Below are 59433 nucleotides of genomic sequence, written 5' to 3'. Positions count from 1 at the left end.
GGCGGCGGCTCGGGTGCGGGACGTGGACCCCACCCCACCATAGTCAATCCCCGCTTTCGTGGCCTCCTCTTAACGGCGACCCACCAAAATAACCCCACTGTACTGATGGGCGCCTCTGGACAGAGGGGCAGCTCCGGACCGAGGAGCAATTCCGGCATCGCCGGCATGACAGGCAGCTCCTGGCTGACTGACGACTCTGGCAGGTCCTGGCTGGCTGGCGGCTCTGGCAGGTCCTGGCTGGCTGGCGGCTCTGGCAGCTCCTGGCTGGCTGACGGCTCTGGCAGCTCCTGGCTGGCGGGCGGCTCTGGCAGCTCCTGGCTGGCGGGCGGCTCTGGCAGCTCCTGGCTGGCGGGCGGCTCTGGCAGCTCCTGGCTGGCGGGCGGCTCTGGCAGCTCCTGGCTGGCGGGCGGCTCTGGCAGCTCCTGTCTGGAGGCTTAGTGCGTGGTGCCGGAACTGGTGGTACCGGGCTGGAGACACGCACCACAGGGCGAGTGCGTGGAGGAGGAACAGGGCTCTGAAGACGCCCAGGAAGCCTGGTGCGTGGTGTTGGCACTGGTAGTACTGGGCTGGGGCGAGGAGGTGGCACCGGATATACCGGACCGTGAAGGCGTACTGGAGCTCTTGAGCACCAAGCCTGCCCAACCTTACCTGGTTGAATGCTCCCCGTAACCAGGCCAGTGCGGCGAGGTGGAATAGCCCGCACTGGGCTGTGCTGGCGAACCGGGGACACCATGCGTAAGGCTGGTGCCATGTACACCGGCCCGAGGAGACGCACTGGAGACCAGATGCATTGAGCCGGCTTCATGGCACCTGGCTCGATGCCCACTCTAGCCCGGCCGATACGTGGAGCTGGGATGTACCGCACCGGGCTAAGCACACGTACAGGAGACACCGTGCGCTTTTCCGCATAACACGGTGTCTGCCCGTACTCTCGCTTTCCACGGTAAGCCCGTGAAGTTGGCGCAGGTCTCCTACCTGACTTCGCCACACTCCCCTTTAGCCTCCCCCCCCCCAAGAAATTTTTGGGGCTGACTCTCAGGCTTCCAGCCTCGCTTCCGTGCTGCCTCCTCATACCACCGCCTCTCGGCTTTAGCTGCCTCCAGCTCTTCACGAGGGCGGCGATATTCTCCAGCTTGAACCCAGGGTCCCTTACCGTCCAGAATTTCCTCCCATGTCCAGAAGTCCTGTGTACGCTACTGCTGCTGTCGCTGCTGCCCGTTACCACGCTGCTTGGTCCGGGTTTGGTGGGTGATTCTGTCACGATCGTCGTAACGTGGAAGAGAGGAGGACCAAGGCGCAGCGTGATAACAATACATCTTCTCTTTTATTTAAGACGAAGACGAAATGAAAAACACTTTACAAACTAAACAAAAACAACAAACCGACGAACGTGAAGCTATATAAACAATAAGTGCAGACACAGGCAACTTACACATAGACAATCACCCACGAACTACCTAATGAATATGGCTGCCTAAATATGGTTCCCAATCAGAGACAACGATAGACAGCTGTCTCTAATTGAGAACCAATCTAGGCAACCATAGACATACATACACCTAGACTGAACACTGCCCCATAAACATACAAAAACAGACAATACAAAACACATACATCCCCCATGTCACACCCTGACCTAACTAAAATAATAAAGAAAACAAAGATAACTAAGGCCAGGGTGTGACAGTATGATAGTGTTTTAAAGCCTGTTTAAACATTTACCCCTTGAAGAAACTTGCTAGATGGAATGCTAGCAATATGTGTATTTGTCCAATAAACAGACTCAATAATTGTAGTTGTTTATTTTTTACTTCATATATTCATAAAACAGTCATTATGACTGAGTGTTGTATCATTAACCAAAAAACAATTTCTACCTGTAACAAGTTTGCACTAGATCAAGCACATTTTCAGAGAGAAAGGTTCAGATTCTTTTTGTTGTTAAATGTTCACTATATGAAGACAATAGTTAGGCTTCCATCCACTTGAGATAGATTTTCGAGTGAATTGTCTAATACTCACTCAAAAAGATATGGACATTTTACTGGCAAAGGTATTTCCATCCCAATGATTTGTATATACACTAGATGACTGACACGGGGCGCTGTTTTGAAGCCACCGCATCTCCATCTTGGCACTCCCCCACCGTTTTACATTTTGTGGTCATCTTCAAAGTTCTTTCCCCCGGGTTGCAAAAAGCTAAATTAGCATGACACGAGCTGAAATATATGTAAAAGTCTTTGAAAATAAAACGCTTGGTATACGCTCAGTGCTCAGTTGATACTTGACAGAGATACCCTTGTTCTTGTGAGAAATCTTCAAAAAAAGAACAGGAATTTTGAATGAATATGAAAAGCGTATACTAAAATATTAAAATACTACATGTCATGTGTCAAAATCGATATCCATCTTACCTCTATATTGTTTTATGTTCTTCAGATTTGAAAAGAAAGATGACGAGTTCAACGGGAAAGTGAGCCTGTCACTTTCAGGTAGCCAGTAGCTTCAATTCTTGCACAGAATCCAGCCTAGCTGACATGTTGCAAACCACCATTTTTTTCTCTGGCATCCATTAATTTAGTCACCCTAATTCTGGACATCCTACAAGCGTAAACACTTCAATAACTTTTGAAGTGATTATGATAGAGATATGAGGTTTGGACCATCAGTTTTCTTAGAAGATTATCTACACAATTAACATATTATTTTACCCATTTGTCAAAATATGCGTTTTTGATTGGACACCTTAAATACTGTAGAATTCCATTAATTCCTATGGAGGTCTCCTTTTTCTGGGGAGTGCCAATATGGCCGACCTGTGACTTCAACGCCTTTCCCTGGCCTGCATACATAGCATCAGCAATAGAGTACCACAGTATGAGTCATAATACCCATAGAACCTAGCGGTCAAACAAGGAAATGGTTCCAATTGTTTTCCCACCATTCCTTTTACCCATACGGGATTTTACCCATACGGGAAAACACTTAAAATAAGGGCTGTGTTTTGTGTAGGCTTACCCTGGCGTGACGTTTTGATAACCATGTCAATCTCTCTAGGACAAGGTGAATTTTAGCATTATATTTGCCTGTTTTTACTCCCCATAAAGAACTACAAATTTCATGAAGATCTGGACAAGACTCCCAAATCGAGGCAAAGGTAAGAACCTCAGGATTAACTATCTAATGTTGGCTAAATTTAGTAATTATTGCTTTAAATTGACAATTATGTGATCAGTCTTGTGCAAGTTTTAAATTGACACAATACCTGTTAGTAAAGGTGTCAACTAAAGATGACATGCAGGAGCTTGCAGGGATTTGTAGTCTTGCATGATGTCTACTGTATTGCTAATTAGCATTTCGAATCTGAGAGTAAATAGAGCTTAATATATTGATAAACTGCTTCTCCAATAGAAATCCCCAATCACACTTGTAGGCGACGTCATGGCGACCTTGGCTAGCTAAGCTCATGTGCAGAAATATCATTGGGTCTAACGGTCGTCTCGCGCCGAACTGTGCATTTGCAGGCCGTCAAATCAAAGGCACTCCTTCGATTAAAGTATTTTTTAACGAAAATAAAAACGTGTCAGTTTATCACTTTCATGAAGTTGGAGTAATAACATGATAAAATTCTTAAGCCATTAGCTCGAATCTAGGTTGTGCCTTTATATTTAGAGAAAATTAACAACTAAGGAAAAAACATGTTCGTCTCTCATTGACTTCTCAAACCCCGGATTGGGGGGAGGCCAAGATGGCGGCTTGAACAGATGCTTTTTTACAGAGCTCCGCACCAAACTTCAGAAAGATGGTGAAAAAAACAAGTTTACAGTCATTACTATTACTGTTTTTATTTGTTCAAGATATAAGAACTTTCCTGTGACTGGAATAATAATTGGATAATTTATTTTGGCATGTCCATGCGAAGTCGTGACAAAAAAAGAAAGGAAGAAGCTAGCCGTTCTATTGCCAATCAACAAGAGAGGAACGTGCTTATAGACACCTGCCATAACTACGCTTGCCCTATGGATAATCTCATGCTTTCGAATGCTGTTGAAGATGACGAATTCCCCTCTTTACAGGTTACTCGGTGCAAATGAACTCTACCCTTTCCTTACTCATCAACTCCAGGTCTGGCGCGAACACCATGGTTATCGAAGGCTTGAAAAGACTGGAGTTTGCATGTGGTGAAATCAAGGATGTGAAAATGAGTGGCAAAAGATTTAAAAAGTGTGGAAAAGGTGGAAAAGAATAACAATGTCTACCATAGACGTCTCACTGATCTGGAACAATACACAAGAAGATGGAACCTGAGACTCTACGGCGTGCCAGAGGTAGAGAATGAGGATGTGCGACGAGAGGCTATCCGCCTCTCTGCCAAGAAGTTATGCCTGCAGAGAAGAACAAAGTTGGTGATACCATCGACGTTGTGCATCGCCTCAGCAAGAAGCAACAACAAAACGATTCAAGACCAAGAGGTATCATCATCCTCTTCACTGACAGATTCTACAAGGATGCTGTCTGGAAAGCTGCTAGGAAGAACGCCTTCCTTCAGAGCCATGGTCTGCGTTTCGCCGAGCATCTCAGCCTGGAGGACATAGAAAGAAGGAACAAGTTGTGGCCAACGATCAAGAAAGCACGAAATGAGGGAAAGGCTGCTTACTTCGTCGGAGGACGAGGCTTCATCAACGGTTGAGAAATCCATATTCCTCCCTAGAATCTCACCAGAAGGAACAGATTGATGGTTTCAGCTATGGTATTCTCATTTTCCTTGTACTGATTAACGTTACCTAACTGTCACGCCCTGGCTATAGAGAGGTTTTTTATTCTCTATTTTGGTTAGGCCAGGGTGTGACTAGGGTGGGCAGTCTATGTTCTTTTTTCTATGTTGTTGGTTTTCTATGTGTTTGGCCTGGTGTGGTTCCCAATCAGAGGCAGCTGTCTATCGTTGTCTCTGATTGGGAGCCATACTTAGGTAGCCTGTTTTCCCATTTTGTGTTGTGGGTGATTTATTTCTGTTTAGTGTGTGTTGCACCTGACGGAGCTGTTTCGGTTGTCACTTTGTTGTTTTTGCTTTTTAGTGTTCAGTTTCTATTAAACATGACGAACACTTACCACGCTGCGTTTTGGTCTTCACCTTCTTCCGACGACAGCCATTACAGAATCACCCACCAACCAAGGACCAAGCAGCGTGGTATCGAGCAGCAGCGTTATCTGGAGTCATGGACATGGGAGGAGATTTTGGATGGTAAGGGACCCTGGGCACAGGCTGGGGAATATCGCCGCCCCAAGAACTGGAGGCAGCTAAAGCTGAGCGGCGGCGATATGAGGAGTTAGCATGGCAGCGCGACAGGCACGAGAGGCCAATTTTTGGGGGGGGCATACGGGGAGATTGGCGGAGTCAGGCGATAGACCTGAGCCAACTCCCCGTGCTTACCGGAAGAAGCACAGTACTGGTCAGGCACCGTGTTATGCGGTCAAGCGCACGGTGTCGCCAGTACACGCTCATAGCCCGGAGTGCTATAGGCCAGCCCCCCGCAAGTGCCATGCGAGAGTGGGCATCCAGCCAGGGCGTGTTGTGCCGGCTCAGCGTGTCTGGTCTCCGATACGCCGTTTCGGCCCAGGGTATCCTGTGCCGGCTCTGCGTGCTGTGTCTCCGTGGCGCTGGGAGGGTGCAGTGTGTCCTATGCCTGCGCTCCGCCCGTGCCGGGCGAATGTGGGCATTGAGCCTAAGGGAGAGGTGCGAGTAGTATGCACCAGATCTCCAGTGCTCCCCCACAGCCTGGTTCAACCTGTGCCTGCACTCTGGGGGGTCCGGGCTAAAGTGGTCATCCAGCCTGGAGGAGTGGTGCCAAGGCTGCGCACCAGAGCTCCAGTGCTCCCCCACAGCCCGGTCCATCCGGTGCCTCCTCCACACACCAGGTCTCCTGTAGGTCTCCCCAGCCTGGTGGGTCCTGTGGCAGCCCCACGCACCAGGCTGTCTCTCCGTCTCCTCCCTCCAGAGTCTCTCTCCTGTCCGGCGCTGCCAGAGTCTCTCTCCTGTCCGGCGCTGCCAGAGTCTCTCTCCTGTCCGGCGCTGCCAGAGTCTCCCGCCTGTCCGGCGCTGCCAGAGTCTCCCGCCTCTGGCGCTGCCAGTGTCTCCCGCCTGTCCGGCGCTGCCAGAGTCTCCCGCCTGTCCGGCGCTGCCAGAGTCTCCCGCCTGTCCGGAGCTGCCAGAGGCGCCACCTAAGTGGGCCAAGACTGAGGTGGAGCGGGGTCCACGTCCCGCACCCGAGCCGCAGCCGTAAAGAAGTCCCACTCGGACCCTCCCCTTTAGAGTCAGGTTTGGGGGGGGGGGGGGGGGGGTACTGTCACACCCTGGCTATAAGAGAGGTTTTTTTATTCTCTATTTTGGTTAGGCCAGGGTGTGACTAGGGTGGGCAGTCTATGTTCTTTTTTTCTATGTTGTTGGTTTTCTATGTGTCTGGCCTGGTGTGGTTCCCAATCAGAGGCAGCTGTCTATCGTTCTCTGATTGGGAGCCATACTTAGGTAGCCTGTTTTCCCATTTTGTGTTGTGGGTGATCTATTTCTGTTTCTGTGTGTTGCACCTGACGGAGCTGTTTCGGTTGTCACTTTGTTGTTTTTGCTTTTTAGTGTTCAGTTTCTATTAAACATGACGAACACTTACCACGCTGCGTTTTGGTCTTCACCTTCTTCCGACGACAGCCGTTACACTAACAAGCATCAGGTGACTGTTTTTTTCGGAATACTCAGGTACCTCAATTTATTAGTTTGTTCTTAAATGACCAGACCAGAAGGCCTATTTTGTTTACAAACTTACGAAGAAGACTGAATGTTGTATTTATTTTTTATGCATACAGTAACTAAGATACTGTTTTAAAGGGGCATACAGGTAGGCCAACCAGTCAGAATTTGGGTTTAATACTTTTTATGGAAAAGTTTGATCTTACTGATATATTGAGAGAGAGGTTTCCGGCTCACAGATCGTTCACTTGGAGTAACAAAACAGGTTCCAGACAGTCCAGAATACATTTTTGGCTTATATCCAAATGTATTGATAGTGAGTGTGTTACTACAAATATTTGTACTACTTGTATTTGTACTACAAATATTTGTACTACCACAGACCATTTACATTGATATCAAAATATTTATCCCTGATACTAACCTTGGTAAAGCATCCTACAGGAAACTAAATAGCTTGTTATTAAATAATGATGTAGTTAAGTTTGAGGTTAAAGATCTGCTCTCACACTTTTGGGAAAGGGCTTGTGAAGAAAGATATTATTGCAAGAACTGCAAGAGCTCTAAATTTGAGGTGTCCAAGTACCTTAGAAATATAGTAGTAATCTTGCTAAGACCAGAAGAGCTGAGGAGGAAATTGTGATCATTAAGATAACTTGCCTTTCTCAGAGGTCCCCAGCCGGCCTCTCGGGGGAGGAGAAGATGGAACTGAATGAGTTACAAAATAAACTGGATAATATATATAGATTAAATCAACTGGATAATATATATAGATTAAATACACTGGATAATATATATAGATTAAATACACTGGATAATATATATAGATTAAATAAACTGGATAATACGTATAGATTAAATCAACTGGATAATATATATAGATTAAATCAACTGGATAATATATATAGATCAACTGGATAATATATATATAGATCAACTGGATAATATATATAGATTAAAAGTAGAAGGAGCCTTTATTAGATCTAGGAAAACATGGATTGAGGAGGGAGAACAGAATTCATCCTATTTCTTTAGACTTGAAAAATGTCACTCTACAAATAACACTATCCATAAATTAAACATTGATGGTGTTATTACAGATGACTAAAAATGAATAGCTACATACTGTAGCAATTTTTACAGGAAATTGTATAGCTCTACGTACTGTCAGGAATCCATAGATGTTTTTTGACTCGCTGAATAATGTTCACTCTATCAGTGATACAGAATCTAAACAGTGTGATGAACCCATCAAAGTTGAAGAGATTATAGAGTCTATCAAACATCTAAAGAACAATAAATCACCTGGTGTTGATGGAATTACTTCAGAATTTTACAAATTATTTTCTGAACACGTTAGCTCCCTTCCTATTTGAAGTCTTTTTAGAGAGTATTCAAAACAATGTTCTACCTCCTACAATGAGTCAGGGGTTAATAACACTGATACCTAAGCCTAAAAAAGAAGTGCTGCTCATCGATAACTGGCGTCCAATTTGTCTTAATAATGACTATAAGATATTAGCCTTACTACTTGCAAAAATATTTAAAGAAGTCCTGGATGCAATCATTGATGAAACAGTCTGGCTTTATGAGGAACATACATATTTCTAACAATATCAGACTAATATCAGACTATTAGACATACTTGACTACTCAGACCTAATAACCGAGGATAGCTTCATATTATTTTTTGTAAGGCATTTGACACAGTAGAGCATCAGTTCCTCTTCCACTCCCTTGAGAGACTTGGCTTTGGGGATTTTTTCTGTACTCTCTATTCAAATGGTAACACCTCTATCAAATTGAAATATGGCACCTCACCTAGATTTGAGTTAAAGAGAGGATTTCGGCAAGGCTGTCCTATCTCTCCGTATCTGTTTTTATTAATCACCCAACTTCTTACAAATTCCTTAAATAATAGTCCTGTACAAGGTATTTCCATAGCTGGTAAAGAAATTATTATGAGCCAGCTAGCTGACGATACTACACTTTTTCTGAAAGACGCTAACCAAATTCCCATATGTGATACAATCCTTTTCCAAAGAGTCTGGTCTACATCTTAACATTAATAAATGTGAACTCATGGCTGTAAAAGATTGTGCGACACCTTCATATTATGGTATTCCAGTGAAAGAAGAACTTACATATTTAGGCATAACCATTACTAAGGATCAGAAGTCTAGAGGCTTACTAAATTTGAACCCTCTTATTTAAAAAAAAACAGAAGAAGCTAAATCGATGGCTAGAGGGACTTATCTTTAAAAGGAAGAGTCCTAATAACCAAGGCTAACGGTATCTCTAGGCTAACATATGGCGCTCTATCTTTATATCTTGACGGTAAAATAAGCAAGGAGATAGACCAGATGCTTTTCAACTTTCTGTGGAGAAACCGTACCCATTACATTAGGAACACTTTTGTAATGAACACTTATGAGTATGGTGGGCTGAATTTTCTGGACTTTACTACCTTAAATAATACTTTTAAGATCCTTGTAAGGGGTGCGTGTTGGTGGCAGGGAAGTCAGGCGCAGGAGAACGAACTTGGTATAAACGGAGTTGTTTAATAAATACTGACAAACTCCAAAACAACAAAAATGTACAAAATAACAAGTGGGTACAAAACCCGTCGCACACCAATACTAAAATGCACATCACATACAAACAAAACAATCTCCGACAAGGACATGAGGGGAAACAGAAGGTAAAATACACCATATGTAATTGATGGGATTGGAACCAGGTGTGTAGGAAGACAAGACAAAACCAATGGAAAATGAAAAATGGATCAATGATGGCTAGAAGGTCGGTGACGTCGACCGCCGAACACCGCCCGAACAAGGAGAGGGACCGGCGGAAGTCGTGACAATCCTTTGGATAAAATAATTCCTAAGAAGACCCACATCTATGTGGAATTTTATTCCTCATCATGTCTTCTCTACTTTTGGTGGCCTTAACTTCATGTTGGTTTGCAATTATAATATTGACAAAGTTTCAGTGAAACTTTCTGCTTTTCATCGGCAGGTTTTCTTGTCATGGTCCTTAATTTATTAGCATAAATTTTCTCCACACAGATATTATTTATGGAATAATCAGGATATATAGTATAAAAATACTTATTTGTTTTTTAAATATTGCTTCCGAAATAATATCCTATTGGTGAGCCAACTTGTAAATGCAGAGTTTTTTTAACTTAGTTATAAGGAATTCTTATCACTTTACAAGGTCCATGTAACACCTAAAGATTTTGCAATTGTTTTAGATGCCATTCCCTCAGTTATTGCTTTATTATTCAGGAACATTACCCCTGTTGACTCATCAGTAGGAAAGATTTGTTTATCTTTTGGTCCATTCAACAACAGAGCGATACGAACCTTGTTTCAGCAGGATGTTGTATCTACACCTTATGTCATGCCTTATTGGAACAGATTTATTGATAATATCTGTTGGAAAAAAGTTTGGATATTGCCACACACATACCTACTTGTTAACAAAATTAAGGAAGTTTCCTTTAAAATTGTTCATAAATATTATCCTGCCAATCACTAAATGAAGAAGTTTAAGGAAAACATAAACTCAAATTGTACCTTTTGTAATGACCACCCAGAAACAGTGTTGCATATTTTTTGGCATTGTATTCATGTAAGGAAACTGTGGCAAGACATCAGAAGATTTATAATTGAACACATTTATGAAGATTTTACACTATTGTGGAGAGATGTACTGCTTGGATTCTTTACCTACAATAGAAATAAACTGAAACACGTTTATGTAATTAATTTCATTATTCTTTTGGCCAAATCTCATATTCACAAATTAAAATTTTAAAACGAAACACCACATTTTATTACCTTACAAAAATAAATTGAACTATATTTTAAGACAATTAAATACTCTACTAACAAAAAAGCTGTCAGAATTCTAAGTGTATGTATGTCCCTTTATGATATTGTACCTCAAGCCCAATTGTCCTTTGTATACTATGTATATCAAGTTTATTTTATATAGCCCTTCGTACATCAGCTAATATCTCGAAGTGCTGTACAGAAACCCAGCCTAAAACCCCAAACAGCAAGCAATGCAGGTGTAGAAGCACGGCGGCTAGGAAAAACTCCCTAGAAAGGCCAAAACCTAGGAAGAAACCTAGAGAGGAACCAGGCTATGAGGGGTGGCCAGTCCTCTTCTGGCTGTGCCGGGTGGAGATTATTAACTTGTGTTCCCACATGTACTTCCTGTATGGATTTGCTGTTAATAAAACTAAAAAATTAATAAAAAAACTAAAAATAAATTAATATCCCCGGATTGGTCTATTTAGTTTGCTTCCAAGCGTTCCCGTAAAGCTCGCGATGTTGCGTCTCTGAGTTTAGAAACTCTGTGTTTATAACGTCATTGTTCCATCCATATACGGGCCGGGTGTTGTGAATATAAAATGAGAACAGAACGAGAGAGGCAGCCTTTCTATGTAGCTGGCATCAATGTAGGTAGTGCAAAATAAAGTCAAAACACCCATCAGGTAGCATACCGGTGTTTTGCAAGCATTAAAAGGACAGTTCCGCGAGACTATGCTACACAGGAAAAACTAACTGCCGAAACCCGGGATCGAACCAGGGACCTTTAGATCTTCAGTCTAACGCTCTCCCAACTGAGCTATTTCGGCCACGATACGAAAACAGACAACTGCGATGACTAAGTCCACTTTTTGGTATTTTGCCTTAACGTTACATTCCTACTGATTCTGTAAGAGTATACGTTATAAGTGCCTCATGAACTTAGTTCAACTGTCGTACACCATCAGAACCCAGAATATAAGCTTGTTTTACTTAATTGTTTGTATACAATGTCATTGTACACTGCTCAAAAAAATAAAGGGAACACTTAAACAACACAATGTAACTCCAAGTCAATCACACTTCTGTGAAATCAAACTGTCCACTTAGGAAGCAACACTGATTGACAATAAATTTCACATGCTGTTGTGCAAATGGAATAGACAAAAGGTGGAAATTATAGGCAATTAGCAAGACACCCCCAAAAAAGGAGTGATTCTGCAGGTGGTGACCACAGACCACTTCTCAGTTCCTATGCTTCCTGGCTGATGTTTTGGTCACTTTTGAATGCTGGCGGTGCTCTCACTCTAGTGGTAGCATGAGACGGAGTCTACAACCCACACAAGTGGCTCAGGTAGTGCAGCTCATCCAGGATGGCACATCAATGCGAGCTGTGGCAAGAAGGTTTGCTGTGTCTGTCAGCGTAGTGTCCAGAGCATGGAGGCGCTACCAGGAGACAGGCCAGTACATCAGGAGACGTGGAGGAGGCCGTAGGAGGGCAACAACCCAACAGCAGGACCGCTACCTCCGCCTTTGTGCAAGGAGGAGCACTGCCAGAGCCCTGCAAAATGACCTCCAGCAGGCCACAAATGTGCATGTGTCTGCTCAAACGGTCAGAAACAGACTCCTTGAGGGTGGTATGAGGGCCCGACGTCCACAGGTGGGGGTTGTGCTTACAGCCCAACACCGTGCAGGACGTTTGGCATTTGCCAGAGAACACCAAGATTGGCAAATTCGCCACTGGCGCCCTGTGCTCTTCACAGATGAAAGCAGGTTCACACTGAGCACATGAGCACATGTGACAGACGTGACAGAGTCTGGAGACGCCGTGGAGAACGTTCTGCTGCCTGCAACATCCTCCAGCATGACCGGTTTGGCGATGGGTCAGTCATGGTGTGGGGTGGCATTTCTTTGTGGGGCCGCACAGCCCTCCATGTGCTCGCCAGAGGTAGCCTGACTGCCAATAGGTACCGAGATGAGATCCTCAGACCCCTTGTGAGACCATATGCTGACAAATGCACATTTGTGGCCTGCTGGAGGTCATTTTGCAGGGCGCTGGCAGTGCACCTCCTTGCACAAAGGCGGAGGTAGCGGTCCTGCTGCTGGGTTGTTGCCCTCCTACGGCCTCCTCCACGTCTCCTGATGTACTGGCCTGTCTCCTGGTAGCGCCTCCATGCTCTGGACACTACGCTGACAGACACAGCAAACCTTTTTGCCACAGCTCGCATTGATGTGCCATCCTGGATGAACTGCACTACCTGAGCCACTTGTGTGGGTTGTAGACTCCGTCTCATGCTACCACTAGAGTGAGAGCACCGCCAGCATTCAAAAGTGACCAAAACATCAGCCAGGAAGCATAGGAACTGAGAAGTGGTCTGTGGTCACCACCTGCAGAATCACTCCTTTTTTGGGGGTGTCTTGCTAATTGCCTATAATTTCCACCTTTTGTCTATTCCATTTGCACAACAGCATGTGAAATTTATTGTCAATCAGTGTTGCTTCCTAAGTGGCCAGTTTGATTTCACAGAAGTGTGATTGACTTGGAGTTACATTGTGTTGTTTAAGTGTTCCCTTTATTTTTTTGAGCAGTGTAAACAAACAATGTAAAGCCTCAAAACATGGTTTATGTTGATGTCATGGCTCTGGCTTTGAATTTTAGAGTGAATATCAAATCAAATGTATTTATATAGCCCTTCTTACATCAGCTGATATCTCAAAGTGCTGTACAGAAACCCAGCCTAAAACTCCAAACAGCAAGCAATGCAGGTGTAGAAGCACGGTGGCTAGGAAAAACTCCCTAGAAATGCCAAAACCTAGAGAGGAACCAGGCTATGAGGGGTGGCCAGTCCTCTTCTGGCTGTGCCGGGTGGAGATTATAACAGAACATGGCCAAGATGTTCAAATGTTCATAAATGACCAGCATGGTCAAATAATAATAATCACACTAGTTGTCGAGGGTGGAACAAGTCAGCACCTCAGGAGTAAATGTCAGTTGGCTTTTCATAGCCGATCATTAAGAGTATCTCTACAGCTCCTGCTGTCTCTAGAGAGTTGAAAACAGCAGGTCTGGGACAGATAGCACGTCCGGTGAACAGGTCAGGGTTCCATAGCCGAAGGCAGAACAGTTGAAACTGGAGCAGCAGCACAGCCAGGTGGACTGGGGACAGCAAGGAGTCATCATGCCAGGTAGTCCTGAGGCATGGTCCTAGGGCTCAGGTCCTCCGAGAGAGAAAGAAAGAAAGAGAGAGAGAATTAGAGAGAGCATACTTAAATTCACACAGGACACCGGATAAGACAGGAGAAATACTCCAGATAGAACAGGCTGACTCTAGCCCCCCGACACATAAACTACTGCAGCATAAATACTGGAGGCTGAGACAGGAGGGGTCAGGAGACACTGTGGACCCATCCGATGATACCCCCAGACAGGGCCAAACAGGCAGGATATAACCCCACCCACTTTGGCAAAGCACAGCCCCCACACCACTAGAGGGATATCTTCAACCACCAACTTACCATCCTGAGACAAGGCCGAGTATAGCCCACAATGATCTCCGCCACGGCACAACCCAAGGGGGGTGGGGGGGGGGGGGGCGCCAACCCAGACAGGAAGATCACATCAGTGACTCAACCCACTCAAGTGACGCACCCCTCTTAGGGACGGCATGGAAGAGCACCAGTAAGCCAGTGACTCAGCCCCTGTAATAGGGTTAGAGGCAAAGAATCCCAGTGGAGAGAGAGGAACCGGCCAGGCAGAGACAGCAAGGGCGGTTCATTGCTCCAGAGCCTTTCCGTTCACATTCACACTCCTGAGCCAGACTACACTCAATCATATGACCCACTGAAAAGATGAGTCTTCAGTAAAGACTTAAAGGTTGAAACCGAGTCTGCGTCTCTCACATGGGTAGGCAGACCATTCCATAAAAATTGAGCTCTATAGGAGAAAGCCTTGCCTCCAGCTGTTTGCTTAGAAATTCTAGGGACAATTAGGAGGCCTGCATCTTGTGACCATAGCGTACGTGTAGGTATGTACGGCAGGACCAAATTGGAAAGATAGGTAGGAGCAAGCCCATGTAGTGCTTTGTAGGTTAGCGGTAAAACCTTGAAATCAGCCCTTGCCTTAACAGGAAGCCAGTGTAGGGAGGCTAGCACTGGAGTAATATGATCAAATGTTTGGGTTCTAGTCAGGATTCTAGCAGACGTATTTAGCACTAACTGAAGTTTTATTTAGTGCTTTATCCGGGTAGCCGGAAAGTAGAGCATTGCAGTAGTCTAACCTAGAAGTAACAAAAGCATGGATTCATTTTTCTGCATCATTTTTGGACAGAAAGTTTCTGATTTTTGCAATGTTACGTAGATGGAAAAAAGCTGTCCTTGAAACAGTCTTGATATGTTCGTCAAAAGATGGATCAGGGTCCAGAGTAACGCCGAGGTCCTTCACAGTTTTATTTGAGACGACTGTACAACCATCAAGATTAATTGTCAGATTCAACAGAAGATCTCTTTGTTTCTTGGGACCTAGAACAAGCATCTCTGTTTTGTCCGAGTTTAAAAGTAGAAAGTTTGCAGCCATCCACTTCCTTATGTCTGAAACACAGGCTTCTAGCGAGGGCAATTTTGGGGCTTCACCATGTTTCATTGAAATGTACAGCTGTGTGTTATCACTCCCCCTAACTGGGAGGGGGCCAGAGACAATTACTCAATGCCGACATCTTTCTAGCTGATTTACAGGCTGAAGCTATGTTGCGCTTGGTGACCTCTGACTGTTTCATCCTAACATCGTTGGTGCCGACGTGGATAACAATATCTCTATACTCTCTACACTCGCCAGTTTTAGCTTTAGCCAGCACCATCTTCAGATTAGCCTTAACTTCGGTAGCCCTGCTCCCTGGTAAACAGTGTATGATCGCTGGATGATTCGTTTTAAGTCTAATACTGCGGGTAATGGAGTCGCCACTGACTCGTTTTTTTTCAATTTGTCAGAGCTAATGGTGGGAAGCTTCGGCGTCTCAGACCCCGTAACGGGAGGAGTAGAGACCAGAGACGGCTTGGCCTCAGACTCGCTGCTTAATGGGGAAAACCGGTTGAAAGTTTCTGTCGGCTGAATGAGCGACACTACAGCATTTCCCTCCAGATGCCATGAGAAAGTTGTCCGGCTGCGGGGACCGTGCGAGGGGATTTGTACTAACGTTACTATCTGTACTTACTGGTGGCACAGACGCCGTTTCATCCTTTCCTACACTGAAATTACCCTTGCCTAACAATTGCGTCTGAAGCTGGGCTTGCAGCACAGCTATCCTCGCCGTAAGGCGATCTTTCCCCTGTATATTATGAGTACAGCGACTGCAATTAGAAGGCATCATCTTAATGTTACTACTTAGCTTCGGCTGTTGGAAGTCCTGACGAACCATGTCCAGATAAAGCGTCCGGAGTGAAAAAGTTGAATGAAAAAAAGTTGAGTGAGGGAAAAACTAAAAATATAAACGGTAATTAAAAAGTAAAAACCGTAAAGTTGTCAGGTAGCAAAGTAAGGTTGGCAACAAAACGCACAGCAACACGTAAACAAGTCTGCAAGTGGAGAATACACTTGCAGACTGGAGAATACATTTCTCCAGTCCCATGCATCAGCTTTTTACCAGACCATAACAATGGAAGGGTTTTACCAAAACAGTGGAAGGGTCATCGCTCTGATATTTTTTGAATGGCAGAGTTCCCATTAAACATCGAAAATATGTTTGGTAATGTACCCAGGGGCGCAACTTTGGTTTTAGAAGTGTGGGGCCATAATAAAATAATACAAAATTATAACATATTTTTTAGGGGGTAGATCAACTTTAATATTGCAGATAGATTGAGTATACCACATCAGTCACCAGCTGCATCAATAAGTGCATTGATGTCTTCCCAAAAGTGACCGTACATACATACGCTAACCAGAAGCCATGGATTACAGACAACATCTGCACCAGGCTAAAGGGTAGAGGTGCCACTTTCAAGGAGAGGGACTCTAACCCGGACGCTTATAAGAAATCCAGCAATGCCCCCCCCCCCCCCCCCCCCGACGAACCATCAAACAGGCAAAGCGTCAATACAGGACTAAGATTGAATCCTATTATGTATAACAAGTGGCAACAGTGAGGGACTTGTTTCTGGAGAGATGGATCTTTAAAAGTAGAAGCACGAACTGTTTGGGCATAGACCTGGATAGTATGACAGAACTCTGCAGGCAATCTACAGTAGATTGCAATTCCACCCCCTTTAGCAGTTCTGTCTTGATGGAAAATGTTGTAATTGGGGATGGAAATGTCAGAATTTTTGGTGGCAATCCTAAGCCAAGATTCAGACACGGCTAGGACATCAGGGTTGGCGGAGTGTGCTAAAGCAGTGAGTAAAGCAAATTTAGGGAGGAGGCGTCTGATGTTAACATGCATGAACCCAAAGCTTTTACGGTTGCAGAAGTCAACAAATGAGAGTGCCTGGGGACACACAGGGCCTAGATTAACCTCTACATCACCAGAGGAACAGAGGAGGAGTAGAATGAGGGTACGGCTAAAGGCTATAAGAACTGGTCGTCCAGTGCTTTGGGAACAGAGAATAAAAGGAGCTAATTTCTGGGCGTGGTAGGGTAGATTCAGGGCATAGTGTACAGACAAGGGTATGGTAGGGTGTGAGTAGAGTGGGGGTAAACCTAGGCATTGAGTGACGATGAGAAAAGTTGCATCTCTGGAGGCGCCAGTTAAGCTAAGTGCGGTCTCCACATGTGTGGGGGGTGGGACAAGGGGGCTATCTGAGGCATGTTGAGCAGGACTAGGGGTTCCACAGTAAAATAAAACAATGAGAGCTGCCCTAAACAAGGCATATTGACATTAGAGAAAGGTATAAAGCAATCACAGGTATTGATTGGAAGACCTAAGACAACAACGGGTGAGACAACAACGGGTAAACAGCTAGGACAACAACAACGGGTAAATGGCGATGAATGGGCAGAGAGGGTCAGTTAGCTACACACAGGGCCTGAGATCGAGGCTGGGGCCAACAGCTAAACAAAATGAAGTACCGTGTTAATGAACAGTCCAGCAGGCATCAGCTGTGTAGCCGAGTGATCATAGGGTCCAATGAGCAGCAATAGATGAAACAGGGAGCTTTTCGGAAGCAGATTACTACGCTAGGCGAGCGGGAGACACGGCATTCAGGAAGCTAGCAATCCAGGTCTAGCAGAAGGATCATCACCAACATCTGCGACGCAGAGGCCGGTTGAGAGCATATCGGCCGAATTACGCCAGCAGACCAGCAGACCAGTCGTGATGGATCGGCGCGGCTCCGTGTCGACAAAGGGTCCAGGCCAATTGGCAAGAGAGGTATTGTAGGTGGTGTACTTTGTTTGCTAGCTGGGAAATGGGCCTAGCTCGAGGCTAACTGGTGCATGCTTCTTGTCAAGGGCGTTAGCCACAATAGCCGCTTGGTAGCAACTAGCTAGCTGCGAAGATCCGGTGTAATTAGTAAGGAACTCCCCTCACGTGGGTGTCTAGGTTTAAATTGAAAAGCCCTCCGTAGAATGAGTATGACATGCCTGCCTTAAAGGTTAACTCTCAACCCCAATTTCAGCCTTTGCCCAACCCCTTCAAATTTGCAAAAGATCCATTCTGGGCTGCGCTCAGTAAGCTTTTACGTTCTGGAATCTTCAATTGAACAGAAACGGTGCTGTATTGAACGACCAGTTGAAAAACGGGAAGGGGTTGGGTTGTGGATTGGGGAACACTGTCAGCATGGATACTGCCCTTTAAATACGTCACTCATTGCTTCAAGCCACACCTCGCCACCCCCACCAAACAGGAGCAAATGTACCTCAATGTCTTCAAGCACATACAAGAACGATTTTGGGAAACGTGTCGTTCAGTACAAACCATTCCAAAACGTAGCAAACATTCAAGCAAACTGAACACACCTCAGGTGAGAAGTTGTGGGTAGGGGGAATTGCTCATAAATATTTATAAATTAACGTAGTTGTACATGAGCCCAACATTTTATCATTAAAGCATTCTTACCAGAAGTCCACTGGCACGCTCTGATAATAAAATGACCTTTATCTCACAGTGGTAAAGCTCAGAGTTCCTGACATCTATTGCCACTTGCGGTATAAGTTTGAATCCCCCATGGGGCGCAAGAAAAAAAGTGTGCTCACATTTAGGAGGAAAAGTGCAATCATCACCTTGAAAATTAAAATGAGTGGCTCAATTCAATCCACCACGCGTTGCAGTATTTACGAAGTAGCTCTTTTTCCAATTGTCAAATTAACTCAGATTGGTTTTGGGTAGTGTATAAAAACCTGCAACTACTACCAGAGCGACCCCTCTCACAGGTAAACTTTCCCTTTTCAGAATTAGAGGTGTGTGGGCATGGGATGAATATTGTAAATAAAGTATTTGGAACAAATATATCTTCCCCATGTGGGATTAGTACTCACAGCTAAATATTTTTAGAACTAACCCAAGATAGACCACAGCCTGTCATTTCCAATGGGAGCAAATTAATAATTGTGGGCAGAACAAGCAAGGAGGTGGGCAGAACCAAGCACGAGCAAGCGAGATCCTTTTGGCGCATTCTAGCATGTATTTGCATACAGTGCATTCGGAAAGTATTCAGACCCAGTGACTTTTTCCACATTTTGTTACATTACAGCCTTATTCTAAATTAAATTAAACATGTTCCTCATCAATCTACACATGTCACGGATTCCTCCGGAACTTTCATTAATCACACCTGGCCCCTATTCCCAGTGATTAGTAATTGTATAAGTGTGTCCTTGGTTTACCATTGTCCTGTCGATTGTCCTGTCTGTTTGTTCGTGTGAGTACCTGTGCTGTGTATTTTGGCTTTCGTACTATTGTGGATTTTGCAGATGATTACGCGTCTCGTCTCGCGCTTATGTTATTTATTCGAGGTACTCCTCGCTTTTGTTTGGGTTTCAACCCTGTGTTTTGTATAGTGTTTGTTTGGTCTTCGTCCCTGTGCCTTTACACGGCACGCCGTAATTTGGGTGTAATAACAAACCCTATTACGCATTCCTGCGCCTGTCTTCCGACCCTCGTTCCAACGTGACAACACACAATATCCCATCATGACAAAGCAAAATAAAGTTTTTAGAAATGTTTGAACTGTATTAAAAATAAAAACAGAAATACCTTATTTACATAAGTATTCAGAAAGCCAGCATCCCGGAGTCACTGTTGAGACTGGTGTTTTGCGGGTACTATTCATTTAAGCTGCCAGTTGAGGACTTGTGAGGCGTCTGTTTCTCAAACTAGACACTCTAATGTACTTGTCCTCTTGCTCAGTTGTGCACTGGGGCCTCCCACTCCTCTTTCTATTTTGGTTAGGCCACTTTGCGCTGTACTGTGAAGGGAGTAGTACACAGCGTTGTACGAGATCTTCAGTTTCTTGGCAATTTCTCGCATGGAATAGCCTTCATTTCTCAGAACAAGAATTTACTGACGAGTTTCAAAAGAAAGTTATTTGTTTCTAGCCATTTTGAGCCTGTAATCGAACCCACAAATGCTGATGCTCCAGATACTCAACTAGTCTAAAGAAGACCAGTTTTATTGCTTCTTTAAATCAGGACAACAGTTTTCAGTTGTGCTAATATAATTGCAAAAGGGTTTTCTAATGATCAATTAGCCTTTTAAAATGATAAACTTGGATTAGCTAACACAACGTGCCATTGGAACACAGGAGTGATAGTTGCTGATAATGGGCCTCTGTACGCTTATATAGATATTCAATTTAAAAAAATCTGCCGTTTCCAGCTACAGTAGTCATTTACAACATTAACAATGTCTACACTGTATGTCTGATCAATTTGATGTTATTTTAATGGCCAAAAAAAAAAGGACATTTCTAAGTGACCCCAAACTTTTGAACGGTAGTGTAGGTCATGGATGGCAGGAAGCTTGGGCCCAGTGATGTACTGGGCCGTACACATTACCCTCTGTTGCGCCTTACGGTCAGATGCCGAGCAGTTGCCATACTAGGCGGTGATGCAACCGATCAGGATGCTCCCGATGGTGCAGCTGTAGGACTTTAAGGATCTGGGGACACATGCCAAATCTTTTCAGTCTCCTGGGGGGAAAAGGTTTTCTCGTGACCTCTTCACAACTGTCTTGGTGTGTTTGGACCATGATAGTTCGTTGGTGATGTGGACACCAAGGAACTTGAAACTCTCAACCCGCTCCACGACAGCCCCATCGATGTTAATGGAGGCCTGTTCGGCCCACCTTTTCCTGTGGTCCATGATCTGCTCCTTTGTCTTGCTCACATTGAGGGAGAGGTTGTTGTCCTGGCACCACACAATTTGTTATGCATTGATGAAGTTTTCAATAATCACTACAGTTAATGCAATGCTGCATTTGAAATTAAAAGACTTCATAGACTAAAGCAATTCCTTGAAAGGAAGTGAACAATGTTTTTTTATTTCTTTAGGAAATTACATTATTATGAAAAGTGTAGTCATAATAAACTACTTTGTGTTACTACTGGTTCATGAAGGCTGCATAGACATATGTGACCAAAGGCAGTGAAATCACATGGCTAGACAATTCAATGTGTCATTTTCTAAGTTGACAATCCTTATCCCCCTCCAGGCTTGTGTTTTGATCAAAAGACTCTGAAAAAAGTCAGACATTTAGAGATAGCATTAGAGGTGACCAAAGTCCATTTAAAATTGATATTGCAACTGTGAAATCAATGTTAATGATAAGGTATTACCTATGTGTCACATAGAGGAACCTTTATACAAGCCCGAGTCTCTTGTGTGTCCTTCAACAGTGTGCAGTTCGCATCTGGCGTCCCTTCAAAATATGCTTTAGCCTTAATAGGATACCCTATTGCCTCCCTGGCATGGAAACAAATAGCAAATAAAGAGTTAGATTCACCCAATTTACACCTGACACACCAAACAATAGCAGAGTGCACAGATTTCACACCGCACCAGATAATATTGAATGTGCCACTGAGCCCAAGCACTGCCTAAATCGTGTGTAGCCTACTTATTGAGAGGCATAAGAGTAGATACACACAAATTACTTGGTTAATCAGTGTGTAATAATAGTATACTATACAGTCTCCTTACGGGTATTCTGAGAGATTAGGTATGCACTTGCGTTCTCTGGTCCTTTTGGCTCCTTCTCCACAGGGGGGCTCACAATGACTCCACTCACTCCATTCACTCCACTTACCATCAACTAAACACAAGTGAAGCATTATGTGAGGAACATAACTTCTTAGTCTACTGGTTATGAAATCTGATTTATATTATTCAACTATCACTGAAAAACAATGCAACACTTGGATTGAATTAAAGTTGAAAGAGGCATCAAAACAAACACAGCTCAATCAATGGAGGAAAGAAAAAAAATTAACTCACAGTAGCAATATTTAATGTCAAAGCAGGGCCTGTAGTCTGTGATCTTTCCTTCACACGTCAGCCCACCAAAACCTGTGTGTTCACACCATCTTTGGCGTCTTTGCTGTCCACCAATTTTACGACAGTTAATTTTTCCTCTATTAGATTTACATTCTTCCCATGTCCCCCACTGCGACCACTGACCATCCACTGTGGAACAAAGAAATAACTATTATCCCCATGGGAAGTCTTTCAGTTCTTAGGAGGGCTTGAAGGATACAATGGTTACACTACTGAATACCATACACAGTGTTACGAAACCAACTAGCTAGCCTACAGATGTTGATACACTCGCTATGTCTAGGGGTCCTAGGACTAGCTAAATGGTCTGTAACCTGATTTAATCTGTGCATTTATGTGAAAAGTCAAAGTATGCGGACAGTGTTGTATGCATGTGCCCCCAGGGGACAGCAACCTTAACTCGGTCCAGGGCCAGCACTGTCTTGAACCCCAGGTTGGCCAGCCCAAGGGGATTATCATTTGTTCAGTTCATGGTGATGAAAATAATTATATACAAAAAGGAAAGAACAAAAATCCAAAACTAAAGAGGTAACGCAAAACAAACACTGGCAGGCCGTACCTGTGTGCTTATCAAGTTCTCGCACAATACTTGGACCCGGTTACCGCTGCCACCTAGAGATGTGGTGTGGAAGGGTGCTGTCTATCTTTTGCTAACACTAAACTACGCCCCATATCATAACAGTAATATTATTACTGTTAAAGTATATAATATTATAATTACAGTGACTAAAATATAAACATCTGACCTCAGTTGTGTGAAAGCTATAATCCTCTCAAGAGAGGCTAAGTTTGATCAAATGACTCATCCACTAAAAACAACATTTGCTCAGAGGTTAATAACTGATGAAATGGGCAGAGGGAATGGGTTATTCTCTGGCTGTCAGTATTTTACCTGGGCAATGGTTTTTGCTATTGCAGATTTGTGTGTCTTTATTAGATCCAGAGCAGGGCAGACCTCCATGTTTAGGGGCTGGGTTGTCACACTGTCTGAGCATTTCCTTAACCCCCACCCCACAGGTAACGGAGCAGGAGCTGGGGGGGGCCCATGGCCCCCAGTTACCATTCACTGTTGAGGATAAAGAGGGAGGTTTGTTTTACATACACTATGAGTACATGTTAATGCTACATTCTGTGTATGAATACAAGCAATAGCTTTAGGATATCAGTCAGAACCTCAGAGGAAAATTTGATTGCTTTGCCTTGTCATTTACCAGCACATGAAGGAAGCTCATCACATATCCTAGTTTCGCTCCCTAACCCAGGGCATTCATCACCAGGGGGTTCTGAGGACGGTGGTGGATTGGAGCATGATCTGCAGCGCCGCTGTGTAGGTCTGGGTAAATCCTCCCTTGCACAAGTGCCTGAGCATGGCTGCCAAGTCTCCCAGTTTGACCAACCACCATGGGCTACAGTCGAAATAGGAGTTGAGTGGTGAAAACATGTCAAACTTGTATCATGTATGGAGATGGTTATTGCATTACATGAAGGAATAGAGTGTGTCTAAATCATGATGGTCTTTACTTGGACAGACGCGATCAACCACGCAGTGTTCCTCCTCTTCACTTGGACCTTCGCAGCTGCTTCCACATCTAGGTGGTGGTTCGGTGCATGTCCTCACTCTCTTTCTCATGCCCTTCTCACAAGTTGCTGAACAGGGCTGCCACTCACCCCACTTGCTCCATTGTCCATGTTCTGAACAATTTTCAGCAAGATCATCAAAAGAGGCACAAAATACCTTGACTTCAGATATGATTGAATTTATGTTCCCTGACTGTTAGAAAGGGTCTGTACCTGGACAACAGTCTGGCTCAATGCAGACTTTGGTCTCTAACGTTAGTTTCTGAAGCTCTTGAAGGCTACTCTTCGGAGTACATTTTCCCTGTCCCTGGCATTCTCGTCGTCTCTGCGAAACTCCCTCCTTACAGGGGACAGAGCAGCGGCCCCAAGTAGTCCATTCAGACCACGAAGCTGGGCTACAGGTGACATAAAACACACCATATCACATCCTGCACTGGGACATTAGACGTCCAAATCTGAACCAATTGAGACTCACCCACAAAACTTGCATTTTCCATCTGCTCCAATGTAGCCATAGTGAGGGTTAAGACAACAGTCTTCAATTGTCACTTCTCCCAGGAGATCGCCACATTCCCCATTATCAAACCTGCTGTAACATTTCACCTCCTGTGATACTGGAAACATATAGATTGTTCTAGTCACTGCTTCAATCATTTTTTCTAGCATTTTACCATATTATTAAAAAGTAACGTGATGTGTCTAGCATAATAGTGAAGTGTTGTGTTCACAAATCAATATACTAAATATCACATTTAGTTTACTGTTGTTATGAGGTTCAAAATAAATATTTATTTTTAAACAACAATAATAAAGTCACTGACCTGATTCCCTGAAGGTGATCAGCAAAACCAATGAAGTCCACAACACCTGGACCATTTCTCTGTCGGTCTATGCCTAGTACTTCTTACTCTAGCTCTCTGTCCACTCTCACTAGCAGGCTTCTCCAGAGATACTGTATATAATGACGAGATGGTATTGTCCCCGCCCTAACAATGGGAGTCGTCCCAAAGGCGTGAGGAAGGCAGGTGATCTGCTCTGCTTATCAGTCTCTCTATGATTGGTCTACTTATTGCTGTATTCTCGCGGGAGTGGGCCCTCTCACTTCACTTCTTCCTCTCTGGTTTATGTTTCACTTTATTGGAATTTGGAAACAAATAGGAACGGCATGCATCCCATTCCCGTAAGGTTAATAAACTCATACCTCCCCCTGACCATCTTGACCTGTTTGCAGCATTGTTACGCAATTGTTGGACAAAATGCCAAATGCACTACCTAGCTATGTTTAAGGATCCACCCAAATCTAACTGCCTGTAGCTCAGAAAATGCATATTCTTGATACCATTTGAAAGGAAACCCTTTGAAGTTTGTGGAAATGTGAAATGAATGTAGGAGAATATAACACATTAGATCTGGTAAAAGATAATACAAAGAAAAAAGCATGCGCTTTTTTGTACAATCATCTTTGAAATGCAAAAGAAAGGCCATAATGTATTATTCCAGCCCAGGCGCAATTTAGATTTTGGCCACTAGATGACAGCAGTGCATCTGCAAAGTTTTAGACTGATCCAATGAACCATTGCATTTCTGTTCAAAATGTATCAAGACTGCCCAAATGTGCCTAATTGGTTTATTAATAACTTTTCAAGTTTAAAACTGTGCACTCTCAAACAATAGCATGGTATTCTTTCACTGTCATAGCTACTGTAAATTGGCCAGTGCAGTTAGGTTAACAATAATTTAAGCTTTCTGCCCATATCAGATATGTCTATGTCCTGGGAAATGTTCTTGTTACTTACAACCTCATATTAATCGCATTAGCCTACGTTAGCTCAACCGGGACCCGATCCTGTAGATGTTTTAAACATAGAAGACTTACAGACTTTAAGCAATATAAAAGATGAAAGTGAAATAAAAAATATGTAATCAAATAGTATAAAAGCGACAGGCAGTGTATTAGAGATACAGTTTAAGATTTTGGATGCCTGATTACCATACATTTTGAAGACAGTCATTCTAATCACTGTATGAATGAAGCAATTTGGAAATATATGAAGCAATTTTGGCAATTTGCCCAATAAGTGCATAACTTTTTACTTAAAAAAACCCAAATTCTTGTCATTTAGCAGACGCTCTTATCCAGAGCGATTTACAGATCATCTAAAAGGTAGCTAGCTGAGAAAACCACAAATCATAGTCATATTTTTTTTTTAAAACAACAATTTATTCAATATTTGCTCAACAAACATTGCACCTCATAAGAAAAATATTTTCGCAACTAACTGCCTTATCTCATTATTTCCAGTAGGCTGTGCTCGTGGTAGGTGACATCCACTGACAGCAGACACACCCCGCCCAGTAGGCGGCGATCAATAACCTCTTGAAATTATCTGCCCACAAGCTGATGAAAAGGCCAAACAATTCCGGTGCCGGGTCGACACGACAGTGTTACCCTGTCAAAATGCTCGCCCGGTTGTCACGGTTTGGGCCTGCCTTGACCCGTTTTCGCACAAATCCGGCGTTTGGGGCTCGGTTCGTATCGCAATCTCCACCCTCGGGTGCTGCTGGTTCGGCCACTGTGTCGGATTTGCAGCCTTCACGTGCCAAGGAAAGTCATGGACACGCAGAGGTCAGCGCGTTCGAGAAGGTGAGTTGGTTCTGAATCGAAACGGAAATACCCTACTCTAGCTAGCCAGCTCATATCTGGTATTATTGACAATATTTCACATTCAATGTAGTTTGACGTAACAATACACATTCCTTCAGTCAAACAGTGCCTAAATACTTTACTAACTGCACTCATGTGTAGCAAATACTAGCCAGCTAACAATCCAGTGTAGCATGAAAGCATAATAACAATCTCAAATCTCTACAGAATCGAGATTATCATGGGTTCTCTCAGGATCCTGTCGTTGACGAGTGGAACATGAGGATGGCCTTCTTCTTTGGCATCTCTATGGCTATTGTGGTTGGGGGTACCTTCATCCACTATTTACCAGACCATGGGTATGTTTAAACACACTGCACATCCCTCTTTGTTACTTTGTGGCTTGATCTTCATCACTTGCTGGAGCAGGTGCACAATGAGTAAGTGACAACTGAAAAGCCGAGCTACAGTAAAAATATAACACTGCTAGGAGGACTCCACAAAAAACGAGCTAGATGAATGCAACCAAACTACACTGATGAATGTTTTGAAACAGATATTTTTAGTTAAAGGGACATTCCAAAATTTCTCTACTTCATATTCATCATCAAAACCACCACCACATAAACATGTGAAAATTGCATGTTTCTATGTTTTGTAGTAAAAATAAGATGGGGGAAGATAAGTCTAGGGACTTTAAGTGACAGCTTCATATTCATCATCTCCAGCACAACCTCAACATACGTGAAAACTGCACATTTCTATGTTTTGTAGTAACATCATCAACCAATTAGTATGCAATGCACACTGATGTTACTACAAAACATAGAAATGTGCAGTTTTCACATAAGTGTATGTAAACTTCCGACTTCAACTATATGTGAAAACTGCACATTTCTATGTTTTGTAGTAACATCAGTGTGCATTGCATACTAATTGGTTGATGTTACTACAAAACATAGAAATGTGCAGTTTTCACATATAGTTGAAGTTGGAAGTTTACATACACTTATGTTGGAGTCATTAAAACTCATTTTTTCAACCACTCCAAATTTCTTGTTAACAAACTATAGTCTTGGCAAGTCGGTTAGGACATCTACTTTGTGCATAACAAAAGGAATTTTTCCAACAATTGTTTACAGACAGATTATTTCACTGTATCACAATTCCAGTGGGTCAGAAGTTTACATACACTAAATTGACTGTGCCTTTAAACAGCTTGGAAAATTCCAGAAAGTGATGTCATGGCTTTAGAAGCTTCTGATAGGTTAATTGACATCATTTGAGTCAATTGGAGGTTTACCTGTGGATGTATTTCAAGGCCTACCTTCAAACTCGGTGCCTCTTTGCTTGACATCATGGGAAAAATCTAAATAAATCAGCCAAGACCTCAGAATAAAAATGGTAGACCTCCACAAGTCTGGTTCATCCTTGGGAGCAATTTCCAAACGCCTGAAGGTACCACGTTCATCTGTACAAACAATAGTACGCAAGTATAAACACCATGGGACCGCGCAGCTGTCATACCGCTCAGGAAGGAGACACGTTCTGTCTCCTGGAGATGAACGTACTTTGGTGCGAAAAGTGCAAATCAATCCCAGAACAACAGCAAAGGACCTTGTGAAGAGGCTGGAGGAAATGGGTACAAAAGTATCTATATCCACAGTAAAACGAGTCCTATATCGACATAACCTGAAAGGCCGCTCAGCAAGGAAGAAGCCACTGCTCCAAAACCACCATTAAAAAAGCCAGACTACGGTTTGCAGATGGGGACAAAGATCGTACTTTTTGGAGAAATGTCCTCTTGTATGATGAAACAAAAATATAACTGTTTGGCCATAATGACCATTATGTTTGGAGGAAAAAGGGGGAGGCTTGCAAGCCTAAGAACACCATCCCAACCGTGAAGCACGGGGGTAGCAGCATCATGTTGTGGGGGTGCTTTGCTGCAGGAGGGACTGGTGCACTTCACAACATAGATGGCATTATGTAGATATATTGAAGCAACATCTCAAGACATCAGTCAGGAAGTTAAAGCTTGGTCGCAAATGGGTCTTCCAAACGGACAATGACCCCAAGCACACTTCCAAAGTTGTGGCAAAATGGCTTAAGGACAACAAAGTCAAATTATTGGAGTGGCCATCACAAAGCCCTGACCTCAATCCTATATAAAATGTGTGGGCAGAACTGAAAAAGCGTGTGCGAGCAAGGAGGCCTCCAAACCTGACTCAGTTACACCAGTTCTGTCAGGAGGAATGGGCCAAAATTCACCCAACTTATTGTGGGAAGCTTGTGGAAGGCTAGCTGAAACGTTTGACCCAAGTTAAACAATTTAAAGGCAATGCTACCAAAAACTCATTGAGTGTATGTAAACTTCTGACCCACTGGGAATGTGATGAAAGAATAAAAGCTGAAATCGTTCTCTACTATTATTCTGACATTTCACATTCTTAAAATAAAGTGGTGATCCTAACTGACCTAAGACGGGGAATTTTTATTCTGATTAAAATGTCAGGAATTGTGAAAAACTGGGATTAAATGTATTTGGCTGAGGTGTATGTAAACTTCCGATTTCAACTGTATGTTGATGTTGGGGTGGTGCTGGAGATGAATATGAAGCTGACACTTAAAAAAAGGCCCTTTCCCGATGTGAGGAGACTTACCATACGACAGTGGGCGATGTGACCAGAGTGTACCGAGGCCCAGCTTTATGCAAATCATCAGATGTTGCTGCGTGATACCCAGTTGGGAGGAGTGTGGGGGGGGGGGATTCTTACAAGATAGCTTTGACACATGCTGTTTGGGAGAAATGGACCGATCTAGGCAATGCCTGAACAAAAATTTAAGCGCCATGTACAACAATTTCATAGGTTTTACTGAGTTACAGTTCATCTAAGGAAATCAGTTAATTGAAATGAATTAGGCCCTAGTCTATGCACTTCACATAACTGGGAATACAGATATGCATCTGTTGGTCACAGATGCGTACCTTTATAAAAAATAAAAAAAAGGAACCAGTTGGCATCTGGTGTAACCACCATTTTCCTCATGCAGCGTGACATCTCCTTCGCATAGAGTTGATCAGGTTGTTGATTGTGGAATGTTGTCCCACTCCTCTTCAATGTATGTGAAGTTGCTAGATATTGGTGGGAACTGGAACACACTGTCATACACATCGATCCAGAGCTTCCCGAACATGCTCAATGGGTGACATGTCTGGTGAGTATGCGGGCCATAGAAGAACTGGAACATTTTGTGCAGATCTTAGAGACATGGGTCCGTGCATTATCATGCTGAAACATGAGGTGATTGCGGCGGATGAATAGCACGGCAATGGGCCAGGATCTCGTCACGGTATCTCTGGATTCAAATTGCCATCGATAAAATGCAATTGTGTTCGTTGTCTGTAGCTTATGCCTAACCGTACCATAACCCCACTGCCACCATGGGGCACTCTTTACAACGTTGACATCAGCAAACCACTCACCCACACAATGCCATATGCGGTCTGCCATCTACCCGGTACAGTTGAAACTGGGATTCATCCATGAAGAGCACAGTTCTCCACTGTGCCAGTGGCCATTGAAGGTGAGCATTTGCCCACTGAAGTCTGTTATGACTCTGAACTGCCGTCAGGTCAAGACCCTGGTGAGGACTACGAGCACACAGATGGGCTTCCCTGAGACGGTTTCTAACAGTTTGTGCAGAAATTTGGTTGTGCAAACACAGTTTCATCAGCTGTCCAGGTGGCTGGTCTGACGATCTCGCAGGTGAAGAAGCCAAATGTGGAGGGCTGGCGTGGTTACGTGTTCTGCGTTTGTGAGGCCGGTTGGACATACTGCCAAATTCTTTAAAACAATGGAGATGGCTTATGGTAAAGAATGAATATTGAATTATCTGGCAATAGCTCTGGTGGACGTTACTGCAGTCAGCATGCAAATTGCACGCTCCCTCAGAACTTGAGACATCTGTGGCATTGTGTTGTGACAACTGCACATTTGTGTCCTTTTATTGTCCCCAGCACAAGGTGCACCTGTGTAATGATCATGCTGTTTATTCAGCTTCTTGATACGCCAACCTGTCAGGTGGATGTATTATCTTGCCAAAGGAGAAATGCTCACTAAAAGGGAAGTAAACAAATGTGCACAATTTGATTGAAATATGCACAAAAAGCTTATGTACAACTTTTGGGTTCTTTTATTTCAGCTCATGAAACGTGGGACCAACACTTCACATGTTGCATTTTATATTTTTTTTCAGTGTAGTATCCAGTTGATGTGGGGTAACGGAGCATACTTATCATAGCACAAATTCACATTTTGTTTTGGAAAAGTATTTTTGGATAATAGGGTTTCAGATTGACATTAGTCATTTAGCAGACGCTACGTGCCTACATTTTTCGTACTGCTCCCCCGTGGGAATCAACCCCAAAACTCTGGCGTCGCAAGCACCATGTGCTACCAATGGCGCTACATAGGACAATAAGCTGTATTACAATGGACTGATGGAACTTTGGATAGTAGACCAGTCAATTCCACAAGTCAATGCTGCGTTCCTGGACTCCAAAAATGACAACGGTGCATATAGATACGATGTCTTAGTGCTAAAACAATCTACTGAGTTTTTAAAACAATGGCTCGCAACATGGTTCAATGCACTGATAAATCAGCACCGTCTACTTTTAAAAATTTTCAAATTGATGGCATCTTGGCGCTAAAATGGGGATCATGTATACTGTGCTAATGGGATTCATTTTTTTTGTATAATGGAGAGCAATGTGCACTACGGTGAACTTAGCCAACAATGCATTTGTGGTACATGCATGGGGCCAAAATGTTAATGCACCTCCATTGTTGTTACTGTTCGGTTGTCTCCATCTCTGCACCTCTAAACAAGTATCCAAGACAAACACCTATGTGCTATATTGAATTGATCATCACAAACACTATTTGATTAGTCTTTTTGACCTATCTTTTTCTCACCAGTATGAGGCAGTGGGCCAGGAGGGAAGCAGAAAGGTTGATCACACAGAGGGAGGCTGCAGGTCTTCCTCTTATGGAGGAGAACTACTATGACCCAAGCAAGATTGTGCTACCAGGAGCCGGAGAGGAGTAGGATGTACTATAAGGAGCTGTTCACTGATAATGTTTATTTTTGACTGTTTCTTGTCAGTAAAATGTAATAAATGTCTACCACACCATTGATCATTATTTTGTAGTCAGTCAAACTGAATAGCCCTTGTTAGCAACTGACTATTGATGACAATGAAGTAGTACGATAGTCAAACTGCTGCAGTCATTGCTCTGCGAGCCCCTTGTACCTGCCCCAGGCCACATCTCCAATGGATGATACCACAGCAGTGAAAGTGTGATGTCATCATGCACCACCTGCAAAGAATATTACAGTAGGAGACACCATCTCCAGGAAGTCTGGAATACATTGACAACACAGTGACGGCATGGATGTGCACAGTAGTCATCAGCAATGTGCTGGTTATTGACAAACTTGAATTTGGTCTAATGACCATTCTGAAAGAATAAGATATGGCTTTAAGTACCTACTGGTAACTAAGCAAGATAATGCACGTAACTGTCTGATGAATCAAAGCCTCACTGACAGCTGTCGTGACTTCTGCTCCATCAGTATGTCCACGCTGGAGCATTCTGTATTAAATCTGATTGTCAGTCTTCAAGGATGCTCAAATTTGTCCACAGCACCTTATCACAATACATTCAGGGATAGGCTTCAGTTAAGTTCTATTATGAAACTACCTAAAACATCAAAGTTCTGCCCCTGATTCTCAAATAGGGGACCGGGACCAAATCTAGTCCACAACATATTTTCATGTTGCTGGTTTAACATTTAGTAGATTAAGAGATTGTGTTACAATACGTTTTAAATATGTGCACGCATGACTAAGTCGCTTAGCATAAAAGCGTCATAAAATACATTTGAAAGATGTTCGTCAAATGACGCAGCGCAATAGTTCTCTACCCCTGTTAGGGAGATTGGGGTCAAGGCATCCCATTGGTCGAGTTCCTGCCCAACTAGATGTTCAGGTGTTGCATAGTATCAACCAATGTTTGTGTTCCATGTCATCGACTGTGCAGTCGTGCATCAGATAGCTATGGTCATGTTTCCCTGTTCAGACATTGCTGATACATGCCAGATCTTACAATGCCTGGTTAGGTGTTTTACGTATCAACTAACGACATATGTTATAGCAATCTGGTACACGACGGCATAGTCGATGACGTGCCACGCAACCATTGGTTGATGCATGCAACGTCTGAGCAGGGGAACACGGCCATGATGTGGTTAGCTGATTTGTTCAATACCTATCCAGGCGTGTACAATGTTGAAGGCTTTTCAATTAGTATGAGAAACATCTCCCTATTTCAACAATAATATTGCCATTGACCTTCATGATGCTGTCTCTACAGAGCATAAGCAAGCAATAACGTTCATACTACAATCACTTAACGTTACAACGCCTATTATTGATTTACTGCCGTATACAATTTTGCTTTGACCCCAAAATATCCTTACCTATTGTTGAAACCATATGGTTGGGGGAAAAATATCCACTTTTCCATGCACCGGTATACGTTTATCGAGTTGTTGGCTTAAATATCTGTCACTCATTAATTTGAGGTTTCCTATTGGCTGGAGATCACGGGCATAGGCGGATGTTATCGGCGGGGCACACTGTTGGGGCCGGATTGAAGGGTCGGACAGGAAAAGAGAAGGAAGGCGAGGACATCTGTAACGAAAACGGTATTAAAACGAGGAAATGTAAACTATTTATAACTTTGGTTGCTCACCTTGAAAATATATAAGTTATTTAGTAAATATTTGAATGAGGCGTTAAACTTGCTTTCTGTAGGCAAGATGACATGGGGCTATAATACGAGAGACTAACATTAGCCAACATTAGATGGCTAAACTAGCTAGCATTAATGACGGAAACGAACGAACAATTGAAGTGAAAAGACTCCTTGTTTCAGACACCATCAGCCAGAGCTGGACAGGAAAAGCTAGCAGGTCATCATAGCCAGGTATACAGTGCCATCATCACCGTTGTGAAGTTAGCAACACACTGGTCTGGAAGCTAGCAACTCTTCGCACTTGCCAGTGCCTAGGCAAGATCTCTAGCTTTCTAGCTAACTTGCTAGCCACCACTGACAAGTGACTTAATTTTCAAAACCGTCGTCCACCGACCCAGCACATGTTACACTTGGGTGTTTTAAATGGGAAAATCGTTGTAACTAGCTATTTGTTTGTCCAACAAGCTAACACTGACTGAGTTGACGTGAAGGGGGGAATTAGCTAGTTAGTAGTTTGGGTGCGGCGTTTTGTTGTTGAGGCCATGCATCCAGGTGGTGGCAAGCAGTGTCTTCTGCAGGTAGACTTCTCTTGGCTAGTTGTGATAGTGTCACTAGGTATTATGGGTAATTTCATGTGAACATGGAACAAAAAAAGTCCATACATGTATTTTACTGAAATTCAGTAGTTAGGTCTAGAAAGATGGTTGACATGGCCGGTATTGGCGTTTTTATCTTAATTTGAGTATTGGTTATTTGCGAAATAATGAATCAAGCTTTGGTTATCATAAACGTTTGGGTTTACAGGCCTCCAACAGTAATTGACTGAAAAGCACTGTGCAATGTTGCCGAACGAATCAGACTGTGATACCCTTGGCTACACAGTCTGGGATTAATGCCATACATTTGTTTGGAAAATGTCTACATGCCAGAATGTTGAATACAATTTGATTTGAATTTACTCTACCGGTTGTCTGTGTGGTTTATCCTCTTGCGGATAGGAATTTGAGTAAAAATATCTACAGGGAGGTATAATTAAACCGACAACCATGTAAACACCTGCAAGACTTAGGGTAGTATGCATGCATTGCGGGCATGTCCTTCCGTCTTGTGCCCATGCTTCAGGTGAAGAGCAAACAATCCAGATCCACGTTTTGAGGTCGGTTTAATAATACTTTTCTGTGAATAGTTTGTCCATTTTAAAGGGAGAAGGACAAAATCAGCGCACAACGGGTAGAGTAAGTTCAAATGAAGATTATTCAACATTCTGACTTGTAAAGGGACTGTTTGGTATTGAGTGGAAGCATCTACACTCTGATTCGTTGAGGCAATTTAGCCTCTTCGCTCCAGTAGACTTGTACACATTGGGCTCCCATCGCTGAAGGCTACATCCCTTATCCCCCCAAATCTATAGCCCAATTCGGAATGCCTTACAATGGTTATACAACGTTTATATCCAAGTTTTCCAGAGTTTACCAAATTCATTCCATATTTCCCTAAAGGTGCAATGGGATCACGCTGGGATCTTGCATAGTAACTATTACGGACTGAAGGGACTAGGGAGTGAGCTTTGGGAAATGTGGTTTTAAACGTATTTTACCGAAGTAGTAAACACATTGTATAACCCATACCGACTGGTAAGGTATTCCGGTTTAAAGATTTTACTTCAGTGACAATTTTTATTTTAGGAAATAGGTCAACCCAGAGGACTGGTAAATATGTTTTGGGGGATATGGGATGTAGCCTTCAGTGACGGTAGCCCACTGTGTACAGGTCTCCTGGAGCAAAGGGGCTATGTGCAATGGAAATTCTCCATTGGATGTTCTTCTTAGTCCAGGAGGATTAAGCTAAATCTGTGTGGGGGAAACTGGCACTATGGAAATGTTTCATTATGTAGCCTAACACAGTCTGTAGTCACTGGAGCTGAAGTTGGTGGCTGGCTTTCATGTGTCCTTCGGGGCCAAAATGGGCATCTCATTTTAAAATCATGGGTGTTCATATGGAGTTGGTCCCCCCATTTGCTGCTATAACAGCCTTCACTTCACTTCAGCATTGCTGCGGGGAATTGCTTTCATTCAGCCACAAGAGCATTAGTGAGGTTGGGCACTGATGTTCAGCGATTAGGCCTGGCTCGCATTCGGCGTTCCAATTCATCCCAGAGGTGTTCGATGGGGTTGAGGTTGGGCCTCTGTGCAGGCCAGTGAAGTTCTTCCACACCGATCTCGACAACCCATTTCTGTATGGACCTCGCTTTGTGCACAGGGCATTGTCATGCTGAAACAGGATAGAGCCTTCCCCAAACTGTTGCCACAAAGTTGGAAGCACAGAATCGTCTAGAATGTCATTGTATGCTGAAAGCATTACGATTTCCCTTCACTGGAACTAAGGGACTTAGCCCGAACTATGAAAAACTCCAAAGTTGCCATTATGCATTGGGGGCAGGTAGCGTTTTCCTGGCATCTGCCAAACCCAGATCCGTCCATTGGACTGCCTGATGGTGCAGGGTGATTCATCACTCCAGAGAACGCGTTTCCACTGCTTCAGAATCCAATGGCGGAGAGCTTTACACCACTTCAGCCGACTCTTGGCATTGCTGATGGTGATCTTAGCCTTGTGTGCGACTGCTCGGCAATGGAAACCCATTTTATGAAGCGCCCAACGAACAGTTCTTGTGCTGACGTTGCTTCCAGAGGCAGTTTGGAGCTTGGTAGTGAGTGTTGCAGACTATTTTTCTGCACTTCAGCCCTCGGTGGTCCCATTCTGTGAGATTGTCTGGTCGACCACTTTGCGGCTGATCCGTTGTTGCTCCTAGACGTTTCCACTTCACAATAACAGTACTTTAGCAGGGCAGAAATTTGACCAACTGACTTGTTGGAAAGGTGGTATCTTATGACGGTGCCATGTTGAGTTCTTCGGTACGGGCCATTCTACTGACAATGTTGTCTTTGGAGATTGCATGGCTGTGTGCTCGATTTTTATATACCTGTCAGCAACGGCTAAAATAGCCGAATCCACTAATTTGAAGGGGTGTCCACATATTTTTGGCCCTGTAGTGTATGTTGAAAACTTGATGCTGACATACAAAACATTTTGGGACTATATCAACAATGGACTGATGAAACCAATACCAAAAGATCGTTTTTGGGTAGAGTTTTCCTTTAACACTTTTTGAAAAGTGAAAAAATAAATAATATATACATGCATACATACAGTCAGTCAGTACCGGTAAAAAGTTTGGAAACACCTACTCATTCAATGTTTTTTCTTTATTTTTACTATTTTCTACATTGTAGAATAATAGTGAAGACATCAAAACTATGAAATAACACATGGAATCATGTAGTAACCAAAAACGTGTTAAACAAATCAAAATATGTTATATTTGAGATTCTTCAAAGTAGCCACCCCTTTGCCTTCATGACAGCTTTGCGCACTCTTGGCATTCTCTCAACCAGCTTCATGAGGAATGCTTTTCCAACAGTCTTGAAGGAGTTCCCACATATGCTGAGGACTTGTTGGCTGATTTTCCTTCACTCTGCGGTGCAACTCATCCCACACCATCTCAATTGAGTTGAGGTCGGGTGATTGTGGAGGCCAGGTCATCTGATGCAGCACGATCACTCTCCTTGGTCAAATAGTTCTTACACAGCCTGGAGGTGTGTTTTGGGTCATTGTCCTGTTGAAAAACAAATGACAATCACACTAAGCGCAAACCTGATGTGATGGTGTATCGCTGCAGAATGCTGTGGTAGCTATGCTGGTTAAGTGTGCCTTGAATTCTAAATAAATCATAGTGTCACCAGCAAAGCATCATCACAACTCCTCCTCCATGCTTCACGGTGGGAACCACACATGCAGAGATCATCTATTCACCTACTATGCGTCTCAAAGACAACAGTTGGAACCAAAAATCTCAAATTTGGACTCATCGGACCAAAGGACAGATTTACACCGGTCTAATGTCCATTGCTCGTGTTTCTTGACCCAAGCAAGTATCTTTTTCTTATTGTTGTCCTTTAGTAGTGGTTTCTTTGCAGCAATTCGGATGACTCAACACTATACATGTCAGCTACTACAGCGACTGAAATGACTGCAACATTAACAAAGAGCTGCATTAGTTTGAGTGGGTGGCAAGGAATAAGTTAGTCCTAAATATTTCTAAAACTAAAAGCATTGTATTTGGGACAAATCATTCACTAAACCCTAAACCTCAACTAAATCTTATAATAATAAATGTGGAAATTGAGCAAGTTGAGGTGACTAAACTGCTTGGAGTTACCCTGGATTGTAAATTGTCATGGTAAAAACATATTGATACAACAGTAGCTGATGGGGAGAAGTATGTCCATGATAAGGTGCTGCTCTACCTTCTTGACAGCACTATCAACAAGGCAGGTCCTACAGGCCCTAGTTTTGTCTACTGTTCAGTCGTGTGGTCAGGTGCCACAAAAAAAATGTGCAATTGTTTCAGAACAGGGCAGCACAGCTGGCCCTTGGGTGTACACAGAGAGCTAATATTAATAATATGCATGTCAATCTCTCCTGGCTCAAAGTGGAGGAGAGATTGACTTCATCACTGCTTGTATTTATGAGAGGTATTAACATGTTGAATGCACCGAGCTGTCTGTCTAAACTACTGGCACACAGCTCGGACACCCATATATACCCCACAAGACATGCCACGAGGCCTCTTCACAGTCCCCAAGTCCAGAACAGACTATGAAAGGCGCACAGTACTAACTAGAGCCGTGACTACAAGGAACTCTATTCCACATCAAGTAGCTCATGCAAGCAGTAATATTAGATTTTTAAAAACACCTTATGGAACAGCGGGGACCTTGAAGCAACACAAACATATACACACACACACGATAGCATACGCACTATACATACACATACACATGGATTTTGTACTGTATATATGTGGTGGAGTAGGGGTCTGAGGGCACATGGTCTGTGAATGTATTACAATGTTTTTTAAATGTTTCTGTACCAAATATTAAGTTCTGCTTTTCTGATGTATCAAATACTTATGTCATGCAATAAAATGCAAATTAATTACTTAATAATCATACAATGTGATTTTCTGGATTTTTGTTTTAGATTCCGTCTCTCACAGTTGAAGTGTACCTATGATAAAAATTACAGACCTCCACATGCTTTGTAAGTAGGAAACCTGCAAAATCGGCAGTGTATCAAATACTTGTTCTCCCCACTGTATATATACACTGCTCAAAAAAATAAAGGGAACACTAAAATAACACATCCTAGATCTGAATGAATGAAATATTTTTATTAAATACTTTTTTCTTTACATAGTTGAATGTGCTGACAACAAAATCACACAAAAATTATCAATGGAAATCAAATTTATCAACCCATGGAGGTCTGGATTTGGAGCCACACTCAAAATTAAAGTGGAAAACCACACTACAGGCTGATCCAACTTTGATGTAATGTCCTTAAAACAAGTCAAAATGAGGCTCAGTAGTGTGTGTGGCCTCCACGTGCCTGTAAGACCTCCCTACAACGCCTGGGCATGCTCCTGATGAGGTGGCGGATGGTCTCCTGAGGGATCTCCTCCCAGACCTGGACTAAAGCATCCGCCAACTCCTGGACAGTCTGTGGTGCAACGTGGCGTTGGTGGATGGAGCGAGACATGATGTCCCAGATGTGCTCAATTGGATTCAGGTCTGGGGAACGGGCGGGCCAGTCCATAGCATCAATGCCTTCCTCTTGCAGGAACTGCTGACACACTCCAGCCACATGAGGTCTAGCATTGTCTTGCATTAGGAGGAACCCAGGGCCAACCGCACCAGCATATGGTCTCACAAGGGGTCTGAGGATCTCATCTCGGTACCTAATGGCAGTCAGGCTACCTCTGGCGAGCACATGGAGGGCTGTGCGGCCCCCCAAAGAAATGCCACCCCACACCATGACTGACCCACCGCCAAACCGGTCATGCTGGAGGATGTTGCAGGCAGCAGAAGGTTCTCCACGGCGTCTCCAGACTCTGTCACGTCTGTCACATGTGCTCAGTGTGAACCTGCTTTCATCTGTGAAGAGCACAGGGCGCCAGTGGCGAATTTGCCAATCTTGGTGTTCTCTGGCAAATGCCAAATGTCCTGCACGGTGTTGGGCTGTAAGCACAACCCCCACCTGTGGATGTCGGGCCCTCATACCACCCTCATGGAGTCTGTTTCTGACCATTTGAGCAGACATGCACATTTGTGGCCTGCTGGAGGTCATTTTGCAGGGCTCTGGCAGTGCTCCTCCTGCTCCTCCTTGCACAAAGGCGGAGGTAGCGGTCCTGCTGCTGGGTTGTTGCCCTCCTACGGCCTCCTCCACGTCTCCTGATGTACTGGCCTGTCTCCTGGTAGCGCCTCCATGCTCTGGACACTACGCTGACAGACACAGCAAACCTTCTTGCCACAGCTCGCATTGATGTGCCATCCTGGATGAGCTGCACTACCTGAGCCACTTGTGTGGGTTGTAGACTCCGTCTCATGCTACCACTAGAGTGAAAGCACCGCCAGCATTCAAAAGTGACCAAAACATCAGCCAGGAAGCATAGGAAACTGAGAAGTGGTCTGTGGTCACCACCTGCAGAACCACTCCTTTATTGGGGATGTCTTACTAATTGCCTATAATTTCCACCTGTTATCTATTCCATTTGCACAACAGCATGTGAAATTTATTGTCAATCAGTGTTGCTTCCTAAGTGGACAGTTTGATTTCACAGAAGTGTGATTGACTTGGAGTTACATTGTGTTGTTTAAGTGTTCCCTTTATTTTTTTGAGCAGTGTATATATATATATATATACGAAACATGCAACAACTTCAAAGATTTTACTGAGTTACAGTTCATAGAACGAAATCAGTCAATTGAAATGAATTCACGTGGCCCTGGTCTATGGATTTCACATGACTGGGCAGTGGTGCAGCCATGGGTGGGCCTGGGAGGGCATAGGCCCACCCACTGGGGTGCCTGGCCCAGCCAATCAGAATGAGTTTCTTTCCCACAAAGGACTTTATTACAAACAGAAATGCTCCTCAGCCCCCCCCCCCCCCCCCCCCCAGACAATCCCACAGGTGAAGAAGCCAGTTGTGGAAGTCCTGGGCTGCATGGTTACACGTGGTCTGCGATTGTGAGGCCGGTTGGACGTACTGCCAAATTCTTTGAAATTACGTTGGAGGCGGCTTATGGTAGAGAAATTAACATAAAATTATCTGGCAACAGCTCTGTCCTGCAGTCAGCATGCCAATTGCACGCTCCCTCAAAACATGTGGCATTGTGTTGTGTGACAAAACTGCACATTTTAGAGTGACCTTTTATTGTTCCCAGCACAAGGTGCACCTGTGTAATGATCATGCTGTTTAATCAGCTTCTTGATGTGCTCACTAACAGGATTGGCAGGTAGCTTAGTGGTTAGAGAGTTGGGCCAGTAACCGAAAGGTTGCTGGATTGAATCTCCGAGCTGACAAGGTAAAAATCTGTCGTTCTGCCCCTAAACAAGGCAGTTAACCCACTGTTCCCCGGTAGGCCGTCATTGTAAATAAGAATTTGTTCTTAACTGACTTACCTGTTTTTATTTATTTATGTAACCTTTATTTAAACTAGGCATGTAAACCAATTTGTGCACCGCATTTGAGAGAAATAAGCTCGTTGTGCTTCTGGAAAATGTCTGGGATATTGTATTACTTTGTATTTTTGTTCAGTAATATATTACTATATTAATGTCAGATTTTTTTCCCCCTACACATTTTGATTTGCTTTGTTGTGTTGCTATATTATCACTGTGATACACAATAGTTTTTCAATAACATTTTTGCCACTTTTTTTGCTGGATTTATACTTTAACAGACATTGTCTTGCAGATGGCTGCGATCCGTAAGAAGCTGGTGATCGTGGGAGATGGTGCTTGTGGGAAGACCTGTCTGTTGATAGTCTTCAGTAAAGACCAGTTCCCTGAGGTCTACGTACCTACAGTGTTTGAGAACTATGTGGCAGATATTGAGGTGGACAGTAAGCAGGTGAGATTGTATGTTTAGTAACACAGTTTGCCATCAAGACATACTTTGAAGCACCCTTTTAATGTGGATGTCTTGTGGTTTACACATTTTGATAGGTAATAATTTATTCAGAGACAATTGCAGTGTTTAGCCAAACAGCAGTGTAACTGTGAATATCTGCTCTCCCTGTGAGTTCTAGGTGGAACTGGCCCTCTGGGACACAGCCGGACAGGAGGACTACGACAGACTAAGGCCTCTCTCCTACCCTGACACTGACGTCATTCTCATGTGCTTTTCCATAGATAGTCCTGACAGCTTGGGTAAGACCTTGGTGACTGTAATATTCATATTTGTCATACATGGTAAATGCAACAAATTATCGTATCACTTGCAGCAGTTTCCTAAAACGATCCTGTGTCTGAAACAGAGAATATCCCAGAGAAGTGGACCCCTGAAGTAAAGCACTTCTGTCCAAATGTGCCCATCATTCTTGTGGGTAATAAGAAGGACTTGCGGAATGACGAGCACACACGTCGGGAGTTAGCAAAAATGAAGCAGGTACAGGATGCATTATGAATTCTTATTATGGAATTTCGTCAAGTAGACTCATTGCCCCGATGCATTGAGGATATTTTTTTTTATTTAACATTGAAATTGAACAAACCATGCACATTTGTTTGTGGTTGTGTTGCCTTATAAGCTACCTTCACTTAGTGTACTGTTGTCTAATTATACACCGGTTCAGAGGTTTTTGTTTTGTTTAGTTGGTTTATCCAACATGCTAGTGACGTTTTTGTTTGGCTTGTTGTAATGATTGGTGGTTTAGTATGTCACAAAGGATGCCAACCATAGAATGCCTCTGAACACGTTTCCAACTCTGACACATGAACAGGAACCAGTGAAGCCAGAGGAGGGCCGGGACATGGCTAACCGCATCAACGCGTTTGGCTACTTGGAGTGCTCAGCCAAGACGAAAGACGGTGTGAGGGAGGTGTTTGAGATGGCCACCAGGGCGGCGCTGCAGGCCAAGAAACGTGGCAAGAAGAATGCCTGTCTCCTGCTATAGAGAGCTGGGGAAAGAAGGGAGGGGGAAATAAATCAGGCCAAGGAAAATGCTGCACCCCTCTGTCTCCATCTGTGGAAGGGTGGGGGAGGTTCGAGGTGGGCAAGGGAGAAAAAGATAATTAACAAGGCCTAAGGAAATGGAGAAGGTCAAATGTAATGAAAAGGGGAGTTTACATTTTTAAGGCCAAGGTGGTCGTCAACGGCTTTCAGTATAAGATTATCGTATGGTTAAGATTTTTTATTGGGTCTTGGATGACTAGAAGGGTAAAGCAAAAAACACTATCTCTGGTAAACTTATGTCTGAGTGTGGTAGTGATCTCTGAGGGACGGGATAAGATTGGTGTTCTTGATCGGTCAGAAACCCCAGGGCTATTGGCCTGGTTCATAGAGCGGAGCATCATCAGAGAAAAGGGGGGATTGATTACATCAGAATGAATGTATGTTCTCCTGACTCTCGGTGACCTCCTTGGCTTGCAGTGTGTCTGTGCTTGTCTTTCATTTCTGTCCAGCCATACCATAGGTGTTTATTTTCTTTGTTCTCCCTATGGATAGACTAACCCTATCCTTGTGTGGACCAGCACCTCCTTCTATGATATTATTGGTCCAATCACATTGTTCACTTGATACAAGCAATTTAGATTTATTTAAATAGCTAAATGTTTTTATTTGCCTTTGACTATAGAATTCATATTAAAATGCATACAATAATGATACCAACTGATTTTTGTTAGTTTTATAAGCCTGTTCATAAATTGTAATGAAAAATAATTTTAGAATTTGGTTTTGTCATAAGTTGGGCTCAAGTCAGATAAAGATGTACATTTGATGTGGACTTTTGTATTAAGTGATACTAAGTTTAGCAAATTTGGGGTTTTACAAATTTGGTATTTTCTGCTTGCAGATTGTTTTTGCCTGCATGCCAGGCTGTTATTGGGAGTGAGTTTTAAATGTTGACCTATTTCTCACTCCCTCCAGTCTACCCCTCACTCCGTCTTTCTAACAACTGTTGATGATGTCTTATGGCTTATCCTATATCAGTTATCCATATTTAGCAAATCTAGTAACTTTAGAATGAAAGTTTAAAAATTAAATGCAAAATGCTTAAAGTAATTCATGAATAAGAATAACAAGATGTCAAACTATTAAATACAAGTAACTTTAAAAAGATCTTGGTCATTTGTGAGGGGGGAGGGTTCTTGTATACAAATGCATCCTCACATTTCCTCAGTCCTTTTAAATGTACTCTAAGAAAATAAATTGTTATAGGGAATGATAGGTTGTATCGTTCTTTCATGTTTCATGCCTCAACACAATCACAAGAAAATGTAAGACTTACAAAAAATTTCACAGAATAGATCAAGGCATCTAGGAAAAGAGTGGGTTTCCTAACCATGTCACCATTGGTAACAAACTCCTCTTAATAGGGCTTTGAAAAGAAATGACTCCTCTGCTGTTCTTGTTGCTGTTTAAATAATTGACAATTGTACTACTGTTAACCTTTAGAACTATACTGAACAAAAATATAAATGTAACATACAACAATTTAAGATTTTATTGAGTAACAGTTCATATAAGGCAATCAGTCAATTTAAATAAATGTATTTGGCTCTAATCTATGGATTTCAAATGACTGGGAACACAGATATGCATCTGCTGGTCACAGATGCCTTAAAAAAAGTAGGGCCGTGGATCAGAAAACCAGTCAGTATCTGGTGTGACCATTTGCCTCAAACAGAGTGACACATCTCCTTCGCATAGAGTTGATCAGGCTTTTGTTTGTGGCCTGTGGAATGTTGTCACACTCATCTTCAATGGCTGTGCGAAGTTGCTGGATATTGGTGAAACTGACACACGCTGTCATACACATAGATCCAGAGCATCCCAAACAGGCTCAATTGGTGACATGTCTGGTGAGTAAGCAGGCCATGGACGAACTGGGACATTTTCACCTTCCAGGAATTGTGTACAGATCCTTGCGACATGGGGCTGTCCATTATCATACTGAAACATGAGGTGATGGCTGCGGATGAATGGACCTCAGGATCTCGTCATGGTATCTCTGCACATTCAAATTGCCATCGATTGTGTTTGTTCGTAGCTTATGCCTGCCTGCCCAACCCATAACCCCACCGCCACCATGGGGCACTCTGTTCACAATGACATCAGCAAACCACTCGCCCACACGACGCCATACATGTGGCCTGCGTTTGTGAGGCCGGTTGGATATACTGCCAAATTCTGTAAAACAACTTTGAAGGCGTCTTATGGTAGAGAAATTAACATGAAATTATTTGGCAACCGCTCTGGTGGACATTCCTGCAGTCAGCATGCCAACTGCACACTCCCAAAACACTGTGGCATTGTGTTGTGTGTCCTTTTATTCTCCCCAACAAAGGAGAAACCCTTACTAACAGGGATGTAAACAAATTTGTGCACATAATTTGAAATAAATCAGCTTTGAGCATATAGAACATTTCTGTGAAATTTTATTTCAGCTCATGAAACATGGGACCAACACTTTACATGTTGCGTTTATATTTTTGTTCAGTGTATGTTATCCTGTGTAATTGATGTACTGATACAAACCTGTGTCGGGTTGTATGAAGGAGTGTCCGATGAAGTCTAGGACCACCATGGCACAGTTGGGCTTGAAGTCATCACTGACCAGCACTTCTTTCACCTGAAAACAACACATTGTAGGCCTACTTGAATTCCTTCTTTATGGGCCAGACATAAGAACCATCATGCAGGACTGGAGGTGCTCAAAAGTAGTGGCTGACCTTGTCCATGGAGTAGAGGTAGAACTCTTGTACCTCCCCATCCCCTATCCTAAGCTTGAACTCAGGAGGTAGTGGCCTAGTTGAACACAAACTGGCTTTCTGGAAACACCCCCTCATCCTCATAAGTATAGCTATGAGAGAAGACACACTGATTGAAATACTGTGGATTAGAATGTAGGCCTATGTAAAAGCATGCAAAGAGACAGCATTCTCAATGAGACACTGCAGAGTGCTGGCCACTCCTGTTGAGGCATCAATCACCTCACTGCTCACATGGCACGCAGTTTCTGGTATGTCTGCTGGGATGCAGGCCTCCTGCTCACACTCTTTGATCAGGGTGTTTTCACACTGATACCTGCTACTAGACCCCCAGCTGCATGAAAATATGGTGGAAGAGCATTATCAAACCACAGTTTGCCATTCACTGAAAATATGTAAAATATCAAAGCAACAAGTGCTGACCAGGATGTCGAGTTTTACAGGGTAGGTATGCTTGGTCATGGATCATCATCCCACCCACCTCCTGAGTTCCCCATGTTCATCCTGACAGTACCCATTAATATGGACTCCATACTGTTTCACTCCAAAAAGGCATACAAAGACAATGTTAATGGGGCATGCAATGGCAGGGAAAACACACATTTCCAGTGGGTCAGAAGTTTACATACACTCAATGAGTATTTGGTAGCATTGCCTTTAAATTGTTTAACTTGGGTCAAACGTTTCAGGCAGCCTTCCACAAGCTTCCCACAATAAGTAGGGTGAATTTTGGCCCATTCCTCCTGACAGAACTGGTGTAACTAAGTCAGGTTTGTAGGCCTCCTTGCTCGCACACGCTTTTTCAGTTCTGCCCACACATTTTATATAGGATTGAGGTCAGGGCTTTGTGATGGCCACTCGAATACCTTGACTTTGTTGTCCTTAAGCCATTTTGCCACAACTTTGGAAGTACGCTTGTGGTCATTGTCCATTTAGTAGACCCATTTGCGACCAAGCTCTAACTTTTTGACTGATGTCTTGAGATGTTGCTTCAATATATCCACATAATTTTCCTGCCTCATGATGCTATCTATTTTCTGAAATGCACCAGTCCCTCCTGCAGCAAAGCACCCCCACAACATGATGCTGCCACCCCCGTGCTTCACAGTTGGGGTGGTGTTCTTCGGCTTGCAAGCTTCCCCCTTTTTCCTCCAAACATAACGACGGTCATTATGGCCAAACAGATAGCATCATGAGGCAGGAAAATTATGTTTCATCAAACCAGAGGACATTTCTCCAAAAAACACAATCTTTGTCCCATGTGCAGTTGCAAACCGTAGTCTGGCTTTTTCATGGCGGTTTTGGAGCAGTGGCTTCTTCCATGCTGGGCAGCATTTTAGGTTATGTCGATATTGGACTCATTTTACTGTGGATATAGATACTTTTGTACCTGTTTCCTCAAGCATCTTCACAAGATCCTTTGCTCTTGTTCTGGGATTGATTTGCACTTTTTGCACCAAAGTACGTTCATCTCCAGGAGACAGAATGCGTCTCCTTCCTGAGCGGTATGACGGCTGTGTGGTCCCATGGTGTTTATACTTGCGAACTCTTATTTGTACAGATGAACGTGGTACCTTCAGGCGTCTGGAAATTGCTCTCGAGGATGAACCAGACTTGTGGAGGTCTACAATTTTTATTCTGAGGTCTTGGCTGATTTCTTTTGATTTTCTCATGATGTCAAGCAAAGAGGCACTGAGTTTGAAGGTAGGCCTTGAAATACATCCACAGGTACACCTCCAATTGACTCAAATGGTGTCAATTAGCCTATCTGAAGCTTCTAAAGCCATGACATAATTTTCTGGAATTTTCCAAGCTGTTTAAAGGCACAGTCAACTTAGTGTATGTAAACTTCTGACCCACTGGAATTGTGATACAGTGAATTATAAGTGAATAATCTGTCTGTAAACAATTGTTAGAAAAATGACTTGTGTCATGCACAAAGTAGATGCACAAGTAGATGCACAAAGTAGTTTGTTAACAAGAAATTTGTGGAGTGGTTGAAAAATTAGTTTTAATGACTCAAACCTAAGTGTATGTAAACTTCCGACTTCAACTGTACATATCCCAATCAGAAGCTATTGGTTACAGGCAACATACGCATCGAGCTAAAGGCTAGAGCTGCCGCGGGAGACTAATCCGGAGGCTTATAAGAATTCCCGCTATGCCCTCATACGAACCATCTAACAAGCAAAGCGTCAATACAGGATTCAGATTGAATCCTACTACACCAGCTCTGACGCTCGTCGAATGTGACCGGGCTTGAAAACTATTACGGTCTACAAAGGGAAACCCAGACGTGAGCTGCCCAGTGACGCGAGCCTACCAGACGAGCTAAATGCCTTTTATGCTCGCTTCGAGGCAAGCAACACTGAAGCATGCACGAGAGCTCCAGCTGTTCTGGATGACTGTGTGATAACGCTCTCGGTAGTCGATGTGAACAAAACCTTTAAACAGGTCAACATTCACAAACCCGCTGGGCCAGACGGATTAACAGGACGTATACTCAAAGCATGCGCGGACCAACTGTCAAGTGTCTTCACTGTCATTTTCAACCTCTCCCTGACCGAGTCTGTAATACCTACATGTTTCAAGCAGACCACCATAGTCTCTGTGCCCAAGGAAGCAAAGGTAACCTGCCTAAATGATTACCGCCCCGTGGCACTCACATCGGTAGCCATGAAGTGCTTTGAAAGGCTGGTCATGGCTCACATCAACAGCATCATCCTGGACACCCTAGACCCACTCCAATTTGTATGCCGCCCCAACAGATCCACAGATGACACAAGCTCATTCGCACTCCATACCTCCCTTTCTCACCTGGACAAAAGGAACACTTATGTGAGAATGCTGTTCATCGACTACAGCTCAGCGTTCAACACCATAGTGCCCACGAAGCTCATCACTAAGCTAAGGACTCTGGGACTAAACACGTCCCTCTGCAACTAGATCCTGGACTTCCTGACGGGCCGCCCTCAGGTGGTAAGAGTAGGTAACAATACGTCTGCCACGCTGATCCTTAACACTGGGGCCCCTCAGGGGTGTGTACTTAGTCCCCTCCTGTATTCCCTGTTCACCCACAACTGCGTGGCCAAACACGACTCCAAAACCATCATTAAGTTTGCTGACGACACAACAGTGGTAGGCCTGATCCCCGACAACGATGAGACGGCCTATAGGGAGGAGGTCAGAGAACTGGCAGTGTGGTGCCAGGACAACAACCTCTTCCTCAATGTGAGCAAGACAAAGGAGCTGATCGTGGACTACAGGAAAAGGCGGGCCGAACAGGCCCCCCATTAACATCGACGGGGCTGTAGTGGAGCGGGTCGAGTTTCAAGTCCCTTGGTGTCCACATCACCAACGAACTATCATGGTCCAAACACGGTAAAGTCTACACTTGTTGTATTCGGCGCATGTGGCAAATAAAGTGTGATTTGATTTGAGATCTCTCCATACACATTAGTGGAGTGTCGCAGACTCTGGGCATTACTTCATAATTCTATAGAAGAGGCACAAATATATCATTTTAAGTGTATAAACGTCAAATTTCGGAGTTTGGTTTAATTCTCAGAGTATATTATAGTACACATTCCCTCTCATCTCATCTCTCCATCCTGTCACATTTCTGAGTTTGGTTTAATTCTCAGAGTATATTATAGTACACTTTCCCTCTCATCTCATCTCTCCATCCTGTCACATTTCTGAGTTTGGTATAATTCTCAGAGTATATTATAGTACACTTTCCCTCTCATCTCATCTCTCCATCCTTTCAAGACGGTCAGTGAGCCTTCCTTCCTACGTGACTTAAGAACAGAATCTACAGCCTCTGACCTCCTAAAGGAGTCAAAATTTTGGCACAGACTAATAGCGCCGCCGTGAGGTGGATTGAAGAGGTTGGAAATTTACTCAAAATGGACGCCACTTTTGCAAGGCACCCGACCAACTTGCTCCCCTCCCACCCCAAACCGAAGGAAAGTGGTGCGACTGGAGCCTGGGTAGCGCAAACAAATGTTGCCTTCTAGAGAGATGCGTTGTAGTATAGGCTAGAATGATAACTAGTAGTAAATTCGTTATTAAACACACATAGCTAACCACAGCTTGTCATTCCCTCCCATATCACTCCCTAGTTTCACTCTAACCTGGCGAAAGTTATTCATTCCGCGAAGCACCTGGCGCATTTGATCGTTCCAGGTAGTCATGATTTATTTTTACCTTGGTTGCTGCCACGAGTCCAATACTATTACGAAGGGTACAATTTAGACAACAATATGTTATGATTTCATTAGCTAGTAATATTTTCAGTGTGGTGAATCTGATGTTGCCTACGTCATATTTATCTCATCAGCGCGTTGACTTGGCACAAAACCAGTGATGTATATAAACATCATTGTGCAAAAGACACACATGATTCGATACATCTCCATTGGTTGAAACGAGCTTCTGTAGCAGACGCGTTCTCGGATGCCCTCTGTTATTTTAACTTTTTCACATGGGCTCTGTCCTGTAAACCCACCCAAGAAATGAAGATACTTAAACATTTTCCATAATATATTTAAGCAATAAGGCACGAGGGGTGTGGTATAGGGCCAATATTGCACGGCTAAGGGCTGTTCTTATGCATGACGCATTGCGGAGTGTATATTGGCCATATACCAGAAACCCCCGAGGTGCCTTATTGCTATTATAAACTGGTTACCAACGTAATTAGAACAGTAAAAATAAATGTTTTCTCATACCCGTGGTATACCACGGCTGTCAGCCAATCAGCATTCAGGACTCGTACTAATGTGATATATTTAATCTGTGTGTGTGTGTGTGTGGGTTTCACACAATGATAAAGTGATACCTGGTGTTAACCCCTGCAAATCTTGGAATTTGTCACTTATCTCAAGAGCCTTACCAGGCCTACATTGTGTGCCCTTTATACAGCAATGACCCATTGTGCTATTCCTTTGTTCTACAATACAATGCAATTCAATACAATAACATACAATACAATGGTGATATGCAATCCTGTTGATATCAATTTGATTGAATTGAAGACTCATCTGGATTACTGAAAATCTTTCTTTATTGAAAATATACAGTATTGTGGAGAAGAGTGTTTCCTCCCCTAGGTTAAAATTTCAAATAAAATATTATAGGATTATGGGGGGTTAAATCAATTTGTAGTTCAGAAATTCACTTCAAGGACATAACAAGACCTATTGTCTTTAAGGTCCCTTAATAATGGTATGGATAAAAACTAGACCACATACAAGATGTCAACCAAGGCCGATACACATTGAAGATATAACACGTGTTTAGTGGTAGATGGAGCAAAGCAGAAAGAGGTTTTTATTTCAGTGTTGTCCAACGTATTCAGGCAATAATGTGACGGTCAGAGCTAAGAGGAGGTATGAGTATTTTCCCGGGCTGAGAGTCCATGAATCTTTGGAGTCCTTTACTCAACCCCCTTCATGAATTCCAGGAACTCTGTGGAAGAGAATGACACCCACAGCTCATGATGGACAATTTCTTATTGACTGCCTGGATTTGAACTGTGAAATGTTTTGAATGGATTACCTAGACGAGTGTCATTGGTACATGTAGCTGACAAAAACAAACTAACAATTACACATTCTGGAAGTCCCAGCCTGATCTTTTGTCTAAAATGATTACTGTTGGACCTCTTGTCTTACCATCATAATCAATTTTTCCGTCATTATTTTTGTCTCCATCCTTCATGAGCTCTTCGATGTCATCCTCAGTGATGGCCTCTCCAGTTGACTCCAGCATGGTTTTCAGCTCCTCCAAATCAATGTAGCCATCTCCGTTTCTGTAAGCAGCATCAATGAGTACACATATCCCAGATAACATTGACATAACTTTTTTAGTTTTCTATATTTTTGTCTTTATAGGTTCTTGGCAGAGTAAGCACACATGTTTTTTGGCAGCCACTTTGCTTGATATTAGCCTTACTTGTCGAACATGCGGAAAAGTTCAGCCAACTCTTCCTCTGATTTTCCTTTGCTCTCCTCCTTCATGCAGCGCACCATCATCACCAGGAACTCATCAAAGTCTACTGTCCCGCTGCCTGTAACCCCCCAACGCACGCACGCACGCACGCACGCACGCACGCACGCACGCACGCACGCACGCACGCACGCACGCACGCACGCACGCACGCACGCACGCACGCACGCACACACACACACACACACACACACACACACACACACACACACACACACACACACACACACACACACACACACACACACACACACACGGTGCCTTAATGCTGAAACATAGTAATGTGATGACTTCGAAATTAATATTTCAGACCAGTCTGAAAACTATGTATGAACCACCCCTCAGGCTACCTGACCTAATGACTTTGCCTAAGGTTAATTCATATTGAAGTGAGGGGATGTAGTATTGTGTAGTATTGAGTGTTGATATGTTTGTATCCATGGTGACGCACCATCCTCATCCACCTCATCTATCATCTCCTGCAGCTCCTCTGGGGTGGGGTTCTGCCCCAGCATTCTCATCACTTTCCCCAACTCCTTGGTGCTGATGCAGCCGTCCTCTGCACCCTGACATGCAATGTCAAAGGCTGCCTTAAACTCTGTGGGGACATAATGGTGAGAAGCAGATTAAATGGAGCTTATGGGTATTACTAGTGCTTCTCCACAGACATGAATGGTGCAAAATTAAAGAAGACATGGTTTGTAAGAGCAATTATTGTCTCCAAAAACCAAGACTCACCATTTTTCTGCTCTTCTGTTAAGTTCTCAACCTGAAGGGAACAGTAGGGAAAGTTACATATTGTATGCAATTTACTCACGTTGACAGACATGGTATAGTACTTTTGAACTCATCTTAGTCTACTTTATGTGCCTAAATTATGCAGATTGGTTTGCCTCTGACATTTATGTTTGACAAATTGACAACTCATAGTTGCACCACACTGGAGGCCATTGGTGGCCATTTCCTCATTGTCTTGTCTCTCTTCACCTTGGTATGCAGTCAGCCCTGAGCCCTCGCAGTGTGTAATATATTCCATCAGTACCCCAGCCCCTTCTCCCTCTTGTTGAACTCAGCCCAAAACCTGTCGAGCACAGCCCCCTACCCATGGTGCAGTCTGACTAAAATGTCACGCTGCTTTCTTCACCTACTATTCTTGTATTGTGGCGAGGGGGGCTCTGGCACAGATTCTGCTGACAGACATTTGTTTGAGCCGACAGCTGTCGACTCTCTTCCTCTTCCTAACTGTCCTTTGTTCTATGTTGTCAGGCAGAGAAATGCCAGAAATCCCATCTAACCTCACATTACGTCATCTGGGTACTCAGAAAAGATAATGCTGAGCTCAAATGTTCATAATGTCATGGCAATGAGCTTTTTGTTGTGCAGTTCACATTTAATCGAGCTTTTCAGAATAGCTGTCCTCATAGAACATGACTAACTTTGTGTTTAACCTTGATGAATCTTGGCACTTGTTAGTTGTTTATTCAAAAGATACAATGTTGAATTTCCATTGACTTTACAACTCTCTTGGTGAGATCATTTATTCAATCACTGTGAACTCTTATTTTAGAAGAACAATGACCTATTCTCAGAGGGACAATAATGGTCAACACATTCAGAAAAGTTCTGCTGGCCCTTCTTGATTACTCTTCTCTATAAAAAGATGGTGTTGAATGACACTTTCACACGAGGTGCTTTCCCATCGTATGACCATGTTTAGTTGGGTCTTGACACTCAATATTACTGCACTTACTTTGACCAATCAACGTCAAGGTGGGAACATGTCTATGTGACTACCAATCCCTTTCCTTTGACGAGTACTTGGTTTGTCAAAGGTACCTTGGGTATACTGAAATCATAATTTACAACTCGGTAGCTCTCGTGAAATATATCTTGAATTGAGGTTGACTGGTAAAACCATTTCTCGCTTCTCACAGCTCTTGAAAGCGGATTAGGGCTTTTTGACGTCATCAACGTCTAATTCAGTTGAACAACTAGAGATGACTTTCCTCAGGGCCCATTAACCTCTATTCACCTCTGGCTTGTGTCCAGAGAGTGTGTACTGTAAATATAATGTGAGCTGGAGCATATAGCCATTGTGTGAAATGTGTTAAACATAACACCACAGTCATGACGGGCTGTTATTTTCACATATTCATGTTGACCTTGTACCTCAACAGATATACCCCCGTCCACAACCTGAGCCAACAAACCGCCAAGAAAAGGCACGTGATTTCATAACAATGCCTTGATTTTTACTCAGCCACAGTACACCCAGGTACGCCAATGAATGAAGATTGAGATCATTAGTCCCTCCTTCCTCCCTAGTATATCAGATGAAGACTCCTAGCTGACCTCAGTCAATCGATTCAAACTGTAATATGAATGTGCGGTGAAAAAGACTGTCTATTATCCCAGACAAAAACTATCTGGCATCCTCCTGTGTCAACTAACCCCCAACCTGCAGGTTTTGTCCCTGTGTCTGTACTCACCGCTGCTTTGTATACATCATCCATGGCTGCTGGCCTGCCTTCGTCTCTGTCTCAGTCACTGGAACACACTGACGCTCCCACAAACGCCTCAGACACAGGACAAAGGATAGAAGCAACACCTGCCCCAGCCTTTATTGTTAGGGGCATGTGGTGTTTAAAAAAACTTCTGACCCTCTCTAGGCGTCATCCCACTGTTCTCATCAGAAGAGAGAGAGAGAGAGAGAGAGAGAGAGAGAGAGAGAGAGAGAGAGAGAGAGAGAACTATAAATAGAGGAAGAACTGAGATGGTCCAACAATAGGAGAGCCTAGGCCGCAGCACCTAAATTGGTGATATTTATTGTCTCCAAGCTAGATCTGGAGCAAACGGGATTCCAAGTAGGAACACATTTTTTAAGGATGTCAAATAAATACACTTGTTTGTTTTTCCCACTGTGGTTGTTCTGGACATAAGAACATTTTTTGGGAGAAAAATAATTATATTTCACAGACAAGATTTTGTGTTTGTTGGGGATTTGGTGGCCTTTCTACACTGTGGTCTGTGGGGAAAGAATCAGTGTCTTCCAGCAGGGATCCTGTACTTCTTATGTGTTGTACTTGTACCTTTATCTCTCATTTGGCTATGGAGATAATAGTGTATGAAGTTTTGTGCCAACAAGAAAGGGGTTAAATATGTGTCATAAAAATATACAGTTGAAGTCAGAAGTTTACATACACTTAGGTTGGAGTCATTAAATTGGCAAGTCGGTTAGGACAACTACTTTGTGCATGACACAAGTAATTTTTCCAACAATTGTTTACAGACAGATTATTTCACTTAAATTTACTTTACCACAATTCCAGTGGGTCAGAAGTTCACATACACTAAGTTGACTGTGCCTTTAAACAGCTTGTAAAATTCCAGAAAATTATGTCATGGCTTTAGAAGCTTCTCATAGGCTAATTGACATAATTTGAGTCAATTGGAGGTGTACCTGTGGATGTATGTCAAGGCCTACCTTCAAACTCAGTGCCTCTTTGCTTGACATCATGGAAAAATCAAAAGAAATCAGCCAAGACCTCAGAATAAAAATTGTAGACCTCCACAAGTCTGGTTCATCCTTGGGAGCAATTTCCAAAGGTACTGAAGGTACCATGTTCATCTGTACAAACAATGGTACGCAAGTATAAACACCATGGGACCACGCAGCCGTCATACCGCTCAGGAAGGAGACGTGTTCTAGAGATGAACGTACTTTGGTGCGAAAAGTGCAAATCAATCCCAGAACAACAGCAAAGGACCTTGTGAAGAGGCTGGAGGAAATGGGTACAAAAGTATCTATATCCACAGTAAAACAAGTCCTATTTCGACATAACCTGAAAGGCCACTCAGCAAGGAAGAAGCCACTGCTCCAAAACCGCCATAAAAAAGCCAGACTACGGTTTGCAACTGCACATGGGGATAAAGATTGTACTTTTTGGAGAAATATCCTCTGGTCTGATGAAACAAAAATATAACTGTTTGGCCATAATGACCATCATTATGTTTGGAGGAAAAAGGGTGACGCTTGCAAGCCGAAGAACACCATCCCAACCGTGACGCACGGGGGTGGCAGCATCATGTTGTGGGGGTACTTTGCTGCAGGAGGGACTGGTGCACTTCACAAAATAGATGGAATCGTGAGGCAGGAAAATTATGTGGATATATTGAAGCAACATCTCAAGACATCAGTCAGGAAGTTAAACCTTGGTCACAAATGGGTCGCGTGAGAGCAAGGTGGCCTCCAAACCTGACTCAGTTACACCAGCTCTGTCAGGAAGAATGGGCCAAAATTCACCCAACTTATTGTGGGAAGCTTGTGGAAGGCTACCCGAAACATTTGACCCAAGTTAAACAATTTAAAGGCAATGCTACCAAATACTAGTTGAGTGTATTTCTGACCCACTGGGAATGTGATGAAAGAAATAAAAGCTGAAATAAATCATTCTCGCTACTATTATTCTGACATTTCACATTCTTAAAATAAAGTGGTGATCCTAACTGACCTAAGACAGGGAATTTTTACTCCGATTAAATGTCAGGAATTGTGAAAAACTGAATTAAAATGTATTTGGCTAAGGTGTATGTAAACTTCCGACTTCAACTGTATATATTTCCTGAGCTTTCTTATATTTTCTTCAAAACCTTATTCGTAATGATTTATTTTTGGATTTACTGTTTGTTTAGCCATATATGAATGTGTTATTCAATGCGTTCCCATAGTGCCTTTACAAAGAATTCATACCCCTTGACTTATTCCACATTTTGTTGTTATAGCCTGAATTCAAAATGAAATAAATTATATATTTTTTTCTCAGCCATCTACACACAATACCCCATAAGAGCAAAGTAAAACATGTTTTTTGGAAATGTAGCACATTTTTTGAAAATTAAATACAGGAATATCTAATTTACATAAGTATTCACACCCCTAAGTCAATATTTTGTAGAAGCACCTTTGGCAGCAATTACGTCTTTGAGTCTTTCTGGGCAAGTCTCTAAGAGCTGTCCATACCTGGATTGTGCAACATTTGCCCATTATTCTTTTCAAAATTCTTAAAGCTCTGTCAAAATTGCTGTTTATCATTGCTAGACAACCATATTCAGGTCTTGCCATATATTGCCAAGTAGATTTAAGTCAAAACTGTAACTTGGCCACTCAAGAACATTCACTGTCTTCTGGTAAGAAGATTTGGCCTTGTGTTTTAGGTTTTAGGTTATTAACCTTATTTCATCTCCCAGTGTCTGTTGGAAAGCAGACTGAACCAGGTTTTCCTCTAGGATTTTGCCCATGCTTAGCTCCATTCCATTTGTTTTTTATCCTGGAAAACTCCCCAGTACTTAACGATTACCAGCATACTCATAACATGATGCAGCCACCACTATGCTTGAAAATATGGAGAGTGGTACTCAATAATGTGTTGTATTGGATTGGCCAATTTTTTTGCAGTGTTACTTTAGGTCCTTGTTGCAAAGAGGAGGCATGTTTTGGAATATTTTTATTCTGTACAGGCTTTCTTCTTTTCACTCTGTCAATTAGGTTATCAACTACAATGTTGTTGATCCATCTTCAGTTTTCTCCTGTCACAGTCATTAACCTCTAAAACTGTTTTAAAGTCACTAGTGGCCTGATGGGGAAATCCCTGAGGAAGGACACCTGTATCTCTGTCTTGACTGGATTAATTACACCATCCAAAGTGTAACTAATAACTTCACCATGCTCAAAGGGATATTTAATGTCTGCTTTTGTTATTTTTACCCATCAACCAATAGTTGTCCTTCTTTGCGAGGCATTGGAAAACCTCCCTGGTCTTTGTGGTTGAATCTGTGTTTGAAATACACTGCTCGACTGAGAGACTGTCACGCCTGCTCCCGCTCTCCCTCCCTGGCGCTCGAAAGCGCCTGGCTGCCCTGCACAACGCACTCCTGCCACCATCATTACGCACACCTGTTTCCCTCGTCACGCGCATCAGCGATTTATTTGACTCACCTGGAGTCAATCACCTGCTTTCATTACCTCCCCTTTATCTGTTTGTTCCCGAGGTTGTTCCCCACTTCAGCATTATTGTCTTTTTGTTCCCCCTGTTCTGACTCTGTTCCTGTTCTGTCACTTGTCCGTTCATTAAATGTTCAACTCCCTGTACCTGCTTCTTATCTCCAGCGTTGGTTCTTACAGAATGCTGAAGCCACCATTTGAAGCATCCGGGAGTGCTGGCTTTTTGGTCTTGGTGGTGAAGTTGGGTCCGGGGCCGCCGCCGATGGAACCAGTGGGGTGCCTCAGCTGGTTTGTTGGGCTTCCACGCCCTAGCTGGCTCGAGAGGTTTCCTTGCCCTGATTGGCTCAGCAGGCTCCCATCCCACGTCATGCCTCACCCGGATGGTCAGAGTTTTACGCCTCAGCCGGATCATCAGGCTCCCACATCTCAGCCTACTCATCAGGCTCCCACGTCCCAGCGGGATCATCAGGCTTCACACCTCAACCAGATCGTCAGGCTCCCACACCTCAGCCAGTTCGCCAGGCTCCCACGCCTCTGCCGGTTCGTCTGGCTTCTACGCCCCAGCCGGCTTGTCCAGCGCCCATGCCTCGGCAGGCCCGTCAGGCTCGCTCAGGTGGGACGCGGGGGGGGGGGGGGGGGGTACTGTCACGCCTACTCCCGCTCTGCCCTACACTACGCACTCCTGCCACCATCATTACGCACACCTGTTTCCCTCGTCACGTGCATCAGTGATTCATTGTACTCAACTGGACTCAATCACCTGCTTTCATTACCTCCCCTATATCTGTTTCTTCCCGAGGTTGTTCCCCACTTCAGTATTATTGTTGTTTTGTTCCCCCTGTTCTGACGCTGTTCCTGTTCTGTCACTTGTCCGTTCATTAAATGTTCAACTCCCTGTCCCTGCTTCTCATCTCCAGCGTCGGTTCTTACAGGGACCTTACAGATAATTGTATATGTGGGGTACAGAGATGATGTAGTCATTCAAAAATCATGTTAAACATTATTATTGCACACAGAGTGAGTCCATGCAACTTATTATGTGACTTGTTAAGCAAATTTTTACTCCTGAACTTATGTGGACTTGCCAAAACAAAGGGGTTGAATACTTGACTCAAAATAATTTCCGCTTTTCATTTTAAATTCATTTGTAAAAAATAAAATAAACATCATTCCACTTTGACATTATGGGGTATTGTGTGCAGGACAGTGACTGTCACGTTCCTGACCTGTTTTCTGTTGTTTTGTATGTGTTTAGTTGGTCAGGACGTGAGCTGGGTGGGAATTCTATGTTGTGTGTCTAGTTTGTCTGTTTCTATGTCCAGCCTAATATGGTTCTCAATCAGAGGCAGATGGTAATCGTTGTCCCTGATTGAGAATCATATATAGGAGGCTTGTTTTGTGTTGGGATTTTGTGGGTGTTTGTTTCCTGTCTCTGTGATTGTCTGCACCAGATAGGTCTGTGTCGGTTTTTGCACATTTGTTATTTTGTATTGTTGTTTGTAGTGTTTTACTTGTTCTTTATTAAACATGTTTAACACTAGCCGCGCTGCACTTTGGTCCTCTCCTTCACCCCTGGAAGAAAACCGTTACAGAAACACCCACCAAACCCGGACCAAGCAGCGTGGCAACGGGCAGCAGCAACAGCAGCAGCGGTACAAGGAGGAATGGACATGGGAGGAGATTCTGGACGGAGAAGGACCCTGGGCAGAGCCAGAGGAGTGTCGCCGTCCCAAAGCGGAGCTGGAGGCATCAAAAGCGGAGAGGCGGCATTATGAGGCGCTTGCAAGGCAGAGTGGCTGGAAACCCGAGAGGCTCACCCAAAAATTTCTTGGGGGGGGGCTAAAGGGGAGTGTGGCGAAGCCGGGTTGGATACCTGAGCCAACTCCCCGGGCTTACCGTGGAGTGAGAGGGCGTCGTACTGGTCAGACACCGTGTTATGCGGTAAAGCGCACGGTGTCCCCAGTACACGTGCTTAGCCCAGTGCGGGCTATTCCACCTTGCCGCACTGGGAGGGCTAGTTTGGGCATCGAGCCGGATGTCATGAAGCCGGCCCAACGTATCTGGCCTCCAGTACGTCTCCTCGGGCCGGCGTACATGGCACCAGCCTTACAGGTGGTGTCCCCGGTTCGCCTGCATAGCCCAGTGCGGGTTATTCCACCTCGCCGCACTGGCAGGGCTACGGGGACCATTCAACCTGGTAAGGTTGGAGAGGCTCGGTGCTCAAGAGCGCGTGTCCTCCTTCACGGTCCGGTATATCCGGCGCCACTTTCCCGCCCCAGCCCAGTACCACCAGTGCCTACACCACGCACCAGGCTTCCAGTGCATCTCCAGAGCCCTGTTCCTCCTCCCCGCACTCGCCCTGAGGTGCGTGCCCTCAGCCCGGTACCTCCAGTTCCGGCACCACACATCAGGCCTATAGTGCGTCTCAGCCGGC

General features: G+C 43.6%; 4 protein-coding genes, 1 non-coding gene and 1 pseudogene across 7 annotated transcripts; 2 read left to right on the top strand and 4 right to left on the bottom strand.

Moving 5' to 3' along the window:
• Positions 1-11320: 11320 nt before the first annotated feature.
• Positions 11321-11393, bottom strand: trnaf-gaa. Its single transcript has one exon. It is a non-coding gene; the product is annotated as a tRNA-Phe (tRNA).
• A 9605-nt stretch (positions 11394-20998) lies between these two features.
• On the bottom strand, positions 20999-24578 carry LOC120061244 (properdin-like). Its single transcript, XM_039010912.1, has 10 exons — positions 24442-24578; positions 24096-24234; positions 23834-24015; positions 23564-23734; positions 23254-23448; positions 22935-23108; positions 21983-22171; positions 21689-21800; positions 21325-21451; positions 20999-21223 (listed from the first exon to the last, which is right to left on the bottom strand). Exons 1-9 carry the CDS (start codon positions 24494-24496, stop codon positions 21325-21327), a joined length of 1344 nt encoding a protein of 447 aa, XP_038866840.1. The 5' UTR covers positions 24497-24578; the 3' UTR covers positions 20999-21223.
• A 1418-nt stretch (positions 24579-25996) lies between these two features.
• On the top strand, positions 25997-31468 carry LOC120061243 (NADH dehydrogenase [ubiquinone] 1 beta subcomplex subunit 11, mitochondrial-like). Its single transcript, XM_039010911.1, has 3 exons — positions 25997-26264; positions 26493-26623; positions 31250-31468. Exons 1-3 carry the CDS (start codon positions 26022-26024, stop codon positions 31377-31379), a joined length of 504 nt encoding a protein of 167 aa, XP_038866839.1. The 5' UTR covers positions 25997-26021; the 3' UTR covers positions 31380-31468.
• A 1496-nt stretch (positions 31469-32964) lies between these two features.
• On the top strand, positions 32965-43332 carry LOC120061242 (rho-related GTP-binding protein RhoA-C). Of its 3 annotated transcripts, none has more exons than XM_039010907.1 (5): positions 32965-33041; positions 40968-41123; positions 41302-41422; positions 41530-41660; positions 41995-43332. In XM_039010907.1, exons 2-5 carry the CDS (start codon positions 40968-40970, stop codon positions 42166-42168), a joined length of 582 nt encoding a protein of 193 aa, XP_038866835.1. In that variant the 5' UTR covers positions 32965-33041; the 3' UTR covers positions 42169-43332. The 3 variants fall into 3 exon arrangements, with proteins under 3 accessions (XP_038866835.1, XP_038866837.1, XP_038866836.1); XM_039010909.1 differs by having other exon boundaries at positions 32993-33059; XM_039010908.1 differs by lacking the exon at positions 32965-33041 and adding an exon at positions 33272-33322.
• A 1389-nt stretch (positions 43333-44721) lies between these two features.
• LOC120061598 lies at positions 44722-48470 on the bottom strand (annotated as a pseudogene).
• A 1956-nt stretch (positions 48471-50426) lies between these two features.
• On the bottom strand, positions 50427-53511 carry LOC120060721 (troponin C, slow skeletal and cardiac muscles-like). The gene is made up of 6 exons (XM_039010129.1): positions 53488-53511; positions 51737-51767; positions 51450-51596; positions 50945-51059; positions 50665-50801; positions 50427-50458 (listed from the first exon to the last, which is right to left on the bottom strand). The coding sequence occupies exons 1-6, from the start codon at positions 53509-53511 to the stop codon at positions 50427-50429; spliced, it is 486 nt and encodes a 161-aa protein (XP_038866057.1).
• Positions 53512-59433: the final 5922 nt, after the last annotated feature.

Source organism: Salvelinus namaycush, chromosome 16 (assembly GCF_016432855.1).
Source record: "Salvelinus namaycush isolate Seneca chromosome 16, SaNama_1.0, whole genome shotgun sequence".
In the NCBI taxonomy this organism is placed as follows: domain Eukaryota; kingdom Metazoa; phylum Chordata; class Actinopteri; order Salmoniformes; family Salmonidae; genus Salvelinus; species Salvelinus namaycush.
The sequence above is the reverse complement of the archived record's forward strand: the minus strand, read 5'-3'. Positions and strand labels throughout refer to the sequence as shown.

Coding starts and splice junctions, on each gene's coding strand:
- LOC120061243 (XM_039010911.1), top strand. CDS start 26,022: ATGAAAAGGCCAAACAATTCCGGTGCCGGGTCGACACGACAGTGTTAC. Junction 26,265..26,492: donor AGGTCAGCGCGTTCGAGAAG/GTGAGTTGGTTC, acceptor AAATCTCTACAG/AATCGAGATTATCATGGGTT. Junction 26,624..31,249: donor CACTATTTACCAGACCATGG/GTATGTTTAAAC, acceptor TTTTCTCACCAG/TATGAGGCAGTGGGCCAGGA.
- LOC120061244 (XM_039010912.1), bottom strand. CDS start 24,496: ATGGTCCAGGTGTTGTGGACTTCATTGGTTTTGCTGATCACCTTCAGG. Junction 23,735..23,833: donor TGAGCCAGACTGTTGTCCAG/GTACAGACCCTT, acceptor AAAATTGTTCAG/AACATGGACAATGGAGCAAG. Junction 23,109..23,253: donor TGAGCTTCCTTCATGTGCTG/GTAAATGACAAG, acceptor TATCCTCAACAG/TGAATGGTAACTGGGGGCCA.
- LOC120060721 (XM_039010129.1), bottom strand. CDS start 53,511: ATGGATGATGTATACAAAGCAGCG. Junction 50,802..50,944: donor CTTTTCCGCATGTTCGACAA/GTAAGGCTAATA, acceptor TGCTGCTTACAG/AAACGGAGATGGCTACATTG. Junction 50,459..50,664: donor CGGAAAAATTGATTATGATG/GTAAGACAAGAG, acceptor TCTCTTCCACAG/AGTTCCTGGAATTCATGAAG.
- LOC120061242 (XM_039010907.1), top strand. CDS start 40,968: ATGGCTGCGATCCGTAAGAAGCTGGTGATCGTGGGAGATGGTGCTTGT. Junction 41,124..41,301: donor TTGAGGTGGACAGTAAGCAG/GTGAGATTGTAT, acceptor TGTGAGTTCTAG/GTGGAACTGGCCCTCTGGGA. Junction 41,423..41,529: donor AGATAGTCCTGACAGCTTGG/GTAAGACCTTGG, acceptor TGTCTGAAACAG/AGAATATCCCAGAGAAGTGG.